Raw genomic sequence first — 72,089 nt, 5'->3', positions numbered from 1 at the left:
ATTAACATCTAAAAATCCAAAGTTATTTACCAAATTAGTAGGACCTGGCATGGCCAAGTGTGTTCGATTCCTAATCCGAGGGTCGAGGGTTCGAATCCCGGTCGCACCAAACAAGTTCGCTCTTTCAGCCGTGAGGGCGTTATAATGTGACGGTCAATCCCACTATTCGTTGGTAAAAGAGTAGCCAAAGTGTTGGCGGTGGGTGGTAATGACTAGCTGCCTTCCCTCTTGTCTTACACTGCTAAATTTAGGGACGGCTAGCGCAGATAGCCCTCGAGTAGCTACGTGCGAAATTCAAAAACAAACAAACCAAATCAGTATAAAGCTTTAATGTACTAAACGTTTAGAGTGTTGCAGAAGTTTGTACCCTTACGGAAAATAGACAATTATTTGCTTCAAGTTAAAACAAATAAATTTCTAATAACAGATTACGTGATTTCGGAAATAAAATACCCTTGTGGCACAGCACAAATGCGTTTGTGTGGCTGTTTATGGCACGCAATTTAAATAATGAATAAATTATGTATTTTTTTCCAATAGGTCCAGACCTCTGGGACATTCTGTATGTTAGATAAGTACTTTGTGACACTTTTTCGTGTACGAAATACATTCTAGTATTAGATAAATATCACAATTGTAAAACAGTTTTAGAATGTTTACTCCTACACAGATTGTCTAACATTGTACTCCATAAAGTCATCATAATTAATGCCAAAACATGAACTATTGTATCTTGGATAAAGATGTGCACTGTGGGTGGAAATTATTTCGTTAGTACTAAAAAAGCTGAATTTCTGTAAACAGCAATTTTACAAAGAGGAACAAAAGATATGAAAGTTGTAATTTTCCTTAAGGCTGTGGAAAGGCTTATTGTATGACATATTTATCCATATGCTGTGTAAATAATGAGAATATTATAACCGGTGTGCATAATTTATATAAATTGTGTACTTATTTATTTCGAACCATTTTCATTTATCTTTATTGTCGACTTCTCTACTTGCATTAAGACTAAAACATTGTTATTCTGTAAATGTTTAATGGTGACTTATGACGGTTACTTCTAGCAATTAAAGTGTGTTTTACAAATTTTGAAACTCCAACGAAACAGTGCCCGGTATGGCCAGGTGGGCTAAGGCGTTCGACTCGTAATCCGAGGGTTGTGGTTTCGAATCCCCATCGTACCAAACATGCTCGCCCTTTCAGCCGTGGGGGCGTTATAACATGACGGTCAATCCCACTATTCACTAATAAAATAGTAGCCCAAGAGCTGGCGGTGAGTGGTGATGACTAGCTGCCTTCCCTCTAGTCTTACACTGCCAAATTAGGGACGGTTAGCGCAGATAGCCCTCATGTAGCTTTGCGCGAATTTCAAAACAAACAAACAAAGCTTTGAGAATAAAATGAACTTGAAATAGTTTTAAAAAAATTAGTAAGTGGTTATAAAGAATAATTTCAATTTTTAAACGTCTGAAATGCATTGCAAATTTGCCGATAGATATCTTAAGAGTTGACAAAGACAACACGTTGTTGTATAATTTTTTTATTGTTGTTTAGTTTGGTTTAAATTTCGCGTGATGCTACACGAGGACTATCCGCGCTAGTCATCTCTGATTTAGCAGTGTAAGACTAGAATAAAGGCAGCTAATCATCACCACCCACCGCCAGCTCTTGAGCTACCCTTTTACTAACGACCGTCACTTTATAACGCCCCCATGGCTGAAAGGGCGAGCATGTTTGGTGTGAGGGGGATTCGAACCCGCGACTCTCGAGTTAAGAGTTGAGTGCTTTAACCACCTGGCCATGCCGGGCATTTTTGTTCTTAAACAATGTCAATTCGATGTTTCATTTTTGAAATAAAACCGTTACTCGACAAAGCAACATGTATATTTACTTTCGCATGGTGTAATTTTACGTGTATTTTGTTTGTGTTTCAAACTTTTATCATATTATCCTTTATAGTCTGACGTCAAATAATACCGTGAAACATTCGCATTATAATTGTACAGATAAAACATATAAACAGGAAAATAATTCATTTTTGGAAGATGTTTTTGTTCTGACCCGGCAGGGCAACGGGGTTAAGGCGTTCGACTCGTAATCTGAGGGGCGCAGGTTCGAATCCCCCTCGCACCAAACATGCTCGCTCTTTCAGCCATGGGGGCGTTATAATGTGACGGTCAATCCTACTATTCGTTGGTAAAAGAGTAGCTCCCGAGTTGGCGGTGGGTGGTGATGACTAGCCGTCCCTAATTTAGTAGTGTAAGAAAATTAAAAAAAAAAAGTTTTATTCTATTCTTTCCGTACTTTCGTAGAGTTTAATGTGCAGAAGCAGACTGGTCGTTTTTCTGGAAATGTTTATCAGGTCTTTTTTACTTCTCTGCCTTTCACTCTCTGCGAATACTGTGTCAATAATCCAACAGTTGTTATTAATTTTAACTTTGAAAGTGTGTTACCAGCGGTGACTGAATCCCGAATCTTAGCCCTAGATCCTCACGCTTAGAAAAGTTTGTTTGTTTTAGAATATTTACTGAAAGTTAATTAAAAAGCTATCTAACTACCTGTGCTTAACCGTCCCTAATTTTGATAGATTAGAATAAAAGCGGCTGATCAACAGTATTCATCGGCAATTTTTGGATTTTTCTTGCCTGACTGAATGGTAGGATTTGATTGTTACCTTTATATCGCATCCACGGATCCAAAATAAGCGGATCGTGGTCTTTTATAGCAACGGGACGCGAATTATGGAACCGTCGGATTGACAATCTGGACAAGCTAACCAGTGGGCCATCTCCCGACCCCCCTTAGAAATGAATAATACAGACAAAGCCACAAATGTATATTACAGTACTTCCCCCCGCCCTGATGGCACCCCGGGACGTCTACGGACTTAGACTGCTGGAAACAGGGCTTCGATGCTCTTCGTGGGGAGAGCACAGATAACCCTTTGTGTTGATTTCCGCTTAACATCTTCGAGCTTGTTACAATATATATTATATATATTGTTGCAGCAGGTGTCGGAGTATTGTAAATCCAACTAGTGAACAAATAGTTTATACTGGTACAATAATTACGAAATATTTTGTTTATTAAAGTTTTAGTTACGATTAAACAAGTAATTATGTTTTAAAAACGTATTTAATATTTTATTTTTAACACCTACTCTGCTAGTCAATGAGTCCTAATTCTGGAAATAGGGTTAGCTTCACGTATTTAAGTCAAAACAAAAACTAATTATCATTATAAAGGGTTCAATGCTTTAGTCTAAACACCCACACACTTTACCACTAAAGATTTCATTCTCAATAATATTCGGCCATGAAAATATGTAGTTTAAGGGATTCTTTAAACTATGTTTTTCTTGTGTAAAAGTGTTTATTCTCAGGAAGATCACACTTGTTAACCACATAAGATTTGTTGAGCCTTTCTCGGCTATCTGTGTTGACATAATTCTCGAAAACCGGCGAAGAAAACATATTTTTATAACATAGGGTATTACCTATATATGGCCACTACAGTGCTTTGTGTGAAAATTTTAATTGAGTTATGGGTTTTACTCTCTCACGGCCTAGAAAAAAATATTGAAAATTCGACCCCGCTCGTGGGTAATTTAAATACAAGCCACCGCAAGTTTAAAAAAAAAATGAGAGAGAGAGATAGTGTGTTGTTTTTTTCTTAGAGCAAAACCACATCGAAACTGAAAAGCTTTGTTTTGGAATTAACTGTTACACGCGTCACCCTAAGTCGCAGACAGGGTGTTAAAAACACTACGTTTCGCAAGGTTATTCTAGTATCGCTCCATAGTAGGACTTGAATAATATAGATAAGCCTTACTGAGCATAGTGTTGTTGTTTTCTTTAAATACAATTAAAAAGAACCATTAAAAGCCACAATTACTTGTTTTATCTCATACTATATAAAACTTTAGCTTTCATAACACAAGCTTCTTATAAATAAACATAACTCCTGGTAATGAAGTGTTGGATTACACAGAGTGTCTATATTAACAAAGGGCCCCGGCACGGCCATGAGTGTTAAGGTGTGCGACTCGTAATCTGAGGGTCACGGGTTCGCGTCCCCGTCGCGTCAAACATGCTCGCCCTCCCAGCCGTGGGAGCGTTATAATGTGACGGTCAATTTCACTATTCGTTGGTAAAAGAGTACCCCAAGAGTTGGCGGTGGGTGGTGATGACTAGCTGCCTTCCCTCTAGTCTTACACTGCTAAATTAGGGACGGCTAGCACAGATAGCCCTCGAGTAGCTTTGTGCGTAATTAATAAAAAAACAAATGTTAACAAAGATGTTTTAACTTTTATAAAAACGTACCTTGTTTTCAGAAATTGTTTGCTCAACAAACAATAGCTCAGATTCTTCTCCGTTTAAGATAACCGTGACCAGTTTTCGTCACATTCATCTGAAAAGGAAAAATAGATATCTCAGTAACAACTGTCAGAAGGATCAGACCCAACACGTCTGTGAAACAAGTACGAAATGTGCGTAGGTGTTTGATATAATTGTTTAATCACGCTAAGATTACATGGAACATTTATTTTCATATATATGTGATTTTATTACTTTTTAGCATTCTGAGCGGCTAAATATAAATATTCTACTTAAGACAATAATATATAATAATGTGTACTGTTCAACTGAGCTTCATGCTAAGACGATTTTACTACGTTTCTGAATTATGAATTTGTATTTTGAATTTCGCGCAAAGCTACTCGAGGGCTATCTGCGCTAGTCGTCCCTAATTTAGCAGTGTAAGACTAGAGGGAAGGCAGCTAGTCATCACCACCCACCGCCAACTCATGGGTTACTCTTTTACCAACGAATAGTGGGATTGACCGTAATATTACAACGCCCCCATGGCTGAAAGGGCGAGCATGTTTGGGGTGACGAGGATTAGAACCCGCAACTCTCAGATTACGAGTCGAGTGCCTTAATCACCTGGCCGTGCCGGTCCTCACAAATGGAACTACCGCGTGGGATTATGCGCAGGCTTTTCAACTTTCTAGAAAACAAAAAATGTAAAATAAATATTAGGGAAACCTTCTCGTATTTATTTACTCCACCCACAAGCAGACGTTTTTTAAAGGAGGTTAGCTTGCCCTCTCTTACTCACCATGTATGTGAGTAAAAGACCCTAACTCAGAGTACTCAATCACAATTTGCGGATGTTGTTGTTGTCTGAAACAGTACTCCCGCTCTTTTCACAGCAACCACAATGAAATAATACTGTAGAATATTATTAAAAATATCGAATGAAACTAAATTTACCTATAACTCTTTTTAGCAGTATTTACAAAACAGACAAGACATAAAACTGACCAACCAAAACTATACATAAAGAGAACATTTCTCCAGACCACGACATCAGAAAAGTATATCGGAATAACTCACAACTCTAACTTAACGCGGGTTAAATGACATTAATAATATACTGACAAACATTTGGAAATGTACAAATTATGCAAAGAGTCTGACGGAAAGAAAATGAAACCTCGTCAGATAATATAATTCAAATATACAGAACTTGTATACGTCCTTTCATACAATATGCATGTCCATCGATAAAAAATCTCTCCTTACTTTGCACATAAAGTGCCCCGCACTCCATTGTAAAACTTCATGCACAACTGCGCAATTATGCAAACTATCACCGATAGACTCTTGTGTAATTTTCTAGATTAAATCGTGAAAAATTGGCAAAAAAAACATCTCCTGTGAACGTGATGGAAGTAGGCATAAGCACTTCTCCCCAGTTAACATATATTTTATGAAAAAAGGATATAATGATGACACCGAATATTAGACTGAAACAAATCACATTAGATTTAGGCTAGGCTGGAAGGGGTTTTTTCATGCAAAGTATTCTCGCTCAGTTTTAGAACCAATGTTTGTTTTGTTTTGTTTAAAAACTGGTGCAAAGCTACACGAGGGCTATCTGCGCTAGCCTTTCCTAATTTAGCAGTGTGAGTCTAGAGGAAAGCCAGCTAGTCATCACCACACACTGCCAACTCTTGGGCAACTCTTTTACCAACAAATCGTGGGATTGACTGTAACATTATAACGCCCCCATGACTGAAAGGACGAGCATGTTTGGTATTACGGAGATTTGAACCCGCGACCCTCAGATTACGAATCTAAGGCATTAGCCACCTGACCCAGAACTAATGAGGGGTGTTATTATATGCTGAGCCTTTCGCTATGTACAGCATATAAGAGATGGTATACACAGCACAAGAATACAAATAGTCAGAGTGAGTGTGGTTTACTCGGACCCTCATGTCGTATTAACATTTATATTCAACTGAAAATTTAAACCATAGTACGGGAGGGAGGAAGAAGTCACACGAATACGAAGTTCCCTGGTTTTAAGGCCTAAATCCCGGTAAAAATAAATTGAAATACGGTGAAAAGAATACACTGTGTTACTTACTATAACTTAACTCGGCCAAGTCTGCCCCACAGTGGCTCAGCGGCATGTATGCTGATTTACAACGCTAAAAACCAGGTTTCGATACCCGTGGTGGGTAAAGCACAGATTGCCCCTTGTGTAGCTTTGTGCTTACTTCAAAACAACAACGGACAAGTCTCCGATTTATTATGTTACGTATTACGCTTTCAAATAGCCGTAGGTTTTAATTTAAAAGTTAATTTATCAAATTTATGATATTTGCCAACAAGATTGATGCACTAAATTTCTTTCTTAACACAAAAACACAAATATTTCAATATACAAACAACAAAAAAACAATACAATTTATTACATATGACGGTTATTACAAATGATGGTTTATATACAACATTTTTACAAACTTACAAACAATACTGATTCTTATATCTGATCTGGAACTAAGCCTTTTATCGATGTTCACGAAAGCCAAATTAATTTTTTTTGATGCACCTGTACACTTCTTTTGAAGACTAGCTAGCTTGAAGCACCTGTCAATTTTCACTGACGGCAATATTTAATGTTCTCGTAGAAATACTAACGTCCGAAGTTAATTTACTGAAGTTCAGTGGTTTATAATGTTCAAAAATCTATAAAACGTCCTGGTCAGACTCTGTAGTTTTCCAAATATTAAAGGATAATCACAGTTATAGCTTGCGAGGCTCATAGTATACCGACTGTAGCTGATCAATAATAATCTGTCTCTTGGCGCGTTGGTTTATATAGTTTAAAGCAAGATTCTCAAACGTCAACAATGTTGGAATCCCGCTAGTGTTTTCGTGAAACAAATATTGTTGATTCTTATTCCCGAGAATCTTATACAAATTTAGAAAACAGGCGAGACTTTCGCAATACACAGTTGCGTTCTCGATGTAGAGAAAGCAGTCGACACTATGATACAATGGACTAAAATATCGAATGCCCCAGGTGAAATTACTGCGAGCTATTATTCGCTAGCTCTCCAACTTTCAAGACAGTAAGGAAACCTAAAATTAACGTGTCCAGTACCTTCTGGGAGTACTTTATCCCAGAGATAAGTATTCCACAAGGAAGGCTAATTAGGCCTATTCTGTTCTTCATGTAAGTGAGTGAAATGCCACTGTCCGATCCTTTTAATTTCAGTTTGCTAATGATGGCTATCCAGAAGAGTTTATATACTCCATCCATAGTAAGGTCAAATTTAAAACCACGGTTAAATGAAACAGAAAAAATGGTGCAACAAGTGAAGTGTCAATATAAACGCCCCTAAAACACAAATCGAATTTTTCACAAAAATAAAAAAGAGCAAACAATCTCCAAAATGATATATTTTCGGAACTCTTCTCGAGTGTAGCCACATCAGTCAAATATCTGGGTGTAACCTACAATGTACAACGTCTGATTGGCAATAACGGGGGGCACTACAATTAAAAACATACTTAAAGTCTTGTTTGACTGTATTAAGCACATAGCTACACAATGGTCTGTCTGAGTTGTACCCCCCCCATGGGTATCGGAATCCTATTTCTAGCGTTGTAAGCCTGTACGATATAGTGCTCTACCACTGGGGCGTACTTAAAATCTGTAACACTTACAGTGGTGGAGTATGACTGGCAACCATAACTAAATTTAACCAAATCACACACACACACAATTACAGACAATACAGAACTTGATCATCACTAAAACATACAGAGCTCCTAAATACACAAACACAACCTTTTTACACAACTATCTAAACATTCCCATGCTGCCAGAGAGACTCCAAATAGTTCAATACATTACTTCCACAAAAATCTTAACACAAGTTAATCATTATAAACGCTGAAAAACCTTATCATACGCGATAATAGACCTAAACACCTCTCACCATTAAATCTAGTGAACTCATAAAGTAACGTAGAAGCACCTGCTGTTGGGCAAGCCGGTAGACAGATATAGTGTTAATTTTGTTTAAAAAATGAGTTTTATCTGTAAAAGTAAGATTAACGTTGTATGTTTTACATCGGTATGTGTGGTTGCTTGCGTGAACAAAACATTATGTTGATAACGAACGAAAATGAGAAGTAAATATTAAAAAAACATGAAAAATCTATGTAATACATTCATGGGCGTGTCTTGAAAAAGGGACACTCGCGTGTGTAAACTATTGTGGCGCGCGTGCAGTGGCCGCAACGGGTTTTCCCAGCTACCGGACCGAACTCTTAAGAACCAAACCAACAGCTAAAGAAAGTAAAGGTTTAAAATGTATCTTACCCTCCCAGGTCACTTTACCAAACAAAGAACCCAACCAACATTACCTTGTCTTTGATACTAACTGTAGGATAATAGAAAAAAGTTATTTAGGTGTAATTTATTAATTATCTTTGTAAAATATGCATCGTGTAAACAAACTTACATGCAATTTTTAAACTCAACTCTAGAAGTTGATTTTGTTTGTTAAATGCTTTATGTCCATACAACTAGTTTTTTGTAAGACAGTCGTTGCTTTTACGTGAAACACAACTGTTTACTTTATGACCACTTAGAAATAGCTACAATGTCTAATCTTTTGAGTTTATTGAGTATTTACTTTTTTGTTCAGGATTACTAAAGCATGCTTTGAAGATAAGAGGACAATTAATCTTCGGTTAATCTTGACTTACGATCTTGTTGCCTTCTACAAAAGCGAAAGCTTTCTCTTTAATAACAATAATTCTTTGTTTAAACCGCAACGTTTAAATTTAAAAAAAAAAAGAAAGCAACCCTCATGACTATCAATCACATATCTTGAAAATGTAGGTGAAACGTGCTAGCCCTTGGTAGAAAGACTCAGTTAAGTCGACGTAAAGGCCATGCGTGATCAACTTGTTATAAAAAACCTAAAAAACCTAAAAGGCACTTTACACCACTACACACACATAAGTAAACACATCCAAAAGAATTAGTTCCGCGTGAATGAACCACGTAAATTAACACACTTATCTCATATATGCCATAGAAATTTAGAACCAATCCAAGATATACGGCCTGTCTTAATTACGAGATAAATTTTTAGTGTTTAAAAATATGCTCTTAGAACTGAATCATTTCCAGCGACTTACATTTCAAACACTCAAGTGTTTCTGTAAATGAACTAGGGTTATTTAAAAATACTCTAATATCACTTTTAATAAAGTTAATTCTTGAGAGTGTGTCTCCTATCAACATACATATGTATTCATACACAGAAAAGTCACAGTTTTAAATAGCGGTAGACTATTATATTTTGAAGAATCTGGCTCATTTAAAGAAATAAAATTATTTTCAAGTATTAAAAATTAAAATATTACTTAAATAAACTGTACTCACAAAATGTTTGTTTTGCTTTTTTAAATAGAGGAAGTAGGGAAAGGTATGTTTTTTGTTATTTGTGAACGTTATACTCTTTTGATACCGTAGGGTTATTGAGTTACGTTTTTACCAATCTAATGTTTGTGCAGGACTAGTGGGTTTTTATATTTTATAAAAGTATTTTGAGCATGGCACTCCTGTCCATTCGGTGTCTGTATTGTTTGTTTGTTTTTGAATTTCGCACAAAACTACTCGAGGGCTGTGCTAACCGTCCCTAATTTAGCAGTGTAAGACTAGAGGGAAGGCAGCTAGTCATCACCACCCACCGCCAACTCTTGGGCTACTCTTTTACCAACGAATAGTGGGATTGACCGTCACATTATGACGCCCCCACGGCTGAAAGGGCGAGCACGTTTGGCACGACGGGGATGCGAACCCGCGACCCTCAGATTACGAGTCGCACGCCTTAACACGTTTGGGCATGCCGGCCTCTGGGTGTCTGTAAGGTCATTTATTTGTATTTATTTTTGTTTGTTTGTGGATTTCGCGCAAAGCTACACAAGGGTTATCTGCGTTAGCCGTCCCTAATTTAGCAGTGTAAGACTAAAGGGAAGGCACCTAGTCATCACCACCCACCGCCAACTCTTGGGCTACTCTTTTACCAACAAATAATGGGATTGACCGTTATATTATAACACACCCATGGCTGAAAGGGGGAGCATGTTTGATGTTGTTTATACTTACACAGTTCCTGCTTTAAGAATACAAAAATCGCACTGCTGTTGTAGAAATACTAAAGTCCTCTGCTTATGTTTAATGGCTTTACGCTTAACATAAGCACACTTCAACTGTTATCGTTGAATCTGCTTTATAATACGTTTCATTTCTTTTACTTTCCTCGACTGGATTACCAAAAGTACATCAAATACATTTAAATAATGAGGCTCAATTATTTTCTCATTTTCCTCTCGTTTTTTCATGAAAAAATTTAAATATATTAAACAATGAATAACCCATAAAAATAGGCGAGTTTAAAGTATCTTCAGTTAATAACACAAAACTGCGATTGTTTTATTGTCCGAAAATTTTTATGTATATATATTTTATCATAATTTCTGTAAACTGACGGTATATCCATTTTTCACTTCTACGCACAGATTTTTTTTTCACAAAACGTCATAACGCAATCCATGAAAAAAAAAAGACCTCAACATGTTGTTATGAAACCAAAAGACGAAGGTAGCTTTCGAAAGAAACAACAGAAAGGAAATGAATGACGATACACTTTCGTTCGACATTAATGTTCTTCCCTTTCTTTGATGACGAGAAACCCACTTGAAATGGCTCGGCATGGCCAGGTGGTTAAGGCACTCGACTTGTAATCTGAGGGTCGCGTGTTCAAATCTCCGTCACACTAAACATGTTCGTCATTTCAGCCGTGAGAGCGTTATAATGTGACGGTCAATCCCACTATTCATTAGTAAAAGGGTAGCCCGAGAGTTGGCGGTGGATGGAAACGACTAGCTTCCTTCCCTCTAGTCTTACACTGCTAAATTAGGGACGGCTAGCGCAGATAGCACTCGTGTAGCTTTGCGCGAAATTCAAAAGAAACCAAATACCAATAATAATTTTTTTGTACAATTTTACGCTATTATTTTCATTATGCCAAGCATGTGAAGTAAATAATATTATCGATATTAGCCAATCATAACCTATAGTTATTTGTTTCAGGTTTAGTTTTCTTTCAAAGGGGTGTGTAAAGTTCATAATAGTTATAATAATTGTTTACTTCTTTTTCATAAAGATAATGGTCCGGCATGGCCAGGTGGGTAAAGACGTGCGATTCGTAATCTGAGGGTCGCGGGTTCGAATCTCCCTTACACCAAACATGCTCACCCTTTCAGCCGTGGGGCGTTATAATGTGCCGTTAACGAATCCCACTATTCGTTGGTAAAAGAGTAGCCCAAGAGTTGGCGGTGGGTGGTAATGACTAACTGCCTTCCCTCTAGCCTTACACTGCTAAATTAGGGACAGTTAGCGAGTTGCTTTGCGTGAAATTCAAAACAAATCAAACACACTTGAAATAAGGAAGGTCGAAACGTTGCTCTCTGCTTCATTAGTTAAAAGTGTTAATACCCATACCAGCCGTTCTGAAATACGTTCTTCTCTTTCTTTAGTTTGTTTGTATTTTTCTTAAGAAACATAATAATAACAAAATGTTCATTGAGGTAAACGAAATGACTTGATCCAAGTGAGAGTTTTTCTTCCCGATTTGTAAAGAAAAATCTTTACGAGATAGAAAATAAATGAATATTATTTTCGGAATCTTCGTAGCTGAATTAAGGAAACTTTTAAAAAGTTTAAATTCTCAGGCTTGTGTAACTAGCATTTCTGTTAAACAAACAGTATTTATGAATAGTACATATGTGTATAATACTAAAGATATTTTTCTAAGTCGACAAAACAATTTACGTTCATTCTTTCTTTCCAAGTTAAAAAAATCTCCAACATTAGTTTAAGAAAGCCGACATTGGTGGTGCTCTTTTGAAAAACGAAACACGGATAATTACTTATTTAGAATGAAAATCCTAATACATTAATAAGATAATATAACGCATTCAAGTGGACAAAGGGCTGTCACCTGATACAAAAATTTCGGTCCTGCATTATATAGAACCTTATATTTTACCTTTGTCGACAACGTAGGTTGTTCGATGTATGTAAAAATCAAAATATTACAGTCAAACGCGTACAGTAATATAACTTGTATAGTGGTTTTGTATACTTTAATATTTTGATAAGATTCACAAATATATGTTTATACCAACAGTGGTGCTTAAACCGAATCTACTCTGATTGTTGATAGTGTACGTACCTTGGTTGCTGTCGTAATCACATATATATTCAGATGTGGTGAACTGGCACAATATTGACGATTTCCCGACCTCCGAACAGCCAATCACGAGAACCTGGTGTCTGATAGAGGCACTGGACTTTCGGAAGTGTATTTTATCAGGTGTAGGAGAATTTGGTGGTGTTGAACACGCAGGATGTGAAAGTTCTGTGTTCTTGGAAGTGAACTCTTCCATCACACGGAAGGAGTCGCCTCTGTTGATGACTCGCTTGGATCGAACAGAGAAGTTTCGAAGGCGCTGTAAGGCCAGGTCCTCGTCGGTAGAGAACGTAGGGTAAACGCTGGTGTCATGTATACTTGCACCGAATTGATGACGTTCTGCCTCGAAATTGTTTCTTTCTGCCGGTAATCCTAAAGTACACGTTCGATTAATTTTTTGGATATTTCGTTTTGTGCTTGGTTTGATTGTTTCCATTTCTTCTGACGAACTACAGATACTCACCTCCAATCGCCCAGTACTTTTGTTTACTCTCCACGAAGCTGGTGTAGAAAACTGCCTAGAGTGAACTGGTGCATCTAATTGCTGTAGATCGGGCGCGCTCGTAGGGTAATGCCTACGCAATCCTGGTGGTTTCAGAAATCCGAAGAAATCATCGTCCGATTCGTCTTTACAGATTACGAAATTCATGGCACTCTTTAGACGTTATGTAAGGTTTGAATATAAGTTCTCGACGTTTTCATCTTTTCCTCTTGGGATCTTTGGTCGAAAGCTCTTTCCCTGAGCCATTATATCCTGGCATACTGCCATCACGTGATTGGCTGACGTGAGTGATGCTGATATGATGGTTTGTCTAAATAAATGAAACCTTACCTGGACATATCGCAGTCCCGCACGTGAAGAAATTTATTTTCATCACTTGTGTAGCTATTGTAAACAAACTTCACTTCAAGGTCTGCAAAAGGAAGTCTCCTGAATCAAGTTATCAAACACAGGAGAAACACGGTTATTTTGAAACATTATTTTACGAATGAATCGGAAACAGGCTTGTGTGTCCATTGGTATAGTCCAGAAGCAAGTGCTTTTGCAAAATCGATAAATACAGTTTAGGAATGCACGTAGGAGTTTAAAGTCTAACAGTAAAGGTTAAAGAAACTTGTAGGAGCTTAAACCAAGAGTTTGTTTAAAGGGTTATAGAAGGAACATATAATTTAGAAAAAGAATTTACGTAGATGTTATGGTTAAGAGTCGGCTACATGAAGCATGTATAGAGAGCATGCGTAGTAGATTATGTAAGAAGCATATTATCTAGAATAAAAACATGCATACGAAACGTGATTAGTCTTGGCAATGTCTTACTGTAAAAATCAGGGTCATATTTAACAATAAAGTGCATGTTTTAATTACGAAATTAAGAGAATATGCCACAAGAAAAGCCAGACATGCCTGTAAGAAGCACGTGCCTGCAACTTTTCCAGTGCACACTGTAAGTGTGGGACCACCTGGTGTGAAACCTAAATAATCGATTGAGCCCCATTCAATATAACATCGAATCGTCAATAAATAGACAATAACAAACTTCTCTGACAAACAAATACCTGTTTCTAATCTGTCGGGGTTGCCAATTAAGGAAAAAATATGGTTGTAAGAGAAATACTGTTAGAGGTTTCAAACCTCTAACTCTCTGTTGACCCTTCTCACAAATGACCAACACAACGGATGAATAGTTAAGAGACTGTTAACAACAAACATCGATTCATTGATAGCAATAATATGTAAATCGATGGCAGTTCTGAAGTAGATGGTGTAGATATTTGGCTATATTCAGAGTAATGTGTGAATCGATGGTAGTTCTGAAATAGATGGTGTAGATATTTGGCTATATTCAGAGAAATGTGTGAATCGATGGCAGTTCTGAAGTAGATGGTGTAGATATTTGGCTATATTCAGAGAAATGTGTGAATCGATGGTAGTTCTGAAATAGATGGTGTAGATATTTGGCTATATTCAGAGAAATGTGTGAATCGATGGCAGTTCTGAAGTAGATGGTGTAGATATTTGGCTATATTCAGAGTAATGTGTGAATCGATGGCAGTTCTGAAGTAGATGGTGTAGATATTTGGCTATATTCAGAGTAATGTGTGAATCGATGGCAGTTCTGAAGTAGATGGTGTAGATATTTGGCTATATTCAGAGTAATGTGTGAATCGATGGCAGTTCTGAAGTAGATGGTGTAGATATTTGGCTATATTCAGAGTAATGTGAATCGATGGCAGTTCTGAAGTAGATGGTGTAGATATTTGGCTATATTTAGAGTAATGTGTGAATCGATGGCAGTTCTGAAGTAGATGGTGTAGATATTTGACTATATTCAGAGTAATGTGAATCGATGGCAGTTCTGAAGTAGATGGTGTAGATATTTGACTATGTTTAGAGTAATGTGTGAATCGATGGCAGTTCTGAAGTAGATGGTGTTGATATTTGGCTATATTTAGAGTAATGTGTGAATCGATGGCAGTTCTGAAGTAGATGGTGTAGATATTTGACTATATTTAGAGTAATGTGTGAATCGATGGCAGTTCTGAAGTAGATGGTGTAGATATTTGGCTATATTCAGAGAAATGTGTGAATCTATGGTAGTTCTGAAATAGATGGTGTAGATATTTGGCTATATTCAGAGAAATGTGTGAATCGATGGTAGTTCCGAAATAGATGGTGTAGATATTTGGCTATATTCAGAGAAATGTGTGAAACGATGGCAGTTCTGAAGTAGATGGTGTAGATATTTGGCTATATTCAGAGAAATGTGTGAATCGATGGTAGTTCCGAAATAGATGGTGTAGATATTTGACTATATTCAGAGAAATGTGTGAAACGATGGCAGTTCTGAAGTAGATGGTGTAGATATTTGGCTATATTCAGAGAAATGTGTGAATCGATGGCAGTTCTGAAGTAGATGGTGTAGATATTTGGCTATATTCAGAGTAATGTGTGAATCGATGGCAGTTCTGAAGTAGATGGTGTAGATATTTGGCTATATTCAGAGTAATGTGTGAATCGATGGCAGTTCTGAAGTAGATGGTGTAGATATTTGGCTATATTCAGAGTAATGTGTGAATCGATGGCAGTTCTGAAGTAGATGGTGTAGATATTTGGCTATATTCAGAGTAATGTGTGAATCGATGGTAGTTCCGAAATAGATGGTGTAGATATTTGGCTATATTCAGAGAAATGTGTGAACGATGGCAGTTCTGAAGTAGATGGTGTAGATATTTGACTATATTCAGAGTAATGTGTGAATCGATGGCAGTTCTGAAGTAGATGGTGTAGATATTTGGCTATATTCAGAGTAATGTGTGAATCGATGGCAGTTCTGAAGTAGATGGTGTAGATATTTGACTATATTCAGAGTAATGTGTGAATCGATGGCAGTTCTGAAGTAGATGGTGTAGATATTTGACTATATTTAGAGTAATGTGTGAATCGATGGCAGTTCTGAAGTAGATGGTGTGATATTTGGCTATATTTAGAGTAATGTGTGAATCGATGGCAGTTCTGAAGTAGATGGTGTAGATATTTGGCTATATTTAGAGTAATGTGTGAATCGATGGCAGTTCTGAAGTAGATGGTGTAGATATTTGACTATATTCAGAGTAATGTGTGAATCGATGGCAGTTTTGAAGTAGATGGTGTAGATATTTGGCTATATTCAGAGTAATGTGTGAATCGATGGCAGTTCTGAAGTAGATGGTGTAGATATTTGGCTATATTCAGAGTAATGTGTGAATCGATGGCAGTTCTGAAGTAGATGGTGTAGATATTTGGCTATATTCAGAGTAATGTGTGAATCGATGGCAGTTCTGAAGTAGATGGTGTAGATATTTGACTATATTTAGAGTAATGTGTGAATCGATGGCAGTTCTGAAGTAGATGGTGTAGATATTTGGCTATATTTAGAGTAATGTGTGAATCGATGGCAGTTCTGAAGTAGATGGTGTAGATATTTGGCTATATTTAGAGTAATGTGTGAATCGATGGCAGTTCTGAAGTAGATGGTGTAGATATTTGACTATATTCAGAGTAATGTGTGAATCGATGGCAGTTTTGAAGTAGATGGTGTAGATATTTGGCTATATTCAGAGTAATGTGTGAATCGATGGCAGTTCTGAAGTAGATGGTGTAGATATTTGGCTATATTCAGAGTAATGTGTGAATCGATGGCAGTTCTGAAGTAGATGGTGTATATATTTGGCTATATTCAGTGTAATGTGTGAATCGATGGCAGTTCTGAAGTAGATGGTGTAGATATTTGACTATATTCAGAGTAATGTGTGAATCGATGGCAGTTCTGAAGTCTGAAATGTAAACACCTGACTATATTCCATAGATCAGATTGAGGATCATTAATGGATTAACTTACATGTGAAAATGATGGAAGCGAGCAAGGTTGGCATATAATCAAATATAATCAATATAATTCTTAGACTGAAATCCAAGAGAGATCATGGGCCTCTGACATGAGAAAAAAGATAGTAGGTCATTACACAGTAAGAGGCCCTGTTGAAGGTCAACAATGTTAAGATAGTCATTTACGGTGTCTGAAAATACTAAAAGACCCTGTCCAAGGTCAACAATGTTGGTTTAGTCATTTATTGTGTGTGAAAATACTAAGAAGCCCTACCCAAGGTCGACAATGTTGGGTTAGTCATTTATATTGTGTGAAAAATACTATGATAGACAATGTTGGGCTAGTCATTTATTGTGTGTGAAATACTATGGTCGACAATGTTGGGATAGTCATTCATTGTGTGTGGAAATATTAAGACACCCTGTCCAAGGTCGACGATGTTGGGTTAGTCATTTCTAGTGTGTGAACGTACCATGGTCGAGAAAATTGAGATAGTCATTTATAGCGTGTGAAAATGTTTCTAATGTAGCCAACCAGAATGTCCTCTAAACCTCCACATGATTTGAAGTCTATAGATAAAATAAAAGTTTTTAATTACTATTTAATGTTATTTAAGGATTTTATTGATTAGTTTAATGGCCATGGTAGTTTTATTGACACGTTTTAGTTTCTGGATGAAATGTTTAGATACGTATAACAGCGGTAGATGCTTTGAGAGGGGAGTTTTTCCACTTACTCTATTAATGTTAGTATAGTTTTCTTTGTTTGGGTACCGAAGTTTTTGTAACTAATAATGTGTTGTGAAATGTGAACTCTTTATGTATACTACAACAAACGACAGTTTAAATGTGTATATAATATTCGTGACTTTTTTACAGTATCCTGGAAAATAAGTTACCAATCAAATGAAAGGGAAGAAGGAAATATGCACGTGAATAATCCCGCCTCTCACCTTTTGAGGAGCTTTGAAAAAGATACCGCATCTTTTCATTGTCTCACAGCATGAAAGAAATATTTGAATACTAGTTGTAAAAGGATAAATAAATTCTGTAACAAAAAATTGCGTTGTTCTGCCACGATAGCTTGAGTCAAAATGGCAAAGCATGTTGCAACTTTCGAACGTTTTCCTGCTAATAAAACAGTGTAATCTAAACAACCTCAGGATAAGCAAAGTCATTAAAAGCCACAGACAATGGTTTTCATCTGCGTATTATCGCGTTTCCGTTTTCTAAATGTAAGTGTGTAAAGTATTAATAAGGTCCGGCCTTAAATTTCTTTGTGTGCTCGTTATTTGTAGAGTTGTTTCTTCCAACGCCCACACATAACCTCTTCAATCTCACTAAGTCTTCAAAATCATATCCTCAGTTCTTGTTTGTGTAATAATTTTTCCTGTTCCAGGATTGCTTTGAACAAGTATGTTTAACAGCCATCAGTAATTACACATTCATTTTCAACCGGGAAATCTCTCGAGACTTATGAAATCATTTGCGACTGGTGAGTAAAATTAGTTAATGGTTCAGTCGGGTGTAAAAAGCTAAACAACCCACATTGTGTTATTATGAACGACATTAAAGCTGCTTGACTTAAATCGTATGCTAATCAACAAATGTAAATTATATCGTAAACACCGAGTAATTAAAATGTGAGACCTCTAGTGTTTTTTTATGTAGTTCTACATAAGGATCGTCTCTTCTTATTTAATATGACTTGCTATGTATATAATTTATCTTTAGAGATAGTTAATTTTTACTAGATTGGTCAACAACATAAATCAAAGTGGTCGTAATCATGTCGTTTTCTTTGGTTTCTTTTGAATTTTGGCGCAATGCTACACAAGAGCTATCTGTACTAGCCCTTCCTAATTTAGTAACGTAAGACTAGAATGAAGACAGTTATTCATTACCACCCACCACTCACTCTTAGAACTTTTTTTTTTTTTACAAACGAATAGTGGGATTGACCGTCTTATAATAACGCCCCCACGGCTGAAAGGGCGAGCATGTTTGGTGTGAAGGGGATTCGAACCCGTGACCCACAGATTGCGAGTCGAGTGCCTTAATCATCTGTTCATGCCGGGCCTTAGCGTTCTTTAAAATGATTGCAGCTCTTGCAAATCGCTGTGTTAAAACACCCGAGCTAGAAATTTACCAGGATTAGAAAGAGAAACGAATAAATATTTATCACAATCTTATCACATCTGAGTTAATAAATTAAATCATTAGTTAAGTAAAATAATAATTAGTTAACTAAAATGTGTTTTAAATACATCATATGTTTATTTTTAATTATTTATTTTCTACATAAATACTTTAAGGCCTAGGTTATGACAGGCGTATAACACAAAGTGTAACTGTATATCATAAACATTGCATGAATGTTTTATTTTGTTTATTGCTGTTTTTTGTTACAGCTAATATGCCAACACCTCTTTGTAAATGTCTTAGGTTAAATAAAAGATTTATGACCGTAATTTACTGAAGAGAAGCTAAAGCCAGTGAGTGTAATAAAAATATGTGATCAGATTTGAGTATTTCATCAATGGTGAAACTCGAGTTATCCCAAGGTCGCCTTCAGAAACGCTAATCTTCAATAAGTGACGCATATCGCCACTCTTATTGTACACTTGGCGTATTTCATCACTATAAATGAGCACTTGACAACTTCGTTAGTACAACTGGACACTTGGCGTATTTCATCACTATAAATGAGCACTTGACACACTTCGTTAGTACAATTGGACAGTTGACGTATTTCATCACTATAAATGAGCCCTTGACACACTTCGTTACTACAATTGAACAGTTGACGTATTTCATCACTATAAATGAGCACTTGACACACTTCGTTACTACAACTGGACAGTTGACGTATTTCATCACTATAAATGAGCACTTGACACACTTCGTTACTACAATTGAACAGTTGACGTATTTCATCACTATAAATGAGCCCTTGACACACTTCGTTACTACAACTGGACAGTTGACGTATTTCATCACTATAAATGAGCACTCTGACACACTTCGTTACTACAATTGAACAGTTGACGTATTTCATCACTATAAATGAGCCCTTGACACACTTCTGTTACTACAACTGGACAGTTGACGTATTTCATCACTATAAATGAGCCCTTGACACTCTTCTGTTACTACAATTGAACAGTTGACGTATTTCATCACTATAAATGAGCACTTAACACACCCTGTTACTACAATTGAACAGTTGACGTATTTCATCACTATAAATGAGCCCTTGACACACTTCTGTTACTACAACTGGACAGTTGACGTATTTCATCACTATAAATGAGCACTTGACACACTTCGTTACTACAACTGGACAGTTGACGTATTTCATCACTATAAATGAGCCCTTGACACACTTCGTTACTACAATTGAACAGTTGACGTATTTCATCACTATAAATGAGCACTTAACACACTTCGTTACTACAATTGAACAGTTGACGTATTTCATCACTATAAATGAGCACTTAACACACTTTGTTACTACAACTGGACAGTTGACGTATTTCATCACTATAAATGAGCACTTGACACACTTCGTTACTACAATTGAACAGTTGACGTATTTCATCACTATAAATGAGCACATAACACACTTCGTTACTACAACTGGACAGTTGACGTATTTCATCACTATAAATGAGCACTTGACACACTTCGTTACTACAATTGAACAGTTGACGTATTTCATCACTATAAATGAGCCCTTGACACACTTCGTTACTACAACTGGACAGTTGACGTATTTCATCACTATAAATGAGCACTTGACACACTTCGTTACTACAACTGGACAGTTGACGTATTTCATCACTATAAATGAGCACTTGACACACTTCGTTACTACAATTGAACAGTTGACGTATTTCATCACTATAAATGAGCACTTGACACACTTCGTTACTACAATTGAACAGTTGACGTATTTCATCACTATAAATGAGCACTTGACACACTTCGTTACTACAACTGGACAGTTGACGTATTTCATCACTATAAATGAGCACTTGACACACTTCGTTACTACAACTGAACAGTTGACGTATTTCATCACTATAAATGAGCCCTTGACACACTTCGTTACTACAACTGGACAGTTGACGTATTTCATCACTATAAATGAGCACTTGACACACTTCGTTACTACAACTGGACAGTTGACGTATTTCATCACTATAAATGAGCACTTGACACACTTCGTTACTACAACTGGACAGTTGACGTATTTCATCACTATAAATGAGCACTTGACACACTTCGTTACTACAACTGGACAGTGGACGTATTTCATCACTATAAATGAGCACTTGACACACTTCGTTACTACAACTGGACAGTTGACGTATTTCATCACTATAAATGAGCACTTGACACACTTCGTTACTACAACTGGACAGTTGACGTATTTCATCACTATAAATGAGCACTTGACACACTTCGTTACTACAACTGAACAGTTGACGTATTTCATCACTATAAATGAGCACTTGACACACTTCGTTACTACAACTGAACAGTTGACGTATTTCATCACTATAAATGAGCCCTTGACACACTTCGTTACTACAACTGGACAGTTGACGTATTTCATCACTATAAATGAGCACTTGACACACTTCGTTACTACAACTGGACAGTGGACGTATTTCATCACTATAAATGAGCACTTGACACACTTTGTTACTACAATTGAACAGTTGACGTATTTCATCACTATAAATGAGCACTTGACACACTTCGTTACTACAATTGAACAGTTGACGTATTTCATCACTATAAATGAGCCCTTGACACACTTCGTTACTACAACTGGACAGTTGACGTATTTCATCACTATAAATGAGCACTTGACACACTTCGTTACTACAACTGGACAGTTGACGTATTTCATCACTATAAATGAGCACTTGACACACTTCGTTACTACAACTGGACAGTTGACGTATTTCATCACTATAAATGAGCACTTGACACACTTCGTTACTACAACTGAACAGTTGACGTATTTCATCACTATAAATGAGCACTTGACACACTTCGTTACTACAACTGGACAGTTGACGTATTTCATCACTATAAATGAGCACTTGACACACTTCGTTACTACAACTGGACAGTTGACGTATTTCATCACTATAAATGAGCCCTTGACACACTTCGTTACTACAACTGGACAGTGGACGTATTTCATCACTATAAATGAGCCCTTGACACACTTCGTTACTACAACTGGACAGTTGACGTATTTCATCACTATAAATGAGCCCTTGACACACTTCGTTACTACAACTGGACAGTTGACGTATTTCATCACTATAAATGAGCACTTGACACACTTCGTTACTACAACTGGACAGTTGACGTATTTCATCACTATAAATGAGCACTTGACACACTTCGTTACTACAACTGGACAGTTGACGTATTTCATCACTATAAATGAGCACTTGACACACTTCGTTACTACAATTGAACAGTTGACGTATTTCATCACTATAAATGAGCCCTTGACACACTTCGTTACTACAATTGAACAGTTGACGTATTTCATCACTATAAATGAGCACTTGACACACTTCGTTACTACAACTGGACAGTTGACGTATTTCATCACTATAAATGAGCCCTTGACACACTTCGTTACTACAACTGGACAGTTGACGTATTTCATCACTATAAATGAGCACTTGACACACTTCGTTACTACAACTGAACAGTTGACGTATTTCATCACTATAAATGAGCACTTGACACACTTCGTTACTACAACTGGACAGTTGACGTATTTCATCACTATAAATGAGCACTTGACACACTTCGTTACTACAACTGAACAGTTGACGTATTTCATCACTATAAATGAGCCCTTGACACACTTCGTTACTACAACTGGACAGTTGACGTATTTCATCACTATAAATGAGCCCTTGACACACTTCGTTACTACAACTGGACAGTTGACGTATTTCATCACTATAAATGAGCACTTGACACACTTCGTTACTACAACTGGACAGTTGACGTATTTCATCACTATAAATGAGCCCTTGACACACTTCGTTACTACAACTGGACAGTTGACGTATTTCATCACTATAAATGAGCACTTGACACACTTCGTTACTACAACTGGACAGTTGACGTATTTCATCACTATAAATGAGCACTTGACACACTTCGTTACTACAACTGGACAGTTGACGTATTTCATCACTATAAATGAGCACTTGACACACTTCGTTACTACAACTGGACAGTTGACGTATTTCATCACTATAAATGAGCACTTGACACACTTCGTTACTACAACTGGACAGTTGACGTATTTCATCACTATAAATGAGCACTTGACACACTTCGTTACTACAACTGGACAGTGGACGTATTTCATCACTATAAATGAGCACTTGACACACTTCGTTACTACAACTGGACAGTTGACGTATTTCATCACTATAAATGAGCCCTTGACACACTTCGTTACTACAATTGAACAGTTGACGTATTTCATCACTATAAATGAGCCCTTGACACACTTCGTTACTACAACTGGACAGTTGACGTATTTCATCACTATAAATGAGCACTTGACACACTTCGTTACTACAACTGGACAGTTGACGTATTTCATCACTATAAATGAGCACTTGACACACTTCGTTACTACAACTGGACAGTTGACGTATTTCATCACTATAAATGAGCACTGATACACTTCGTTACTACAACTGGACACTTGACGTATAGTGATTGTTACTCTTGCTGTACACTTGAAATATTTCATTAGTATAACTGGACACTTGACACAGTTCGTTGCTACGACTGGACTTTTGACATTTTGCATTACTATTGCTGGACACTTTACGTAATTCGTTACTACAGCTGTAAGCTTGACACATTTCTTTACCATAACTGGACACTTGACGCATTACATTAGTATAACTATACACTTGACCCTTTTTGTTGCTATAGCTAGTCATGAGCTCTTGACACAGTTCTTTACTACAACTAAACGCTTGATGCATTACGTTACTATAAATGACACACTCAGTTACTATAACTAAACACTTGAGTCAGTTCGTTACTATAAATAGATACGGCTACTTGTATTGTTATTATTATACTTCATTGTTATTATTTCTACTTTTGTATTGTTTGTTTGTTTTTGAATTTCGCACAAAGCTACTCGAGGGCTATCTGTGCTGGCCGTCCTTAATTTAGCAGTGTAAGACCAAAGGGAAGGCAGCTAGTCATCACCACCCGCCGCCAACTCTTGGGCCACTCTTTTACCAACGAATAGTGGGATTGACCGTCACATTATAACACTCCCACGGCTGAAAGGGCGAGCATATTTGGCGCGACGGAGATGCGAAACCGCGACCCTCAGATTACGAGTCGCACGCCTTAAACCATCTGGCCGTGCCTGGCCTCGAAAATGTCTCTCAGGAAATTTTTACATTAGAGCCTATATTAATATTATTATGGTTTGGTCGTTGTAGAAACAGGCAGGAAGAGGGGGTTTAGACAGATATGGTTTGGAATAATAATCAGTGATGACGAGAAACCCACTTGTTGAGAAATTTATATGCAAAAACGGCTCGTTTGGGCTGAGAAAACACGATGACCGAAGAAGGTCGAAACGTTGTTCGCTCTTCTATGTAAAGTGTTTTCTCAGCCCAAACGAGCCGTTTTTGCATATAAAGATATGGTTTGCATTTCTTTAATCCGAATTACGTACACGTAATTTGGATTAAATTAATTACTTGGATTATAAAAGTTATAACATACCTAACATACATAATAAAATATAGTTCATACGCTTTTATGTGCAATAAAATGCGGTTTTGGTAACATTTGTAACCGAAAAGCTCACGTGAGTAACTGTTGTATAGGCTAAGACTTACGTCAGAACATGTGATACACCGAGCTGACCAGTATCACGAGCTTCACATTTAATCCTTAATGGCATATTCATCTCTCACTCTTGTTTGCTACAGTAACGGGTAAGAAAATTTAATAAAATACGAAATTCGTAAAAGAAAAGGAACATGGGAGAAAAAAAAAACATCCACTGTTGGGCAGTATTAGGAATGACGTCAGCAAGGCAGATTCGTTTTGGTTCAAACCTTTGCTGCTTTAATTATTACTCTAATTAAATTTGCTTCCTTTTTTAGTATTCATTATTCGTAGCATACGATGTAATGAAATTGCACAGAATGAAGCGCTTCGAATAATATGCAAATCAAAATTTCAGTATTCATGATGACGCGCAACTCGGCCCAGCATGGCCAGGTGGGTTAAGGCATTCGACTCGTAAACCGAAAGTTGCGGGTTCAAATCCCGGTCGCACCAAAACATGCTCGCCTTTTCAGCCGTGGGGGCGTTATAATGTGATGGTCAATCCCACTATTCGTTGGTAAAAAAAAAAGAGTAGCCCAAGAGTTGGCGGTGGGTGGTGATGACTAGCTGCCTTTTCTCTAGTCTTACACTGCTAAATTAGGGACGGCTAGCATAGACAGTCTTCGAGTAGCGAAATTCAAAACAAACAAACAGACAAACTCGTTTGTTGAGTTTTTGTTCTGTTTCATGTGTTGAATTCCATGGAATGTACAATCACGTATGTGTGGCTTTCTGTGGCTTTTTGTTTCAAAAACTGTTCTTCTGCTTGTTTCTTTGAAATTAAGCATAGAGCTACACAATGGGCTATCTGCGCTCTACCCATCACGGGCATCGAAACCCGGTTCCTCGTGTTGTAAGTTCGCAAATATATCGCTATACTACAGGGGGCGCTGTTCTTGTGATATTGAGGTTTAAAAAATGCTAGTTGTTTATATTTTTAGTATTCATTGGTGAACGTAATGTTTAAGTGTGTGTGGAGCTAGTATGTCTGAAAAAGCTTCTTGTGGGTTCTGTAAATGTCAATCCGGCATATGTATTGTCTACATATCTGTACCAGAATATTAGTGTAAAGTTGAACTTACACCTTAAAATTTACCATAAAACCGGATTACACAAATCATTTACTTGTATGTGGAACATAAAGTTGGTTGAAGAGGTAGTAAACCCTAAAAGAGTGGCTGGTTGGTTGCTCAGAATACGTATGAGTGGGTTGAGGTCTTTAATGTAAAATTATAATGCTAGCCTTTCTGTGGTGGGAACTAGCCATTAAGGCTTTATGATTTAGTACAGTTCTGAAGTTGAAGGCGTCTTTGTAAAGGGTACCTGCCTGTTAAGGCTTCAGTATGATAAGATTGTTGGCACTAAAACCTGTGCCTTCACTGCTGGCACATCATTAGCTGTTTTGGGGGTTTGTTTGGGAACAAAAATCATCTTAAAGACGAGACAATGGAAGTTTTACGCAGACTTTCTTACAATACATAATTCTATATTTTATGCTCCATATGACAGGACTTTTATAAACCTTATTATTTGCTCAGGATACAGTGTTAGTTAAATATGCTGGAATGGATCGCACGTGCCTCTTGTATTAAAGAAAACACAGCTGTAGAAGAAGACGTTTCGAAAGTCTTCTGAAAGAGTGTGTGTGTGTTTTCTTATAGCAAAGCCACATCTGCTGAGCCCATCGAGGGGAATCGAGCCCCTGATTTTAGCGTTTTAAATCCGCAGACATACCGCTGTACTAGCGGGGGCCTTCTGGAAGATGTAAGACTTGCGAAAATGTCGATTTCTCTGTGTCTTTATAACAGGCAGTTGCTGTCCATTCCAACTTAATCGTTATGAGCACTCTGCCTAAACAATCTATATAAAAATGTCATGATGTTAGTTTTTTGTCTCATGAAGATGGTTATAAAGTTGCAATATCTAAATTCATTACTTACTTTTCTCAAAATCTTAAACTGTAAATAATAATATAATAATTTACGGCCTCTCATCACAATGTGGGTTCTAATCCAAGTGTTTTACTCATTATAAGAAACTTATATATAATGTAAGTTTTGGTAAGACTCTACTGCCTTATAAACCGTTAATTTAGTCATTAGTTGCTTATAAATAGTATGATTCAAAATCAAAGAAAAATAATTAATTAAGGACATGCTGTTAATGTCTATCTTGACATGAAAAGTGAAATTTAAGTTAATTATGTAGGATGAGCTAAACTTATCGTAAAAATACTTAAGGGTTTATGTTTATGTTTTAACTTACACACGTCATTCCTATTTACTAATGTTCCCATTATCATCTGTAGAAGGACTTCCTAGTGGCATAATATGTCTGCGGACTTACAACGCTAACAATTGTATTTCGATACCCGTGGTGAGCAGAACATAGATATCCCATTGTATCGCTTTGTGCTTAACTTCAAAGCAAATAAACAATTGTAAAATTAGAATAAAGATCAAAGTGTTTCTTTCAAGTTTTCCTATTACACATATCTGTCTTGAACGCTGTTTAGTGTTTAGTTTGACATTTTAAGTCAGAAGTAACCAATTCATCTAAAGGTTTTTTTTAACAGTAATAACTAGGAGAGAGTCAACTGTAGGTTTGAAAATAAAGCACGAGCTTGGAAGTTTAAATTTCAGTGAGCTAACTTTATAATGGTGCCTTCGTTCAGCCTAAATAAAAAAACTGTTCACGGTAATCGCGTAAAGTTACACAAGCACTACCTGCGTTAGACCTTTTTCTAATTTTGAGCTAATACGTTTGAGGTGTCAAAAACACCCAACATCGACTCTTTAACTAGGTTAATCGAATCGTACTGATATTCCTTTAACGCACTCATCACTGAGAAAGACGAAGTGAGATCTTGCAACAACGGGACGTAAACCATGACTCTTCAGTTTAGAGTCCAATTAACCATCCCTAAGTAACGTCCGGTTGGCAGTAAAAAAAAAAAATGGATATATACACGGTTAGAACTAGATATTTGACGGATTAATTTTGTATGATGTGCATAGGCGGCGGATTAATTTTGTACGATGTGCATAAGCTTAGCCGTACAATGAAACAAAAATGAGATTTAATGGTGACCTCTTTTGTTGCACCTCCAAAGTTATTTAATGTTAATCTTGATCTAGTTTACGACTCACAGAAAAAAGTAAAAGAAGTTATTAACAAGAAAATAATACTTTATATTTTTAACCACTCAAAAAAAAGTAAAAGAGAATGATAATAAAAGTTACATTGCCGCGTTTGTAACTTTTATTTTTAATATGAAGAGTCCTAGAAATACAAGAAATATAAATAATGCAATGTTGTAGACCAGCGATTTCCAAAATATTTTAGCCTAAGGCTTCGTTGATCTGAATAAAATAATTTGAGGCCCCTTTAGCATGATGATTGAAAAGCGTTGTTATGGTAAAAACCATCACATCTTTTGACGTTACTCATCGTTAACTCCACAGATTTAAGGAAAACTTAAACGCTGACAAGTTGAGGCGCATATTAGGTTGTTTGAAAAGTAATGGTAGATTTTTATATCAAAATTTTATTTATTTGTAGGGATACGAACACCTACAATACGCATCACCTTTCTGCATGAATGGGGCGAAGAAACCACCTCCGAAAGTACAATACAGAGTTGGTTCCAAAAGTTTCGTAATGAAGATAGGGAGGGCAGAGGACGTCCTTCTGATATTGGAATCGACCAACTGACTGAGAACATAAGTGGAAAGAAACCCGCACCAAACGTTTTGAAAAACGACATAAGAACTGGGAATTGGTATTTCAGCAAGTTTGGACCATCTAGAGCAAATTGGAAAAGTGAAAAAACTCGACAAATGGGTTCCACACGAACTCAGAGATTTCAGAAAAATTGCCGTTTGAACTTTGCTCTATACTGATTTTGTGCAACAGAAATGACACGTTTCTTGATCGAATTGTCACCTGTGATGAAAAGTGGGCCCTTTATGACAAGCAGAAAACGATTTGAGCAGTGGCTTAACCGTAACGAAGCTTTAAAACACTTCCCAAAGTTGCACCAGCAGAAGATTATGGTTACTGTAGAGTGGTGTGCGGCCGGTATTATCCATTACACCTTGCTCAGCCAGGATTAGAATATCATTGCGGAGGGGCCCGGCATGGCCAGATGGGTTAAGGCGTATGACTCGTAATCTGAGGGTCGCGGGTTCGAATCCCGTCACACCAAAGATGCTCGTCCTTTCAGCCGTGGGGGCGTTATAATTTGATGGTCAATCCCACTATACGTTGGTAAAAGAATAGCCCAAGAGTTGGCGGTGGGTGGTGATGACTAGCTGCCTTCCCTCTAGTCTTACACTGCTAAATTAGGGACGGCTAGCGCAGATAGTCCTCGTGTAGCTTTGCGCGAAGTTTAAACTAAACCAAACTATTTTGATTAATAAAGTTGCTTTTATTTTTATTAAACTTAAAATTTAAGATTCGCCATTATTTTTCGAACAGGCTAATAAAATCAAAAATTAGGGTGGATGACAAAGTTTAACTGCAACAGAAAGATATGTATAAACCGTCGACAAACATTGAACTTAGATTATGATGCTATTCGCAAACGTGCCATTCAGGTCGTCATCTAGTTTGATGATGGATTTTTCCGCAATAAAGATTCAGTCTAAATCACTAAGTTTAAAGAACCACAGCAAACTTCAGTTACTAACTGCCCTCTTGAACCAACGTTAATTTGGTGTTTAATATACATGTCATCTGTTTACTGACAGCTACTTTCACGTTTAATCTACTTGTCTCCTGCTGCCTCTAGTTTAATCTACTTGTTGCCAGTTGTTTCCTGCTGCTTCTAGTTTAATCTACTTGTTGTTAGTTGCTTCCTGCTATCTCTAGTTTAATATACTTGTTACTAATCTGTTTCCAGTTAATGTGGTGTTTAATGCACTTTCTGCAAAGTTGTTCTCAGTTAATATGGTGTTCAATGTACTTTCTGTGAACTGGTGTTAAAGTACATTGAACACCATATTAACTGAGAACAAACTTGTTCAATGTACTTTCTGTGATCTGGTGTTAAAGTACTTGTTATCAGTTTGTTTCCAGGTGATCTGGTGTTTAGTGTTCAAGTTTGTTTTAAACTAATCTGTTGTTGGCGTCTATTTGAACTTAATATGATCGTAGTCTTTAGTTTTGGCTGGCCTAGAGTTCAAAATATTTGATAAGATTTTGTTACACGCTAACACATAGTTCGAAATATTTATTTTCAATAGTCAGACGAGATGGGCGTCACTACCAATATAATTTAATACTAAGATGTTAAGTGATAATGTCATGAAAACCTGTTATTCTCAAGACGTCTGATATGGGTTTTAAAACTTTAGTTGAAATAAAGTACAGAAGAACGTACTTTATTTTAATTAAAGTTCTATTATCCATACCAGCCGTCTTGAGAATACATTTTTATTTCAAGTGGGTTTCTCGTCATCATGAAGAAACTAAGTAGGCTGAAGAATGAAGAAAAAAACACGAAACAAAATTCCGACATCCAGTACAGAGATCTGTCTTTAGGAAAGCATTGGGATAATTGAATTTCTTATTCTGTGATAAAGTTGTCATCGTCTGTTTGAAAATATGGAACGAGTGGGATGATTTCTCTTGTTTACACATTTCACTTGTCTTCATCTTTCTTAACAATGACTTAAAAAAAAATTTGCTGGATTATTCTTGTGTGTCAAGCATGGAATTTTGATGGGTGGGTGTGTGTTTTTCTTATAGCAAAGCCACATTGCACTATCTGCTGAGCTTACTGACGGGAATCGAATCCCTGATTTTAGCCTTGTAAATCCGTAGACGTATCACTGTACTAACGGGGAGCATTTTGATGGGACAAAACGAAGAACATAAGTTTAATTCGTGTAATTATCAACATTACGGTAAAAGCTCCATATGTAATATTAATTCTTTCAGATGAAGTAACAATGGAGTGATTAAAAATAACCATTCCAACGAAGGTCTGACGTCAGTTGGCTTACCTTTTCGATAGGTTCGGCATGGCCAAGTGGTTAAGGCACACAAGGTCTGAAGGTCGCGGATTCGAATCCAGTCTCACTAAATATTCTCGCCCTTTCAGCCGTGGGGACGTTATAATGTGACGGTCAATCCCACTATTCGTTGGTAAAAAGAGTAGCCCAAGAGTTGACGGTGAGTGGTGATGACTAGCTGCCTTCCCTCTAGTCTTACACTGCTAAATTAGAGACGGCTCGTGCAGATAGCCCTCGTGTAGATTCGCGTAAAATTAAAATAAACCTTTCCGATAACGTTTATTTCTGATTATCAGCCATTATTAGGTTATTATTATTTTGCCACCTGAAGTTTTTATTAAACCCTATCTATTTGCGCTAAAATACAAGTTATTCAATATCACAGCACGCCAGTAACTTATTTTTTGTTGGCTTTTTTTAAAGTGATGTCTGACAACTTTGCTACAGTTGCTTGTGTGGGCAGTTGATACGACAAGATATCATTCCTTCCAAATAGCTCGTGACCACTGTATCACTACTTATGATAACTGTAGCCAGAAACATAAAGAAAATGACATCACGTGTTCTTATCCGGATCCACATTGGATCAACCAGTATTTCATGCTATGTTAATCCATGGAACTGTGCTTCTTCAAGTGACCACTGCCAAGGATCCATACTTCCTGTAACGGCTTTTTTTTATTCTCCGGTGGCTCAGTGATAGCCTTGAAAGATCAGAACTCTAAAATCCAAGGTTCGATCTCTGCGCAGTTAGCCTATTGTGCAGATTTAAGCCTAAACCTATTTATATATATGTATATATAAAAGCTATAATTGAAATCTTAACAGTTGTTTTTATTTCTAGCTGTGACAGAGTCTTATTTACTATTATTAATATCTGATTAGTTCAGGCGTGGCCCAGTTGGTCTAATGTCATTGGCTTTCTTTTTTCAGTTTTTTATTACAATTGACCAGAGTACACTCTATTTGCCAATGATTTGAGGACACGTACTGGTTTTCAAAAAATGTTATTCTGTTTAGTAAATATCTAGATTGGAATATTAAATACGGTTACCACAAACACTTTATGAGCTTATAAACACATTTATTATTGCAGAAAATAAAGTATATTTTCCACTGAAATGCAAAATTATTTAACGAAACATGCCTCTGGTTAAATATCATTTTTCTTTGTTTGTTGTTGTTTTTTAAAGGAAAGCCACACTGAGCTATCAGCTGAGTCTACGGCAAAGAATTGAACCCCAGATTCTAGCGTTGTAGATCCGTAAAGTCACCGCTGTCCCAACTAGGGACAAATATTACTTTCTACGTGATTAAAAATATTTCATCACACTATATTTAATATACAAATATTTATCTCACAAATGTTTCGCCTGTCCTCATGTTTCTGTTCCACACCCAGGTAGTTGTTTTCACACTTTAACCTATGTAATTGTCTACATTACAATTACAGCTCTATATTAATTCCAAAGTGACAGCTAGTGAAAAGGTAAAAATAATAATAATAAGCAACTAAAATTATAGATTTCTAATGAGAATTAGTAACGGTTGAATATTAAATTAAGCCTCACTCATTACAAAGAAAGAAAAAGAAAACATATTTTATTCTAATGTCATAAACAAAAAAGAACCATTGAGGTATGTACATATAATGTTAAAATAAAACAATACCACTTTATTACTTAGACAAATAGTTTCTAATATTTGTGTTTCTGGATTAGAAACAATAGGGGAAATAAATCCGTGAACATACGAACATCAGATGAAATAGTGTTCAAGTCAGTTTATTTCTATATGTCACAGGTCGTTAATTAGTTCTTATACATTTCTTTTTAAAAATAGAAACGTTTTCTCTGTGCTTTCATTCGAAGGTTAGGCAGCCATGAAACGCTACAAGCAAATTGCTGTTGTGTCCCTAACTCAAAATGGGGTAGATGTAAAAAAATAATTAAGTATTTAAATAATACATTTCACAATAATTAATTCTGCTCTAAAGTATAGAGTTTGTATATACAGTCACACACGAATACAATTGTATTGGGATATTACGTAAATTAAATACACTTTAAGGCATTTATTTAAATTACTTCTATGTACTTAGGTAAACTAATTATAGTATCATTTTCATCCATTATCCATGTCCATTTAGCACCACTATCAAGAAACATATAAAATTCATTGAACATAATTTTTCATGATATTTGGGTTATATTTTTCCGTCTCCAAAGTATTATGCTCTTCGAGCTGAGGAACACTTTGATTACATTCGGTTAAACTCCAATTAATAAGGTAAAATTATCCATATCGTTAGTGTAATTTTACTAGTAAATATTGTCTCCTCTGTGACAATCTTCACTCGACCAGTTCTCGGCTTTAGTCAGTGTTTGTTGAATAAAAGTTATGAAGCAATGTTAATTCTCGTATATGGTATAAAACATGATCGAGTCGGTTCGTACGGTCGGTGATTTGGAGCTGAGGTGCTGTAAATGTGGCCTATTCTCTCCATCAGAGTACATGTAGGTTTTCACACGATCGAGGTCTTCTAAACAGCTTTTCTAATAATCGCACAAAAGGTCCTATTTTTCTGGATTAACGAGTTTTGTACTTTTGTTTCGGATGTTCCAAGACTAATAGACATTCGATACCTCTTAGTTTGATGTCCACGTTGGTTTTTTAGTCGAATCTGACTAAGAATTCCAACAAGAAGTTCATCTACCTGATAATTTATACACGCTGCAGTTTCGATGAATTTGCAGCCATGTGTTCTTGCCAAGCTGCGGCCCTCTAAAAAAAAAAACTTATTTTTTAGAAAAATATCGCACTTTATTATATATATATGAATTATATCATATCAACTAAACCTTTTCTACTTTTTTTATTAACTGAAGTGAAAGATACAATTAAAATGATAAAATAATTCTATTATAATGTTCAAGTTGTGTTTCTAATATTCCTTAGTGTTTTGTGAAAATGGGCATAACCTGGTAGTTGTAGGCAGGGCTTTTGTTTAAATGATCCAAGGTTTGAGCCGCGATATACCCCTAAACAAGCTGTACATTTTTGTCTGCAGCCTGCTTTAAAAGTGATAGTCAATTTCCGCTACAGGTTGCCCACCTCCGTGACACGGTGATATATATGCGGACTTACAACACCACAAACCGGGGTTTCTATACCGGTGGTGGCCAAAACAGATAGCCCGTTGTGTAGCTTTGTGCTTAATTTCAAACAAACAAAGCTATACGGTTAAGAGTGCATGCGCTCTGCAACGGCACTTCTGATTTTTTGCTCCATCTGGTCAGTAGTTCTAAATAAGAAATAGTTCTTCCTGTTTGTTTGTATGTTTTTGAATTTCGAGCAAAGCTACACAAGGGCTATCTGCGCCAGCCGTCTCCAGGACACTGGACTCGTAATCTGTGGGTCGCGGATTGGAAATCCTTCATCAAACACACTCGTCCTTTCAGCTATGTGGATGTTATAATGTTAAGTCAATCCCACTTCTTGTTCGTAAAGAGTAACCCAAGATCTGGTGCTTAATAACTTCATTTCTTCTAGTTAATCACTTCAAAATTAGGGACAGCTAGAGCAGAGAGCTTCGAACAGTTTGAAAGAAGTGTGAAAACCAAGGAAGCAAACCTACGTTTAAAGCTCATGACACTCTGTTTAAAGTAAGTTATTGATGTGCTTTAAATAAGTAAACGTTGTATTTCAGGCAAAACAACCTGTTTAACTCAACAAAATCATCTGTTTGTAGTAGATCCGAAAAACGTTTGGAATGATCCGCAATGTGTTAAATTTGAATTGACAAAAAATCTTCACATATAACCATCTTGGTGTGACTTGTGTTTCATATATAAAAGTAAAACAGTTTTTTTGAAAATTTTATAGTATGTTTAATGAGTTTTATTCAAGTGAGAACAGTTTGTTTGTGAATAGTTCATCATAGTTGTTAATTAAATAACTGTCTATTTTCAGGTTTAAAGGAAACACTAGAACCACAAATCAGTAATGGGTATTTTTATTTGAATAACCGAATGAAATACTGGGTAATTCGAGTGAGAATTTACATTAAAGTCTAAATATATAATCGCTAAATATTATGTTATTTTACTGGTGACGTTTTGAATACCAACAGATCTGAAGATAAAAATAATGACTTCAATGTAAGCGAATACTTACCATGTGCTGTGACTAAGCGATGGCGAGCCAGATCAGTTTTGTTTCCCACTAGGATTGTTGGTTTGTTCACACCCTCCGAAAGTCGTTCTAGAAAACATTTGGCGTGATGAAAACTTGTTCGATCTGCTATCGAATAAACGACTACGTGAGCGTCTGTATCGGATAATTCTGGTGAACTCTGATAAAAGAAATGAATAGAATGTTGCCAATGAGGACCAAGCAAGTCCAGGTTTAAGGTAAATATATATATTTCAAAAAATTAAACTACGTAAAAAACTTTATTTAAAGTTCTACAGTTTTTTGTTAAGTTTCATGTCACATAGGCCAGACGTGTTTTAATGGTTGGTCAGCTTGCCTAAGAATTTGAGGATTTACGAATCGCAGTCTGTTCCGTAAAAACGTTCTCTGTACTGGGATAGTAGGGGCGCTGTAAGATTTGTTTTTCTTTGTTGTTAAGAACCATAGTATTTAATAAGCCATCACGGACATAGAAATTCGATTTTCAGTGGCGTAAGTGCTATAGTAGTGACTGTCAATTCCATTATTGTTTGTTTGTTTTTTAATTTCGCACAAAGCTACACGAGGGCTATCTGCGCTAGCCGTCCCTAATTTAGCAGTGTAAGACTAGAGGGAAGGCAGCTAGTCATCACCACCCACTGCCAACTCTTGGGCTACTCTTTTGCCAACGAATAGTGGAATTGACCGTCACGTTATAACGCCCCCACGGCTGAAAGGGCGAGCATGTTTGGGGCGACGGGGATGCGAACCCACGACTCTCGGATTACGAGTCGAACACCTTAACTCACCTGGCCATACGGGCAATTCCGTTATTAAATCAAACAAAATTATTCTAAACGTTTACCTTCTGCCTTCTTTCTAGTCTATCAGTTTAAAATTATGATAGCTGTACGAGTTATGGAAAATTATCGTTTTATCATGGAGTAACTTTGAGGTTTTTCTATTTAAGGTTTCACGATCTTTGCAAAGTTTGATTAAAATTGACGTGAATTTTTATGAACAAACATATTCGCGGAATTTCTTTAAACATGACCGTTATATTTCCAGGGATCGGAAATAATCATTAAAACCTCTACTAAAACTAATAGTTAAAAAACCTACTTATCTTAATGAAAATCGACGTTGTATAACACCAGACAAAAGCAAGATATCAATAGTTAAAATAATTAATACAGGCGTCGCTGCAAATATTTTATTCGTATGTTTATAATTATTAAGAAATTCTGACTTTAACGTTTCTTTTTAGCACAAAGTTACACAATGGACAGCCTACACTCTCTCTACTGGAGAAAATTCAACTCCGGATCTTACAAAAATAAAATAATGACAAAGTTTTGAAATAACAGCACTGCATTAGTATATTCCGAAAAAAATAATGCGGTTTTATTTATCTATTGCTTGAAATTAAGCACAAAAAGTACACAGTGGGCTATCTATGCTCTGCCCACCACAAGTATCGAAACTCGGTTTTACTCTTGTATGTCCGCAGACATACTGCTGTACCACTGGGTGGGTGCGGTTATATAATATACCAATCAGTTGCATCTCAACTGTTAAATTTATTAAAATTAATACAGTGTTTTGTAAATTATTATCAATATTTAGATGTACCTGGCCTTCTCGTATTTACTATCGCAACGCTTCATTACTTCTGTAATTTAAACACACAAAAATAGAATACCACAATTTAAAAAACAGAAAACAGATCTCAGTTTATAAGTGAAACTCTGAGGTACAGTTCTAATTAAAGTACCCTATAACACACGATAATAACCTTTTGTCGACTGAATGGTATTGTCCTAGAAAATATCCTTAAAGATATAAATAGCGTGTAACTGCTAAAGTAATTTGTCACCAGATAGGGTACTTTGGTTTGCAATAGAAAACATGCGGCTCCACTTTAAGTACGTCTGTTAGTTTCGTAATTATTGAATAAAAGTAGAAATAAATGTGTTTCAGACTTTAGCATAGGTAATTTGCATATCATTAAAGTATCAGAGCGAAGCAGAAGGAGTTTTATGTTTTCTCATTAAACTCGCTATGTGTTTCAACAACTTAACGTTGAAGAAAAATTTATATATTCTAAAAATTATCAAAATAAAAATAAAACTTTTTTCAGTTGAAATCCATATTTATGAAAAACAAAAGCTAATCGATGATTGATGTTTTTAGATGTTTCTAACCACAGAAAAAGAACTTTAAATAATTATCACCTTTGTCTTTTTAGTAAATATTAAAGCAGTATATTGCTTTAAATATATCTTGAGTTCAAAAATACCATAAGAAAAAAATGTGTTTACCGTATCCGCCGACAGGGGGGCACTCTGATAAAATCATCATGGATTCTTCATGATTTAACACAACGTTCACTGAGGTGTCTCCTCCATCGTCTGAGAAATTAAAACAAAAGCAATGAAACATTAAATACCGTAGCTCTATTTCACTTACAACAAAAATATTACCTATAGATACGCTTTTATATATAAGATTCGATTTTGGCTTGTGGTGCTAAATAAACATGTTTGATAGTAGCTAAATATTGAAAAACAGAAAAAAAATGAAAAATTAGCTGCGTTTTATGGAGACATCTACATGTGTGTTTCTTATACAAAAGCCACATCGGATTATCTAGTGAGCCCACCGAAGGGAATCGAACCCCTGATTTAAGGATTATAAATCCGGAGCCTTCCCGCTGTACTAGCGTGGACACATGGGTGTCTTAATAAAAGAACTCAAGGAAAACTCAGATAAATGGTGAACGAAAACGTGTTCAGTTGAGCTACGCTTGATTCTCAGAGAATTATTTCATTGTTTAAATATACAAATTTACGGATCTGTTTCTCTTTTTTGTTACAATAACCCCACCAGGTGTCAGAAGTGGTCTATAAATTTAGTCAGTTTTGACCAGTTAATTAAATGAAAATAATTTTGTTTACAAAAGATGTACATTTAGAAACCAAACTGATTTTTTTGTAAATGCAAGTAATAATATTATATTTAAAATCATTCAAGCTAGTTGAAAATGATATAATCTTGTTTTCTCTTAATTTGCTCGAAATGCCCGATATAGCCCATTGTATCACGTTGTACTTAAACTACAAAACCATGAGTTTCCTTAATAAGGAAATCCTTTTCAGTCGTTTGTCTGTCCTTTATAGAGACTCGTTTTAATAGCTGATGAAGACCTTTGTTCATGAAATAATCAAAAGTTCTCAAAAGTGCACTTTTTTGTTCATTCTAAAAACGCTAATTCTGATATATTGAACTGGATAATATTGACCAATCAAAACTATCTTTAGAATTATGATAAAGAAATTGGAGAGAGTCAATATTACTTCAGGATTCTAATCTAACAAAAATATTTATTTGTTCACCGAAAAACAATGTTATGCACAAATATGGATAAATGACCAGATCAGAGATTACCGCGTTTCACTAATGGACTTTCCTAATTTTGAACGGCGGATCAAACGCAATCGGTTGCATCCACCGCCTCAAGTGGCTACTTTTAACCTAATATCGGAATTGACTGTCACTCTTATAATGCACCCATAGCCGTAGGAACTTACGTGTTTGGTAATACCACTCCTCAGATTCCCAGTCCGATATGCACCAGACCACGTTAAGGTTCTAACAAAATAACAATAGTTATTAAATTCTCTTTTGAATCCTATTATTTAACGTCGTAACCATAAGATAAGAGTGCGATCTTAATGGCTTGACTTAATGATGTTAATGAATTTTCAAACCTCGCGTGATAGTTATACTTGATGCGTCTTGACATTTTTTTGTACTCTAAGCCATACAAAAATTCTAAATTTTAGTTCCTATGAATGCCGGCAGACGTCTGCAGTTCACTTTTTGGATAAAAAGCAAAGGGGGAGCACCCCACAAATCAACTTACAAAGCTAAAATCACAGCAGTAAGTCTACGGATTTACAACGCTAAAATAAGGGGTTCGATTCCCCTCAGCGGGCTCAGCAGATAGCCCGATGTGGCACACACACACACGCAAAGGAGGAAGGTTAATAGTATAACACAGGTTGCTTGATAAAAAAATTATGTGGCAGTAGTACAAAACAAAATGCGTACAATACACGAATTTTGTTGAAGCTGATTCTAATGCTTCACCTGATGACACTCGAGCTACCTCAAGTATTTTAGACAGAAACACTAACCAGTAACATCATAGTCTGTTTCCCGTCACATTATGTTATTAAAATCAAAGTTTAAAGAAAAATGGTTATCGAGCCAAACGATATTAAACATCAGTGAAAGCTGCCAATAACATCTGAGGAACGTTTCATAGTTAGTGTAAAATAAAACATGATACTATGCTCACCTCAAACGTTTTTCTTGTAAACCATCTATTTAATAAGAGTCATATATATAAAATCAACTTCATAAACCTCACCCATAGTAGAGAACATTTAGAAAATAAATTTGGGTAAAGGTATTCATAATACGTAGACCTCTAACAAGAAATTTAATATAATACGATACATTCATGGTTGAATAATACTTTGAAATACCAAGATAACTTTACAATTCTAGTATTTTAATACTTCATACAACAGAAATAGCCTAGCTTAGATATATCTAAAGTATATCAGAATAGCATTTTAATGTATTCAGAAAGCATTAACCAAGTAATCATAGTTGCTTAATAGATAGCGTGTTCAGATAAGTGTTCATTGTCTTTCGGTAGTATATAAGAAACAGCGTGCTTTCAGGAACACAGTTTACTGCTGTTGTCACATAACCAATAAAAATGATTCTAAAACCAATCATTATATATATATATATATGCTTTTTTTTTTTCGGATATTTGGGAAAGGTCATTCAGTGTATATCTGCGCTAATCATCCCTAATTTTAAACCGATAGACTAACGGGAAGGAAATTAGTGAACAGCAGTTACCACCAACACATTTGACCATTTCTTACAACGCACCCATCATGGCGTTTTTTGTGTTGTTGTTTTTCGTGCGGTAACAGGACGCCATAGATGGGTCTGCAGTCCATCACGCTTAACACTGGACCACGGTCAGTTCTTATATTTATACTATTTCATCTTACGTCTGTCATTGCTGACCGGACAGTATCGGCTGTTATCCTCAATAAACAGAAAAATATCTTCATTACTGATGTTTTGTTATTACAGCTTGTTGAGGTCAACAATTCTACACAAACATTTAATTTGACTTTTGAAATGAAGGGAATACATTACACAACATTTGTATAGCTTTCTCAGCGCCTCTCATTACACAACATTTGTATAGCTTTCTTAGCGCCTCTCATTACACAACATTTGTATAGCTTTCTTAGCGCCTCTCATTACACAACATTTGTATAGCTTTCTTAGCGCCTCTCATTACACACGCAGCGCCTCTCATTACACAACATTTGTATAGCTTTCTTAGCGCCTCTCATTACACGTCGAACACATTGATACCGTCAAAATTATTTCTTGGGCTAAACTATAATCAAGTCTCTACTAAAAAAGACCAGTTTAAGTAATTGTTTCCTTACATTTTACGTTATTAATTAAGTTACTAAACCACAGAACATTCAACAATATTTCTCCTGGTTAGTGTAGAATTTCTTCTAAATTATTTGCATGTGTATATCAATGAAAAGGTACAAAATGTGACCGTTACTTAGATAATTTGATGTATTAGTTATTCAGAGATATGAGGGAGAAAATGTGGACAGAACACAGAAAAACATCACATGCAGATAAATGTAATATTTAAAAAAGTAAGAGCTAACCCATAAAGCTGTCGAAAGTACAAATGAGCTCAGATGTAGTGAACTGATGGGTCAGAAGAGACTTGCCCACTTGAGAACTTCCACTCACAGCTATTCTGAAGACTGTTGGAGAGAAGTCGCTTTTTCTAATGTAAGATTGGTTGACGACAGGTGGAAGGATCTGAGGATGCGAATCTTTTGTTGATAAGCTGTTCTGACGAGACCGAAAAGAATCCCCCTGGTTTACCACACCTTTGGACGTTAATGAAAAGTTCCGTAGTCTCTGATAAAAGCCCTCACAGTTTCCAGTAAATGTGGAAAGTCTGGGATTTAAGAAGGAGGTTGCGTCGAGCGGAAAACTCGCAAATCTTTGTCGAAAGAGAAACTTTTCTGATAATTCCGTCTGCAGATGCGACGAATTGTGTACAGAATATGATCGTCCAGTTTTCCTTTGCTTTGATTCTGTGATTTGAGAGAACGGGTGATCTCCTAACGGCCGTTGCTGACTGTTTCGGCGAATAACAGCGCCAGAAGAGATGTTTTGTATACACGTAGATTTGTCCATTGCACGTGTTAAAGACCACCCTCGTTTATTGAGGTTTAAGTCTTCGTGACACGAAATTCGCCGTAAGTCTGGCGCACTTTGAGGTATCTTGTAGGTCATCGTGAACTTTTTTATAAAAAGTCAAACAGAAATAAAATTTCACGTTTTTTCTCCCCCCTCTGAAGCTTCCGTTTCCACGAGCCTACAAACTCCAAGCAGCTTTTGTGATTCAATGTTGACTATCGAAAACCACGTACATACTCAGTCAAATATATATATATGTAAAGATAGATGGATATCAGCTACAAGACACTGTAATCTCGCGTAGCGTAGAATGACGTCAGAACAGGTGGTAACATGTTGCCTGGATTTTCCAGCTGTGCACACGGCTCTTCTATAAGCCTTAAAGCACTGTCGCGTCTACCAATGAGATTGTTCACTGTTATTTTGTGTAGGATGAAGCGAATAGGACGAACCAAATTGTTTTTATTTTTCACTTTTACATCAATTTGTTTTGGAATTTCGCACAAAGCTACACGAGGGCTATCTGTGCTAGCCGTCCCTAATTTAGCAGTGTAAGATAGAGGGAAGGCAGATAGTCATCACCACCCCCCGCCAACAATTGGGCTACTCTTTTACCAACGAATAGTGGGATTGACCGTCACATTATACACCCCCACGGTGGGGGGGGGCGAGCATGTTTAGCGCGACTCGGGCGCGAACCCGCGACCCTCGGATTACGAGTCGCACGCCTTACGCGCTTGGCCGTGCCAGGCCCTTTTACATCAAAGCAAAAAACGTAATTAATAGAGTTTTCTTCCAATGGTCAGTTTGAAAACAGACTTGGACCGTAAAATGTTTTAGGAACAATGTTGACCAAGATTTATTCTGTTTCTGTTTCAACATCAATCCTATGGATAAAAAAGAAAAAAAAATTTCCAAGGCCCTCAAAACGTTTATTTAGGACAATCGCTCAATTAAACTAAATGTGAACTTTTAAGTATTCACAGTAATAATTAATTATAGAAAATGCCAGATTTTTACTCCACTCAATCACACTTTTATAGATAAAATGTAATTACGTATTTTGCCCCGATTTTTGCGTTCCTTGTCTCACCAACCACATATTTCATACTGTAACACACAAGTAACACAGTTATTCGTTGTTTTATACACACATAAACAGTTCACTTCTGTAGTTAAATGGTCTTACTTTTAGATAATACTGTAAATAAACTAAGGAACTGTTTTTATTTGTTCTTCAGTCGAACAATGTAACTTCCAGGAACATAACCAAAATACAAAATACAAAATTGTATTACCAAAATACAATTCACAAAAAACATTTTATTTGTGTGTGTGTGTTTTGTTATAGCAAAGCCACATTGGGCTATCTATTGAGTCCACTGAGGAGAATCGAACCCTTGATTTTAGCATTGTAATACCGTAGACTTACCGCTGTTTTATTTTTGTGCAATTTAGACCTATTTAAATAAGCAATTCAAAGAAATAATTATTGTACTGTATGTTTAGTTTATGATATATTTAACAGAATGTTAGAAACATATAAAGGAATTATATTTTCTCTTAATATAAAATTGACCTGTTTTCCAGCATTCTTTATTTTAGCGAGAGAGGAGCATTCTGGAAATTCTCAAATAAAATAATTTTAGTAACCGGCTAGTGACAGGAGTTTAATCACGCGTGTGCTACAAATCACTGCGTGTTTTTAACCGATTCTTTGATTCGGTGAGTAAAAAATAACAATAAAAACTGTAGATTTTGAAAAATGTCTTTCTTCCTTTTTTGGCAAAATATATTTAACTAAAAACATAAGAAGACCCCCTACGAAGGAAAAATTCGAAAATGTGTGTATGTTTTCTTACAGCAAAGCCACATCGGGTTATCTGCTGAGTCCACCAAGAGGAATCGAGTCCCTGATTTTAGCGTTGTAAATCCGTAGACTTACTGCTGTGGCCGCGGGGGACCAATTGTAAAATAATACTTACTTGCTACTCACACAAAAGGCTTTTTCATGTCATTCCAAGGATTAGCAGACAGGATGAAAGGAAACGGATGTGGATGATTAATTCTATCAGTCGGTGTAAACGTAAAATATCGATTCAGGTGCCATCAACAGCCTTGACAATGACGTCTTTAAGAGCGATTCCTTTGACGTCATCACAACGATAGTGTGTAAAGTTGTACACTGGTAGTTTTAGTGACGAATAATATACCCTCAAACACGACAAGTCGAACAAAACTGCTCTTGACTTACTTGTACTAGCTTATGTTTCATCCACACACACACACACCAAAAAGTCGTTTTGTTATATTCATTGTTTGTAAATTAAGCAGTTCTCTTAACATGTAGGGCATGTTTAATAATTTATTTTAAGTCTTATCGTAAGAGGAAAGAAATATAAATTAACCAAGTGTGTTTGTAAGTTATACTCTTTTGCAGTCGTCTGACGTCACGTGAGGAAGGCCTCCGATGGGGCAGCGGTAAATCTACATATTTACAAAGATTAAAATCAGGGATTCGATTCTCCTCGGTGGGCACAGCAGATACACTTATGTCGCTTTTCTATAAATGAAAAACACACACACTCACTCAGGTGGGGAAACCTACTGGTTACGTAGCGGTAAGAAGCTACTTCTTTTTTTAACGCATGGTGGCGTTAGTTTGTTAGACACCAAACGAAATTCGTTTTGTTATTCCACTTTTCTTGATGAAAATAAATGAGTTTTTTCTCCAAACGAAACAACACATTTGTTTGTCACTGAAGGTAGACTAAAGATCCCAAAATATCTAATCACAAAATTTGGTTTCTAGAATATAATATTATAATAATAATCTAAAGGATCTGTTCTAATACTTATTTAATTAAATTAGTGAATCAAATTTCAGAGATGTTATTTAAAATGTTTCATATGACCCTTTATCAACCAATCATAAGAGTGTGTTATACTAAGATGTCTAGGCCTAATGGTTATATTTTCTTTCAACGCTAAATACCTACAGGCTTAAAGGATATCTTCCACATCTACAACGTAACTTATAAACCAGAGTATTTTTGGTAAGTAATAGGAAACACGTGGTGCAAAGCAGAACTTGGTTATTATCAAAGGCATTAAATTACGTTTTTATGACAAGTTTTAGCATTACAGTTTTGCCAAAGTAAATATCGAGGCCGAAGCGAAAGAGATATTATATGTCATCGTTGAAATGAATGATTTTTCCTAGAAACCAACGAATCAGCGACGAAAACCTGCCCTGAAAAACTGAAGAACAGAAACAGACACGGAACCAAACTGTAAATATTTAGCAGTTTAACTGATAGTAAAATTTGTCTTTGAGATAACATAACATTGTTGCTGTCTACAAGTGACTTAAACTGAGGGTTTTAGTGATAATAATTATTTTGTGTACAAATAAAAATATTCTATCAGTGAACAAAATAAAAGTGATATTTATTCATTATTTTTTTCAAATATGTTTTTACAAAATACCATGATCAACAGTTGTTCAATGTCTTAAAATTTTCATATTTAAATACCCCTTTTTAAAATAAAACATTGTAATGTTTGTTTTTTGTTTTGTTTGTTTTGAATTTCGAGCAAAGGAACACGAGGGCTATCTGAGCTAGCCTTCCCTAATTTAGCAGTGTAAGACTAAAGGGAAGGCAGCTAGTCATCACCAACCACCGCCAACTCTTGGGCGACTTACTCTTTCACCAACGAATAGTGGGATTGACCGTAACTTTATAACGCTACCATGGCTGAAAGGGCGAGCATGTTTGGTGCGACAAGGATTCGAACCCGCGACGCTCGGATTACGAGTCGAACGCCTTAACACACTTGGCCATGCCGGGTCACATTGTAATGATAAAGGTCAAATTGAAATAACCTTATATACATATTTCGGAATTAAACCATTGTCCACTTTTATTTTAATGTTCCTCTATCGCTGGTCACGTGGTTAAGGTAGCTGCTTGGAATCCCTGTAACACCAAACATGCTCGCCCTTTCAGTCGTGGGAGCGTTATGTGTGATGGTTAATCCCGCTATTCGTTGGAAAAAGAGTAGCCCAAGAGTTGGCGGTGGGTGGTGATGACTAGCTGCTTTCCCTTTAGTCTTGTACTACTAAATTAGGGACGGTTAGCGTAGATAGCCCTCGTGTAGCCTTGCGCAAAAATTAAAAATAAAAATTTCTAGCGCTACCTAGTTGCAGCCATGGGAAGTTATTAGCTAATCTTTTTTTTTCATTCAATCAATTCTGCAGGTTCAAAATATTGTCATCTTAAAAGATGTTAACGACAGCTAATTCAAGTTTTACTTTTGACAGTGTGTCGTACACTGTTTATCTTCCTTTTTTATTACAAACTGCGAGGATATATTGATAATTCAGCAAATTAATATATTTCTTCAAGAAAGTTATGAAACTGTTCTTCACTAGCGACAATTTTGATCGGTAACGGTAAAATACTTACTTCAAAACAGATAAGTATATGTTTTCTTAAATGGCAACGTAAATAAAATCATTATTAGTTGGTATGATGAAAGCAACCATTTTTTTATGAGCAACCAAAGAAGAAGTAACTAAGTGGGTAGAGAAAAGACTAGGCCTAAGATGGCGAGGTGGTTTATTTGTATTCTGTGCGTCACGGGTTTGAACTCCATCCCACTCACTAATCGTGGGTGCGTTAGTCATGTATATTAGTTTAATAATTGTTAAATGTATTTTTATCCTATATTTCTTCTCTTTTTTTTTCCTTTTTTCCCTTCCTCGCCGTTCATGAGTCTTTTACAAAACTTTTCCTTCTTATGTTTATGTAATATTTTATTGTTGAAAGTAAAATGTCGTTATTAAAGTTTGTTTGTTTTTTTTTAATATCGCGCAAAGCTACACCAGGGCTATCTGCGTTAGCCTTCCTTAATTTAGCAGTGTAAGACTAGAAGGAAGGCAGCTGGTCATCAGCACCCGGCCCGGCATGGCCAAGCGTGTTAAGATGTGCGACTCCTAATCTGAGGGTCGCGGGTTCGCATCCCCGTCGCGCCAAACATGCTCGCCCTTTCAGCCCTTCCCTCTAGTCTTACACTTCTAAATTAGGGACGGCTAGCGCAAATAGCCCTGGAGTAGCTTTGCGCGAAATTCAAAAAACAAACACACTGATTAGCTATTGGAGACATTAGAGTATTCCACTAATGCTTCCCCCAGACAACAAATTATCATAGACTAGTATTGCAATAACACACTTTTTTAGTTCATTTTTCACCATTTAATTTCTTAATTTAAAATTTTGGTAATTTCAAGCAATTAACTTTTGTTATACCTTTTTGTTCGAGGGAGGGTGACTAATTAAAATTTTGATTAATCAGACATGCCAAATCTTGTTGGCACTGATAAATATAAATTGAATTATGACTTATTTTGTATCATTATGTATATTTGTATTATGATTTCAAATAACCAGAAATTATACTTTGAATTTAGAAATTAATTGAATGTCGATATGTATCAACTTTATGTTATTTGCCAACAAGACTGATACATACAATTTTCTTTCTTAACATCAATATACTTTGTTGTACAAATGACAATACAATAACTGTTGGTAATAACAGTTATTACAAATAATGATTGTATACAAAAGTTTTAAAATTTATAAACAACACTAAATCATTTGTCTGGTCTGAAACTGAATACTTCATCAACTGTTCACGATGAGCAGATTAATTTTGACTTGATAAACTATCTACCCTCTTATTCTTGGCTGGTCTCACGCCGTTTACCAGCTTACTTTTCTTCGATGAAGGCATATAATGTCCTCGTAGAAATATTAACGTCCGAAGTTGATTCATTGAAATTAGACGGTTTGTAATGTTCGAAGTACATGAACGTTCCTGGTCAAATATCCGTACACTACCAATTAATAATAGCTTATCACAAGTATAGCTTCCGAAAATTATCGAACTGTCTCTCCACGTTGCATTTATTACCTTTTATAAGCTTTAAGGCGAAGTTTTCGAAAGTTCACTTGGCAACAATATTTGAATATACGCTAGTGCTTTCGGAAAACATATATTGTTTATTTTTACGCTCGAGAGCCTTCTACAAATTTAGAGAACAGGCTGAGCTTCTGAAATGCACATTTAACAATATAAGTTACATGCATTTCTAAATATATATTAAAATGAAACATTTATTAAAATAAATATACAATAGCAGGATTCATCATTTCATTGATACAAACTCTTCTTGCTGTAAGCAATTTGTGTTTTAAAAATGAACATAAATCAGTCGTATAATTTACCATTGAATATTCTTACCGTAAGAATAGAAAAATAGATTAATATGAGACTATTAAATCGAACTTCTGTCTTAGAAACTTCATGTTAACTAATGAGTGTTTTTCTCAGTAGAAAGTTTATTCAGCCAACCGTTTGGTTTACGTTATATCTCAAACTGTTCTTTCGATATCCCCAGGCAAGGTTCATAGAGAGGAAGAACATTGCTCAAATTGATGTTTATTTGTGAATATCGTACGAATTAGCATACAATAATAGCAATATTAATTGTTTATAACTTCAATTCCGTTTTACATTGAACAAATCAACAAAGTGCTTAAGATATTCCAAATTAAGGTTTCCTTAAACTTTCCTGACCCCCACTAGCACAGCGGCAAGACTACAGATTTACAACGCTAAAATCAGGGGTTCGATTCCCCTCGGTGGGCTCAGCAGATAGCCCGATGTGGCTTTGCTATAAGAAAACTCACAGACACTCCTTAAACTTTCCTTATTCTTGAATGATCAAAAGTCCTACGCTCTACTGAATAAAAAATTGTAACTAACATGCTTCAATATTACTCCGGTACCTTCGTATTTGTCTTAAAATATTTCTTAAATGTATGTATGCATTTTTTTATTAGGCCTTTATGTGTCTTGAGTTTGGTGCAAAGTTACATGAGGGCTATCTGCGCTAACAGTCCCTAATGTAGCAGTAAAAGACAAGAGGAAAGGCAGCTAGTCATCACCACCCACCGTCAACTATTGCGTTCCTATTTTACCAACAAGCAATGGATTTGACTGTAATATTATAACGCTCCCACGGCTGAAAGGGCGAGCACGTTTGGTGAGACGATGATTCGAATCTACGACTCGCAGCTTGTGAGTCGAGTGCTATAAACACCTGGCCGTGCGGTGCTGAAATAAGAAAAGATAAAACTGAAGCATGACAGTGACTAAGTTTTAATAAAGTTTAGAAAATGGTTGATTTTATTCAAGTTAAACGTGTTCCCTTTTTTTTTATGCAAAGATACACAATGAGTTATCTGTGATATCTCCGTTGCAGGTATCGAAACCAAGATTTGTGTTATATTCCCTCGAGCTTCCCGTTGAACATACTTTTGTGTTTTCACTCTAAGTATTTCGATGAATAATGGATGTTTTTAAATATAATTAATTATACATTTATTGTGAATCAATTTCAGTTTATTAACTCTTTAACAATGTCAGGTGGTTAAAGCGTTCGACTCCTAATCCGAGGGTCACAAATTCTAATCCCCGTAGCATCAAACATGCTCCCCCTTTCAGCTGTAGGGGCGTTATAATGTAACAGCCAATCCCACTATTCGTTAATAAAACAGTAGCCCAAGAGTTGGCGGTAGGTGGTGATGATTTGTTTTTGTTTGTTTTGGAATTTCGCACAAAGCTACTCGAGGGCTATCTGTGCTAGCCGTCCGTAATTTAGCAGTGTAAGACTAGAGGGAAAGCAGCTAGTCATCACCACCCACCGCCAACTCTTGGGCTACTCTTTTACCAACGAATAGTGGGATTGATCGTCACATTATAACGCCCCCACGGCTGAAAGGAGGGGCATGTTTGGTGCGACCAGGATTCGAACCCGTGACTTTCGAATTACGAGTCGATCGTCTTAACACACTTGGCCATGTCGGGCCTAGCTAATCAGAGTTTACTGATAAAGATAATTTACAAATCCAGCTAAACCTCAAACGAATTGAGTTTGAACAATCTCGTATCGAAGCTAAAAGAGAAAAATAAACGTATCGAAGACAAGAAAGAAAAAAAACAAGTTTGTATCGTAGCAGAAAAAGAACGTAAACCTCTCGAGGCCGAAAAAATCCTTATCAATGCCTTAAAAGAGAAGAAACAAGCTTGTATCAAAGCCAAGAAAGAAATTAGGCTGAAAAATATGGAAATTAGACTAAACTTAGATCCGGCAAGAAAAAAAATAGATTTAATTTGATCAATTGTGTAATTCTATGCATGTAGGCAAGTTTTGATAAACTACAACAATTATGTCTGATTAAGGAATTTAAATGCTGGGCATGCAACGACTGCACAACTTACATGGATGAAAAGAAAACTGAAACACTACAGGAAGCAGCTGCTCTTTCCTATGATTATGCTTTAACACATAAAACAATTTTTCCGCCATTTCAGCAGAAACTCGTATCTACTTAATCCACTAAAGTAAATGATATTTCTAAACAATCCAGTTTGTTTAGTTTAAAATGTTATGTATTATGATTTATCTCAGACGAATCTCCGAGTTATTACGTCACATGTGCTATGTATTAAGATTATAAATAACCGGAATTTTAAATTTGAATTTAAAAGTTAATTAAATGTTGTTATGAATGAAATATAAGGTACTTACCAAAAAGGATGATATCCACAATTCTTTTTCTAAACACAAATATATTTTAACATACAAACAACAATACAATTTATTATAATGGTTACTACAGATGGTTAATACAAATAATACTTAATATACAACAGTTTTATAAGCTCTCAAACAGTCTTATATCTGGTCTTGGGCTTTAGGAAGTGTGAAAAGACAGCTGGTTTATGTTATGGAAGATATGCTACAAAATTTAGGTAGTGTGAAAAGACAGCTAGTTTTTGTTATGGAAGATATGCTACAAATTTTACGATTTATGAAACGATATGTAAATCGTATGCTACAAACTTTAGCATATGTAAATCGTACATGGAAAATAACGTGATGTTAGTTTATAGAGTTTGTTTTTGTGTGCTGTTTGTTTTTTGAATTTCGCGCAAAGCTACTCGAGGGCTATCTGCGCTAGTCGTCCCTAATTTAGCAGTGTAAGACTAGAGGGAAGGTAGCTAGTCATCACCACCCATCGCCAACTCTTCGACTACTCTTTTACTAACGAATAGTGGGATTGACCGCACAATTATAACGCCCCCACGGCTGAAAAGGCAAGCATCTTTCGTGTGAAGGGGATTCGAACCCGCGACCCTCAGATTACGAGGGTAATCTTGATGACAAGAAACCCACTTGGCATACAAATATATCTCAGAACGGCCGGTATGGGTATCAACACTTTTATTAATAAAACAGAGAACAACGTTTCGACCTTCCTAGGTCATCTTCAGGTTAAAATCTTTGTTAACTACCATCCGTTCTGAGATACATAATTTTTATTTTGTCAGTAAAAAATCTGTTTGAGAATATGCCCATCTGTTGCGAGAGTGTTTATATCTTTACTTGGCACTAGTCAGTCACAGTTACCTTGATGGTGAATAAATCTCTACTTCGCCCACCAGTTAAAGCACTAGGTGGCTAACGAAACAAATTCGCTAAAACGATCTGGTTTCGAGTAACATGTAAGAATAGAAAGGATATTAATGTTCACATCTTCCTCTTTAGGTTTGGTTTGGTTTGGTTTGTTTTGAATTTCGCGCAAAGCTACTCGAGGGCTATCTGCGCTAGCCATCCCTAATTTAGCAGTTTAAGGTTAGAGGGAAGCAACTAGTCATCACCACCCACCGTCAACTCTTTTACGAACGAACAGTGGAATTGACCGTAACATTATAACGCCATCACGACTGAAAGAGCGAACATGTTTGGTGTGAGAGGGTTTCGAACCTGCGACCTTCAGATTATGAGTCAACGACCTAACCACCTGGCCATGCTGGGCCCCACGCGTTTGCAGCTGATTGTGATGAAAATTTTTTCGTAAATATTTACCGTCAGATGTTACTGTTTTGAATTAATAAGCACAAAGACACACAATGAGCTGTTTGTGCTCTGCCCACTACGGGTATCGAAACTCGGTTTCTCGCGTCGTAAATCCGCAGATATACTGCTATGTTACTGAGGGCTTACCATCAGAGAACTAGCGTGTTTTAACGGGTTAAAACAGCGATGCACACCTCTGTGACATTTATATCTTTTACCAGCTGTATTAACTGACGCACAGTTACTTTGAGCATGATTAGCTTTGTCTAGCTCAAATATCAATAACGGAACAACATTACAACTTTTGGTAACGAAGTACAATCCGTGCGAGATTTGGAAAAGTTGAAATTAAACATAGAACTTTCCGTGGCTTCATCTGAAGAGTATTCTATTGTGGGTGTTGTTCTTCTATGAATATAGAGGTCGTTTTGGTTTCTTATCTCTCCAGAATTAACCACTCTCACAATTCAGGTCAGTAACGGTCCTTTCTGTAGCCGATCGATTGAAACTTTAACTCTTTGTTCGAAAGTCACACAACCGATCAACTGAAACTTTAACTCTTTGTTAGGAAGTCATCCAACCAATCAACTAAAACTTTAACTCTTTGTTAGGAAATCAACCAACATCACACGTTATTTGTTGCCTCCTGTTCCTTACATAATTAACAATGTTATTCTTCGTCATTACCAGTTTCGTTGTTTTGTACCATAGCTCGAATCTCGTCTTCTTCTACTTCACTTCTTCTATATTCTAAATTTCCATCTTCTTCATTATCATCCTCACCGATTAGTCGTGAATGACACAGTTCGCAACATTTTTAAATCTTACTACCCCAATGTACTACCATTTTAAAAGTCCTGAATTCGTCTACCTTATACAACCTGTTTTTCATCATCTTCATCGCCAATACTGTAACGGATGTTCTTCAGCACGTTTGTTTTATCATCTTCATCATTCTTCAATTTATTGGTCGTTTCTGAAACAGTTTCGGTAAATCAAAACTGGTTATATTTCGTCACTATGCGGTAACTTTCTCCTGGCGTATTTCTTTGTAACGCCTTCTCCAATGTAGAGATCTTACTGGGTATCAATTCACATTCATCTCACACAAAGAAATTTAAACAGGCTTACTATGTTAGCATGCAAAGTTTGAGAAGACAACTACAAACATTATACTGAACCAATATCGACAGAAATCCATTGTGTCTGTTCCAGTTCTTTTCAGTTTTGGGTTTGACGAAGCCATTGGATTCATCATAAGTCATTGTATATTCCATAAAATATTTCAGTGGAGTTGAGGAAACACATGATATGTTTCTCTTAGAGATGAAATATGGCACGATTGACTCAAATATTTGTTGTTAAGCATTGAAAACTATTATGAGAGAAGCGAAAAAAAAAGATTGATATATTTTTCAAGCTAAATGTTTCAAGCAAAGAACTGTAATAAAAGAATTTATATGATAATTTGAGTCTAAGAAATAGCCAAGTGGTATTCGGACAGAAAACAGCGGAATCTGTTCGCATATTTTAGTATATTTTGCGTCAGTAATCAATATACTATGCGTACGTAACAGTAAGTTAAAAAACCGATGAGGACCTAGCCATTTGTTTTGGTGTTCTTTTTTTTTTTTACGTTTCTGTCGATTTTCACGTAACGTTAATAAAGGATGATCTGCGCACCTACACAACAACACATACTGCCAACTCCTGGGCTATTCTAATCGAATAGTTGAATATGACAGTAACACTTATAACGCACCCACAGCCTCAAAGTGCGGAACTTGATTGTTCAGAAGAAGAGCGCTACCCACGCGAATTTTCGGATCCATAGTCTGATATGCTAACCACTAAGTCGCGCTTGGTTCAGGGGGGTTGGTGAAAATTGAGAAGCTACGGGGGTGGGGGCTAGAAAAATTCCCGTCGTGCCCAGTAGTATCCTTTCAGTTTCACGAAGGGATCACAGTCTTTATGACACCGAATTCTTCCTTTTCTATTACTTTTCTTAGGGAAATTGTACAAAGTTATTAATGGTAGACCTAAATATGTTGTTGTTTTTGGTGTGTGTTTTTTTTATATTCTTCAAAATCAACTGATCCTTTCTTAGCCTCTTCCACCAAAGATGCTTCACTTTCTTCTTGCAGACATGTTGATAAAAAATCACCATCACTGCACTTCTGTTGGTGATAATAATAATAACACATACATAAACATACCTGCCAACAATAGCCACTATCTAATCTCGTTACCAGTCCCACTTACCTAATTTTAATGCGAGGTATTGCTACATTACAAGTTGTGTGCAATCTCTAATTCCATTTTTATCATTCTAATATGATTTGAAAAGCAATAGCTAAAGTCACTCCAATCATTCGTATGTAGCTGGGTACAATATGTTTTGTTTAAAACGTAGAGCACTAACGTCAGAGAAGTGACGTCAACCAATTTATATAAAAGCACGTGCTGTTCGAACAATTACTTATTCTCTCTTTCTTTCTGCAGTAGATGACGCAATTCCGTTCATTCGTTTACACTAGACGAATAAGAAAAGACACTCCACTGAAATGTGATTACCGTGTTTCTCCGAAAATAAGACAGGGCTTATATTAATTTTCACTCCAAAATATGACACTAGGGCTTATTTTCGGGGGATGTCTTAATAATTTTTGATATATTAAAACATGAAGTTACAAAGTAAAACTATTAAACTAACCATTTAAAATAAACTATTATTAAACTATTAAACTAACTGATTAATACTTAAACAAACTAATTAACTAATTATTAAACTAATTAATAAATTAATTTTTTTTTATTTTTTCCTCTTCCTGCCACTCTTAACTAGGGCTTATTTTAAGGGTAGGGCTTATATTAAAACTATCCCCAAAAATCACACTAGGTCTTATTTTATGGGTAGGTCTTATTATCGGAGAAACACGGTAGTAGAAAAGAAACAAAAGAAATACAGGCATGTTTTTAACAAAATATCAAATTAAGATTTTGACATAATGTTTTAAATTCTCAAAAGGTTCGCTATTATTTCAAAGTTATATCAAATCATATTGTGATTAATAATCATTATATGATATTAAATAATACACTTACGATTTAGTAGCATTCATCTTTTTGGAATTATCCTCGTGAATGTCAAATCTCGTGCACAGTACGAACCTAACAGTTTTTCAGATACTTACTGCTCTTCAAACGTTCAACACTACATGAAAATTAAACACTTTTCAGGAGTTTGTACCTTACTTTTTCACGACAGTATGAATTAGACACTTTTTAGGGAACTGTTTATTTTCAGAAATTCTATATTACGTCCACTTTGGGGTCTCTGTTAGATTAGACTTAATGAGTTAAGTTTTTTTAAACTAGATCTAATATACAGTGTAAAAATTAAGTCACACCTCTTTAGACTATAACTATAGGCCTGGCATGGCCACGCGCCCGCGTCGCGCTTAACATGCTCGCCCTCCCAGCCGTGGAGGCGTATAATGTGACGATCAATCCCACTATTCGTTGGTAAAGGAGTAGCCCAATAGTTGGCGGTGGGTGGTGATGACTAGCTGCCTTACCTTTAGTCTTACACTGCTAAATTAGGGACGGCTAGCACAGATAGCCCTCGAGTAGCTTTGTGCGAAATTCCAAAACAAACTATAACTATACAATAGATGCCTTATTAGAGATTCGTTCCTGTTTAGATCTCATGTAAAGCAAAGATATGAAGAATTCCATCATATTGAGCTGCAAATACAGAATAATTTTGCACTTTCTGTGAACCAGCATCTGTAAAACATGCTTCTCGAGGGAAGTCAGTGTGATTTATATTCTCGAGCATATATGTTTAGTGATTAACATAATGAGCACCAACAGGTACGTGTAAAATTGAATCAGCCTACACTATGTGCCAGAGACTTCAGATTTGAGTCAATGTAACACATATTGAGTCTAGATCAACTTAGTGTGAACAAGCATGAGTAAACAGAGTTTCTGATTGAACTTACTGTGAGCCAGCATGAGTAAACAGTGTTCCTGATTCAACTTACTGTGAGCCAGCATGAGTAAACAGTGTTCCTGATTCAACTTACTGTGAGCCAGCATGAGTAAACAGAGTTTCTGATTCAACTTACTGTGAGCCAGCATGAGTAAAGTGTTCCTGATTCAACTTACTGTGAGCCAGCATGAGTAAACAGTGTTCCTGATTCAACTTAGTGTGAGCCAGCATGAGTAAACAGTGTTCCTGATTCAACTTACTGTGAGCCAGCATGAGTAAACAGAGTTTCTGATTGAACTTACTGTGAGCCAGCATGAGTAAACAGAGTTTCTGATTGAACTTACTGTGAGCCAGCATGAGTAAACAGAGTTTCTGATTGAACTTACTGTGAGCCAGCATGAGTAAACAGAGTTTCTGATTCAACTTACTGTGAGCCAGCATGAGTAAAGTGTTCCTGATTCAACTTACTGTGAGCCAGCATGAGTAAACAGTGTTCCTGATTCAACTTAGTGTGAGCCAGCATGAGTAAACAGTGTTCCTGATTCAACTTACTGTGAGCCAGCATGAGTAAACAGAGTTTCTGATTGAACTTACTGTGAGCCAGCATGAGTAAACAGAGTTTCTGATTGAACTTACTGTGAGCCAGCATGAGTAAACAGAGTTTCTGATTGAACTTACTGTGAGCCAGCATGAGTAAACAGAGTTTCTGATTCAACTTACTGTGAGCCAGCATGAGTAAAGTGTTCCTGATTCAACTTACTGTGAGCCAGCATGAGTAAACAGTGTTCCTGATTCAACTTAGTGTGAGCCAGCATGAGTAAACAGTGTTCCTGATTCAACTTAGTGTGAGCCAGCATGAGTAAACAGTGTTCCTGATTCAACTTAGTGTAAACAAAAGACTTCTATTTTCCCTCCTTTGGAGTAACTTAAAACTGAATCAGCGCCTACTACAAAACTTGACTTACAATTTGTTAACTTTGATATGTGTTACTGTGAACACTAATTATTTTCTCGGGACTTTGTGACTATCGATAAACACTAAGCCTCATGATGGAGTCCTCACATGGAAGTGTGTCCGTTAATTATGGCACCTAAACACTCTATGTACGTTATATATAGGTCCGGATGGTTTTAAATTATTAATTAACTGTTTCACTGTAATCACATAAACACACCAACTGAGTTGATGTTGTGGTTGGAGAACCACACACAGCTTGCTTTCACTGTTAATTCTGAAGGTTATTTGTACTTTATAATAATGCTCTTTCATGCCACGTGTTTCTCTAGAAAGTACTTCCTTCATTGATCCTGACCAATCTGTGCCTACGCACTAATGTCCAGTAGCTTTGTTTTCACTGCAACGAACCTAATTCTCACAGATATTCCATTGCACGTGAACATCACTTCCAGGACCAAATTTAAGCAAACTAGAAGAATAAAAACCCATTAGAGTTGCATCAAGGGATTTGGTAGACATGTTTTATTGGCACATTTTATTGGATAATTGGTATCTGTTAATTAAGTGTTTATTGGACATTAAACAATACTCAAGTATTCATATCCCATAATTCCCTGCGTTTTGGACGTAGGTTTTTGAACAAGAACGCTTTAGCAATAAATTAACCACATATAATGTCTCGTGTCCGAGAAGTACTTCTCTGTTTACTGATCTTTGTGAGAAATAAATTCTGCTGAGGGTTTTGTGTGTTTGTGTTTTTTTTGTAGCAAAGCCACATCGGACTATGTACTGTGTCTACCGACTGGATTCGAACCCTTGATTTTAGCGTTGTAAATCCGAAAACTTATCGCTGTCCTAGCTGGAGACTGAGGGCTTCGTAGACAAAATTGTCACATAGCTATCTCTCTCTTTTTCAGTTGTAGCTTTGCATAAAAACAACAAATTTATTATACCTGTTGTCTGAAAGCCAAGTACTCACTGTTGTACTTTATACTAGATGTGACCAGATCTGACGTTGGGAAGTCCTTAAGAACCATAACATGTGAAACAACAGATCTGACGTTGGGAAGTCCTTAAGAACCATAACTTGTGAAACAGAAAACTTATCCCCTAACTGTACTACATTTGTTTGTAAGATTTCCTAAATAATCTGTGACAGGAAAGTGGCATAATTCTTCGTGTTCTAGTGATGTTTGTGATTTTGTTTTAGCCTCCTATATATACTTTTGATCCGTTCTTGCCGATGGCTGTACACCACTGAATCTTCTTGAATACTTATGATTGTGCTCAGTTTTTGTATATTGTAAACTGAGTTAATTACAGAAGCAAACAAATAGTTTTATGTTGTTGTTTTATTTGGGGGGTGCTTATTTATTTCAGACTTTCTACGCAAAGTTACCCAAAAGGGTATTCGTCCATATCCGTCACCGATTTTGAGTTGATATACTAGATGGAAGGCAGCTACTCGACAGCATCGACCTCCAACTCTTGAACTACTCTTTTAGTTGGATTTAACAGTGGTTTTTATAGCGCAATTATGAAACTAAAGCGATGAGCGTATTTATGGAACAAAATGAAGCGAATCATGAAAGAAAGATTTATATCTTGCTCACTAAGACGAAATAGGCCTATTATTTAGCCAATGCCACACCCTTTATCTAAAGTTTGTTTCGTTAATATTACTGGTTATAATATTTGTGATTCTTTTGATTTATTACCATTTTTAGATTTAAAAGAATTATCTCTTGTACCGTGAGCTTTGTATCAAAATTTAAGCCTAACCTTAATCTCTAATCTGCAATAACCGTGAGAGATTTCCTTGGAATTACGATTTAGAATATTATTAACAGTTAGAAAACCTAACTAACGATTCAATTCATTATAATCATCACAGATATGAGTTTCTTGTTTATTGATTCATTATTTGTGTATTTTTTGTCGTATTACTGTACGAAGTTAATTTCATTAATGTATAAGTTGATTTGCTTTAGTAACAAATAACCAGATGCTCCAGATCAGAGATTATTAATACTTAGTTAAACCGAGAAGCTTATTTAGAACCTTTTCTGTTTGTACTTTTATTAATAAACATCATAATCATTCTTACCTTTTTACGCCCTCCCCCCAGTGGATTAGAGGTTAATGTTTTTTGTTAGTTTTTGAGTTTCGCGCAAAGCTACACAAGGGCTATCTGCGCTAGCTGTCCACAATTTTACAGTGTAAGACTAGAAGGAAGGTAGCTAGTTATCACCACCCACCACCAACTCATGGGCTACTCTTTTAACAACGAATAGTGGGATTGACGATAACATTATAACGTCCCCACGGCTGAAAGGGCGAGTAGGTTTGGTGTGACGGGTATTCGAACCCGCGACCCTCATATTACGAGTCGAGTACCTTAACTACCTGGCCCTGGCGAGCTATAGATTATTGAGAAGGCTAATAGTGCTAAAATCCGAATTTCGGCGCTCGTGGCTTATGCTTAACAAAAACATACAAATAAAAACACACCCTTAATTGCAAACGAACGTTGGTTTTTCAATAAAGTATTTCGTTTTAGTTTCTCTATTAGTTCGAACTTCATATAAATACTCTGTTAATTCGTTTAGGTAAAAACAAATCAGGCTTTGAGACACAAACTGGCTACCGTTGCTTTAAACTTCTAAACAGGTGGAATGTACAGCTTATGTCATTTCTTATCTGTATGTTCGATGTATTTCGGTTGCCTCAGTCTATCCTGTTACTTCAGTACAGAGAACTGAATAACTCACTCTTTCTGTCTGCGTGCCATCTACCTGTTGAACTTATGTCTCCTGGCAAAAGCGATGAACATCTGAGACTTCTCACCCTGCATGTGAAACGCAATTCCTTGTTGAATGTTCTGTATTACTCACGTAAATCCATCAAATACTTGTTACCAAGTTTTATAAAACTAACTCGTTTCGCAGTGTAACATGTATCAAATCATTAGTAATTATTCTCTGACAACAAATTATTAGTTGCATGTGTGTATATTTTTTTATACAGAATACGTTAAATATCAAAACATATAGCTCGAAGACTACTGAAGAAGGCACGTTTTTTGAAACAGTGTAACATCCAGGTTACACAAACTTGCAGCCCCGGGGATACAAGAATTTCTCTGTGGGAAGATGCAATATTCTAAGCTCCTTAAGTTCTGTAACTAGCGCCCACACCAAGCACAGACAATACACAACTGTAACAGACAGTTTTTTTTACCTAAAGTATCAACATTCGAACAACCGATGAAGTTAAAACAGATGACAATGCAAGAGCTTTTAAGTTTTTATATGTTTCAAAACTACACGAATAACGACAATGTTAAAATTGTACAATTAGGTGTTCAAATGTAAGGAACTTTAACTTCAAACAAGCTGAAGTTTCAGGCAGGTTTTGAACTCGGGTATGTTTTTATTGTTAAATTCGTTAATTATACAATTAAAGGATGAATTAAAATGTTAAACATGGCTTTCTCTTATTTCTTCTTTAGGGACAAATATGTTCGTTTGGTTTGAATTTTCACGCAAAGCTACACAAGGGCTATCTACGCTAGCCGTCCCTAATTTCGCTGTGTAAGACTAGAGGGAAGGCAGCTAGTCATCAGAAGGACTATCTGTGCTAGCCATTCCTAATTTAGCAGTGGAAGACTAAAGGGAAGGCAGCCAGTCATCACCACCAACCAGAAACTCTTGGTCTACTCTTTTACCAACAAATAGTGGGATTGACCGTCACATAATAACGCCCACACGACCATGTTTGGTGCGAGGGACATTCGAACTCGCGATCCTCGTACTACGAGTTGAGTGTATTAACCATAAGTATGTAGGGGGAAAAAAAACAACAACTAAAACATAATTGAACAAGAACATTACAGCATTTATACCATAAACAAGTGGGCCTTATTATTGTTCTTAAACAGCGAATATCAGGGAAGAATTTGTTTGTTTGCGATTACGCACAATACTACACAATGAGTTATTTGTGCCTTGGGCACCACAGGTATTGAAATCAGGTTTCTAGCTATCTGAATCCGAAAACATACCAATGAATAGTGGGATTGACCGCCACATTATAAAAACACCTCTCTCGCTGAAAGGGCGAGCATGTTTAGTGTGATAGGGATTCGAATTCCCGAGCGTAGTATTACGAGTTGAGCACCCTAACCACCTGGCAATGCCGGACCCTAAGGAAAAATGAACCAATGGAATATATGCAACCATAAATGAAGATTCAGAAATATGGGATAAAAATATTCAATTAAAAAGTGTCAGACATGAAAAGACAAACGAATCATCGTAACCGAATTAAAAAGTAAAGTTTATTATTAGGATGAGTTGTTTAGCATAAATAACTTTCGAGTGTTTGAGGGATTTTTGTTTAATTTTCAAAAGATAATTATTATATTAGTCTTTTAGAACAAAATGTGTTTTTCTGACACTAAGTTCTAATTTAAATTAACCCTAATATGTTTTGGCTTAAGTTGAGCTACATTAGGAAATGGGCGAGGGCGTAGAATAACAAAACGTTAGGGATGTCCAAGAATACGGGCAGAGCAACGTATTAACGTAAGGTTAATCCTCTCAACGTAACCAGAATCTGTCTGGCAAGTGTTAAGACTAATGTTCTCTTTTCCAGAAATATATAAATGGTTCTGATGACGAAATTAGGTCACACCGAATATCCAACACCGAATATTCTCGCCCTTGCAATCGTGGGGTCGTTATAAAGTGTCTGTCAGTTACACTTTTCCAAGAGTTAGCAATGAGTAGCGTTGATTAGCTGTCTTCTGTCTAGTCTATTACTTCAAAATTAAGGACGGTTAACACATGTTACTCTTGAGAAACTTGTGCGAAGTTCAGTAAACAAATAACCTTCATAGGTTTCATAATTTATTATGTATATTACACTTATTTTATAGATTTTTTGTAGGTATAATCTATATTTCTGGTTAAAGCCTACTTTAAAAAAAAAAAAAAAAAGAAAGGAGAGAGAAATATAAAGGAAAACATACAGTTAGTTAGGGTTAGGTATTTTTAATAACTCGTTATTGGATTTTGCTAGCATTAACAAGGTGATTTGAAAACGCCTCGTCTTGCAAATTAACCATTTTTTTATCGTATTTAATAATGTTCAAACGAATTTTTAACTTATAATTAACACTAAAACTACGTTTCAGTTGTTAGCTTATACAAAAGAACTGTGAGAGAGATTTAGACCTTAGATCATGAAAAGAGGGAAAGCTAACCAATACACTTTTGGGTATTTATTCACTGTTCATAAGAACTTCGGATGTGTTTATGTTTATCAGTTGTTTAAACCCCTACCATACACACTACTCCGATATCACAGAAGCCAGGAGCGCTACCCACTGTACTATAAACAACTGGTCTTTGATAGGAGCTTTGGATGTTGTATTGATGTTTCTCAATTGTTGGAGCGTTAATCGTGTACTTGGTTTGTTTATTGTGTTCTTGGTTTGTTTATTGTGGACTTGGTTTGTTTATTGTGGACTTGGTTTGTTTATTGTGTTCTTGGTTTGTTTATTGTGGACTTGGTTTGTTTATTGTGTTCTTGGTTTGTTTATTGTGTTCTTGGTTTGTTTATTGTGTACTTGGTTTGTTTATTGTGTTCTTGGTTTGTTTATTGTGTACTTGGTTTGTTTATTGTGTTCTTGGTTTGTTTATTGTGTACTTGGTTTGTTTATTGTGTACTTGGTTTGTTTATTGTGTTCTTGGTTTGTTTATTGTGTTCTTGGTTAAAAACAAAATGAATGCTTCTTCAACTTATACCATTTTTTAAAACGTTTTGCTTTATTGTTATAGCAACTTTCTTCAAAGCTATGGTACTTATTCACAAATAGACAGGTAATAAAAGAACTGTAAACTTTATGAATCTAAATAAAATGGGAAACTATGAGTAATACAAATATTTGTGGCTCTATCTAGTTATTTACTCAACCACTCACAAAAATTCTCGACAATAAAAATTATTGTAAGAAACCAATAGCAACAGGCCTGAAGAGTTCAGTGAACGCAACAAATGAACACAATGTTCTAGACGAATTAGTTTAAACATTTAATATCCAATCAAACACTCTGAGTAATATATTATTGTAAGAAACCAATAGCAACAGACTAAAAAACAAATTAGCAATTACTATTTTGTAAAGAGTTGCTAGCTCATATCGTCTATCTAGAAATTAATTAGAGAATGTAGTTTGTGAAACGTAAGGTATTTTTCAGTAACTATATGTTTTTATTAGAACAATGAAAACAGGTTTTTCAAATCATGTTTACCAGAATTTTTCGCAAAGCTACATAAATGGTACCTGCGCATAGTTGTCTCTAATTATGATCTAATAAACTAGAAAAAAACGGCAGCTAAACAACAGCAATCACCGCCAATTCTTGGAGTACTTTTGTCTGATTGAATAATGGGATTTGACTATCACTCTTATAGCGCACCCACGATTCTAAAGTGCAAAGCATGTTGTTGTTTTGTGTTTTTTTGCTAACCTATAGCGAACAGTGGACCTTCTGATTTATGATATGGAACTACGAGTAAATAATTTATATTTTATCCAGCTTCATAAACTTTTATCTTAAATAAGGTTTAGACGACCTTAGAGCACATTGTATGTATTGTACTTTCGATTAAAAACTAACCAAAATTATCTGTAAAAAGTAATATAGAATAGGGCATAAAACAAATTTCTTTCATCGTATTTTGTCTCATTTACTGTTACACACACACATATATATTTATAAACGCTTACACAAATAAACTTTCTGTGTATTATTTGAGAATAGTACTCGACTTGGTCAGATAATTAGAACATCAACTTATCATTGAAGCTTTGTTCAAATATATATATCTCAGAGAACTATTTAGTATATCTTATTTATAACAATGTACAATAAATATAAAATAAAGATACGTGACTGTACAAGTGTTTAATTTTATAGCATAGGAATCAACTTGAATCAAAGAATCATCATGTTGCATCAGGAGGACCAATGACAAACAGGTTGTAAAAACAGAGATACATACGTCAACTTAGTGACGTCAAATTACGTTTATTTTCTGTATCAAAAAGAGATTTCCACGAAAAGCATAGAAATACTGACCAGAGCCGATTGATGAAATCTCTTCAGAATTACAGAGAACTCAGAAGTTCTTTAAAGTACTGCTTATAAGTAGATTTGTAGCACTTACTGAACTGACGATAATTCAATTTCACGATTTCAAAGTCAAGTAAAAAACTTGAAAGTTAATCCTTAGTTGCTAATTTAGAATTAAATAACTCCCACGCGGAGATATTTTTAGTGACTCGTTTTTCAGTAAACGAACCAGAAAATCCAGAGCAAATAAGATATCGGATGACAACATCTCATTTGTTCTGTACTTATATTGTACTAAAACAAAATTGCTCAACTACAGGAGGCATCGAATCGAACGAGTGCTTCCCACTCGGTTCTTCGTGTCACGATCAAATTCCAGATGAACTGTCATTCAAGGATTCCTCATTATCTGGAACTAGTAATAAGCCTAACATGTACTAATGGTTGAATCAAAACATTTAATTTCGTGTTTGGTATTTTATCCAGTTCTATTTCTCTGTGCAATAGAACATTTAAAGTTTGGTAGATAGTAAAGAGGCATTTTAAATATAGTATGTTCAACTAACTTGTATCGAGTAAATGTTAGAACCATGGTGATGGTTGGTTCTTTCAAGAGAAAGATACCTCAAATGAACTTGACACAAGTAATCAAATCTTTGCCTCTGCAAGGCGCTTATGGCTGATGGTTTCAAGCGAAACAAACAGATGAGAATGCTGGCCTTTAGACCAGTCCATAGCAGGTTAACCCCCCAGCTAACAACTGGTACCTATCATACAGCTGGGTACACTGGAGCAAGTGGTACAAAGTACCTTACAATACCATAACACGAGCCAGCCTCAAACTCACAACTTACAATACCATAACACGAGCCAGCCTCAAACTCACAACTATCCAGCTACAAGTATTCGTATTGTATTGTATTTTTCTTACAGCAAAGCCACGTCGGGTTATCTGCTGTGTCCACCGAGAGGAATCGAACCCCTGATTTTAGCTTTATCACTCCGAAGACTTACCGCTACCCTAGCGGGGAATATCCGGCGACGAGTCCGCAAATTCACTTGAAATAATGAAAGTTAGGTGACAGTCAAATATTTCGGTACTTTTGAAACTGACAAAGCTTAGTGTGTTTAATCTTCTAACAAGAATTAATATTTTGTTACTTAAAATTAAAAATCTCTTACAGAGAAATAATAACGAAGATTGCCATGTCTGTTTCAAACTCTTTCTTTGTGCAAGAGTGAGCATACATAACAATACGTGTTCAAAAAAACTTTCATGGATGAGTTGTTTTCTATTGTTCAGATTTCTTAACTTTTAATCGATAAAAATTTAATCTTTATCCAGTTTATATGTTTCGTTTGTTTTTTTTTCAAATGTTGAGATAGGTGGCTTGGTAACTTGACAGGTAAATATCTTCAGCTACCTTCTGTTGATTTCAGGTTGTATCCCCCTTGAACAGTGGTAAATCTACGGACTTACAACGCTAAAATCAGCGGTTCGATTCCCCTCGATGGACTCATTTGAGATTGTGGCTAGAGGGTTGTGAATAACTGGACTTGTAAGATGTTATCAACTCGAAATCCTTTCTTATGATAATTTACAAAGAGATACGTTTATCTTCATTACAATGGCTTCTTTGGTCCAAAATGCTTTATTTTCTAACAACCAACAGCGCGGTCCTGTTTTAAACGCTCTGTTTTTTTCAGTCTTTTCGCTTGCAAAATGTCAGGTTCTTATGGCCTATACATTGGATAATGTTCTCGTTGCATCAACATATTTAGTGAAAACGAAATATGATATGATTCCCGAAGTCTAACTATAGAGGCATTGTGTTGTCGAGTGATTGGGAGCTGGTCATAAAGCAAACATATAAATGCAAAAAAATGTCACCCTTGACAACATGACTATCGTTACTACTGTCTTATAATTAGTAAAATGAACTTGTACATACGCATACAAACACACATATATTACAAAAGGTAACCTATTCTATAAGCATATTCGCGTTAATATGCCCAATGAATAGCAAAAAAGAAACTCCAATATGTTTTTTAATGTAGCACCTAATAGGTGAAAATTGAGTTTTTACGTCAATAACCACGACAGTTCTGAATATTCATTTGTTTGTTGCTAAGCGTAAAGCTACACAATGAGCTATTAGTGTTGTGCCCATCACGAATATACAAACACACTTTTTACAGTTACAAGCCTTTAGACGTAAAGCTGAGTCATTGGTGGTCTAGTTCTGAGTGAAAAAATATTTATTTAATATCCCATTATTATAATTAACTTGTGCACATGAGCTTCCCAGCTTTTGATGAATGTTAATAACTAATTACTAATCGTATTAGTGTTTTCTTTTCTTTTGTATGATATTAAAACCAAAATATAAATTAAAAGGTATCAAAATAAATAAATAAAACAAATAAGTGGTATGTTGGATGAAGACGTAAACCGAATATGTCTTTTCATGTATTTACTGAAAGAAAACATCAGATACTCTTTGGTTGCCATGACAACTTGAGAATTTTTTGAATGTCACTTTGCTGCGAAAGATGTACTCCACGTGCGCCAGTTTGATTCTGGAACACTGGGTAGGAGTTGGTCTTTACTCGTTACTATGACAACGCATGTTCAACACTGTCTTTTTACTCATCACTTCGTAATCCATACTTTCGCTAAAAGAAAATGTCAGTTGTTCTCTGGTTGCCATGACAATTGTAGGTGTTCTCCTTGAATATCACTTAATTTTTCAATATATTTATTATTATGAAAATTAGGATCAACTTTTCCCGATGTGCGTGTACTATATGTCATCTGGGGCCGAAAATGTGTTATAAGAGTAAAGGTCAAATCCTACTAACCATCCAGACAAGTATAGCCTAAAATTTGGTGTTCAGTACTGTTGCCTTTCCTAGAGTTCATCAGTTTAGAATTAGGGACAGTTACGCAAAGATAGCCATTGCACAGCTAGGAATAAAACATCTAAAAATATTTTCATCACCAATAAATCTCAGTTTTTAAGAGACAGTTTGGAATAGTTAACAGAATTAACCAGACAAAATTTAATACGTTTATGTTATTATTCACCACAGCTTTCCTTGTGGAACTTAAACATGTTGGAAAACATCTGGAGATACTGATTTCAAGGACGTTCCCCCATATTTCTGTTCTGTCGAAATCATGCACCTTCACAGACACAGTGCATGTGAATTACCGGGTAATTCAAAAATAGTTTTCCGGTTTCAATGTTGCAGTTTCTTAAAAAACACAAAAAGAAAATCCGTTTCTTAATGATTTAATAGTTTAACAAGATCCTAACCAGCATATTTTGGGCAATCGTGTAATTAGAACTACTCTAGCAATCAGGATAACTGTTGAATTTTTAGGAAATCGTCAATCTCGTGTCGGGAATATTGGAGAGCAAAATTTACCATCCTTATCTGATCTTTTGTTTGTTTATTTATGACTAAGCACAAAGCTACACAGATAGTTATCTGTGATCTGCCCACCACAAGTATCGAAACCAGATTTTTAGTGTTGTAAGTGAGCAGGTATACCACTGTGCTACTGGGGATTTATTTGCTCTTATCTTAAATCTTTCTTTACGTATATTTAAATGTTCGTGGTTTCAAACAAGTACTACCGAGGTCACTCTTCTCATTTTTAGTACCAGTCCGCAAGATGTCGCTTCTCTACATGGCGTAATTTCAGTCTCCTTTCCATAAAATAATAGCGTTCATATATTATAATAAGTCTTTCCACCATAGCGCTAATTTGAATTTTTTTTCTATTAAAATCGCATTAATTTACTTTAGATAGAAAAATATTGTTCGTCTCTACATTTCTTCAAGTAGCTTGGCTCATTTAAACAATTGTTTGTTTGTGTTTTGAATTTCGCACAAAGCTACTCGAGGACTATCTGTACTAGCCGTCCCTAATTTAGCAGTTTAACTCTAGAGGGAAGGTAACTAGTCACCACCACCCACCGCTAACTCTTGGGCTACTCTTTTACCAACGAATAGTGAGATTGGCCGTAACATTATAACGGCCCCACGGCTGAAAGGGCGGGTATGTTTGGTGTGAGGGGGATTCGAACCCGCGACCCTCAGATTACACGTCGCACGCCTTAACACGCTTGGCCATGCCGGGCGCATTTAAACACTACGGAAAACACAGGTGCTTATTTACTTATTTTTTATCAAGATGTTTTGTAATTAGAATGTGAGCTGTCACTCATTTTACACATTTAACATTAGTTGATATTTTGTCACAATTTCATAGAGCTTTATAGAGATATAAGCACATCCATTATAATATAAATATCAACCAAAGACGTCACAAACACTGGCGTTTGACAAACGCACGTTTAAGATCATACTTGTCATGTAAAGCTATAAACGATTTTTTAAAAACAACAGATTTTGAAGACTCGCCATCTATTGGGAAGTTTTCAAAACAATAATGCACAATAATGAATAAAAGTATAATAAATTATTAACTAATATCCCCATTTTTTTCGTACAATTTTAATATTTTACTTTAAGAGTAAAGTAGATTCTTTACAGGACACACTTTTCTTGAATCTCTCATAAAATAAATAAACTGAATCGAAAATCAGCTTATCAATTATTTTTCGGTGTTTCTCTAAAGTTGCTGCATAACTGTATTGTTCAAGTCCATTAATGACCAACAGATAATTCTGAAATATTCTCTATAATTCAAGTTCAGAACATCAAAGGAACAAAAGAAAACAAACAAAACAGAATTTTATTTCACCAGGGAAGTTTGTTTTTGTCTTTTTTAATTTCGCGCAAGGCTACACGAGGGTTATCTGCGCTAGCCGTCCCTAATTTAGTAGTACAAGACTAAAGAAAAAGCAGCTAATCATCACCACCCACCGCGAACTCTTATTAGTTTTCTTAATCCCCATTTGAACTAGGGCTTTGCCCTAATTACTAATAAAATAAAAATTTTACACTTGCAAATCATTTTCAATTTATTTTCCAATTTAAGTAGTAAACTTTTCACTGTTACACTTATAGCTAATCTGGCACTACTTCTAATCATTGATGGTTTGTTTGTTTGTTTTTGAATTTCGCGCAAAGCTACACGACGGTTATCTGCGCTAGCTGTCTCTAATTTAGCAGTGTAAGACCAGAGGGTAGGCAGCTAGTCATCACCACCAACTCTTGGGCTACTCTTTTACCAACGAATAGTGAGATTGACCGTTACATTATAACGCCCCCACGGCTAAAAGGCCAAGTATGTTTGGTGTGACGGGGATTCGAACTCGCGACCTTCAGATTACGAAAGAAGCGTCTTAACCCACCTGGACATGCCGGGCCGTTCATTGATGGTCATCATGAACTGAGATGTCTATAATACGAAATTTAAGAAGCGCAGTTTTTCAGATTACTGAGCCTGGAATTAACAAGTATATATATTTCTTACTTTTATATCTAAATGCTAGGCCAAATACGAACAACGTTTATTTTCTGGGAAAAAAAGTGATAAGTCACTAAAATCAACAAAAGTTTAATTCATATGGGTTTCCAGTTAGCGTACAGTAGATATTTTTGTGTTGTAAATATTGTTTTAAATACATGGGTCTAAAAGAAGAGCTAAAATTGCGATCGAGTTGGTTATTCGGTGAAATATCTCATATGGTTGTGTGAATGGTCTTATGTGCAGTGACGAAATAAGCATATGTTTACAGAGAATGTTTGGCCTACTTGGCGAATTTTACTATCTGGCCCTTTCCATATCCGATAAAGTATAGTGCTACACCCCTAAAAGTATAAGCCTTTCAAAGACAATAATCCAGGACAAAAAAAAAAATTTGCAGTCTCAATTTCTCAATTCCATTAGTGTTAATAGATGGCGCTACAAGGTTAACATTGAGTAAATCATAATTATTTGTTTTGAATTAAGTACAAAGCTACACAATGGGTTATCTGTGTTCTGCCCATTGCGGGTATCGAAATCCGGTTTTTAGCGTTCTAAGTCTGCAGACGTACCGTTAATCCACTGGGGGACATAATTATTTTTTATTTAAAATTAAAAAGAGAAATATTTTGCTACGCATTTCGATCACATCTATTTCGATCATTAGAGTCAATATGAAAATGGACAAGACTACAACATATAGATATATACATTCTATTTAAAAAACTCGTACTGATAAAGTGTTGTGTATGTCAGTTTCAAATTAGCATTCTATTGAAATGAAATAACACTGATAAATATATTTATACCTACTTACAAATTTTATATATAATGTAAAATATTTAATATAACAGTAGAGTCATTGTGTGCTTGTGTGTTTTTCGTATAGCAAAGCCACAAAGGGCCATCTGCTCAGCCCACCAAGGGGAATCGAACCCCTGATTTTAGCGTTGTAAATCCGGAGACATACCGCTGTACTAGCGGGGGGCGTAGAGTCATTTCACAAAATATATTGTCAATACAATATAATGTTTTATATAATATTAAACCAAGCACGCCTGGAGGCCTAAAATACCTGGACATTCGTCTTTAGTTGAAAAATAGTTGTTGTGTTTAGTTACGTAATTCCAGGATCTTTTATGTTCATTTTAGTGTAATTAATAAAAGAACAAATTATTGTGATCGTATTTCATAAACCTAATCTTCCGCTGAGGATTTACAGCCTTAAAATTAGAGGTTCGATTCTCCTTGGTGGACACAGCAGATAACCTGCTGTATATATGTTACATTATTATTAATTACTTCCTGTCAACAATTCACAAGTTTCTAAATGCCACTTCTATAACATTCTTGGGGTTTGGAGGACAAGAATGTAGAGAGGGTAGTTTTGAAGTCTTCATGTGTTCCAAGTTCTTTTCCATCAAGATAGTTCTGCAAACTTCAGAATAGATGATAATCAGATGGGGCAAGGTCTGGAGAATAAGGGGGTGTGGAAATTTTTTCCAGTCTAGCTCTTCAGTCTTTACAGATGTGATCCTTGATGTATGGGGCTGTGCATTATCCTGGTGTAACACAACACCTTTGCGATTGATCAAAGTAGGCCTCTTTTCATTCGGTGCAGCATTTAAGCTCTCTAGCTGTTGACAATAGAAGTCTGATGTAATCGTTACATTAAGTTGCAACAACTCAAAGTGGATCACACCAACAATATCCTATCAAACGCACAACAAGACTTTTCTAGGGTAGAGATCCGTTTTGGGCTTTGCTTTAGCCAGTTTACCTGCACTGAGCCATTGTTTCCGGCGCTTAACATTTTTATAATATATCCGCTTTTCATCTCCAGTCACTAGCCTGTCCAAAAAGTGAGTTACGTTCACGAGAATGCAGAGAAGTGCAAATGTCCACTCTTGCTCTGAGGTTGGTTTCTGTCAAATCATGGAGGACCCATTTTCCAAATTTTGACACCTTTCCAAGCTATTGCAGATGACGGTGAACTGTTTAGTGGGTTGAATTAAGCTTCTGTGTTAGTCATTCAACTGTTACAGCACAATCTTCATCAAGTGCAGCCAGCAACAAGTCATCATTAAACTCAACACGACGACTTGAATGTGACTCATCACTTAAGCTGTCGTCACCTGATCTGAACTTCTGAAACCATCTTCGACATTTTACTTGATTGAGAGATCCGCACCATAAACACCTTGAATATTTCGTGTAGTTTCTTTTGCACTATTACTGTTTTAAACTCATAAAGCACAACATGTTTAATATGCTCCTCAGACACATCCATCTTCATGATATAAAAAAGTGGAGTTGGGTTAGTTTCTGTTGTTTTCCTGAATATTTTTATACATGTTCTACTAGATATTTTAGTTATTAAAGCCTTCTACAAAGACAGAAATAATGATGCACTTTTTGTATTAAATTTTTGGACATTACTTATTGGATAATCTGACATTAAAAAACACACACACACACAAACCATATAGTTAATGGCATGTTCTGTTACACTTTATAAAATGCAGTTTTAATTTTTACAGCAAGTTTGTGTTCATTAAAACGACGTTTCAGTTTTAGAACTGTGTGAACCAGGAACATCTACACTTTATTTTTTAAATTCTGTTTTTGTCCAGAGTTGTTGTCTTTTAATGATTGTTTGTTTGTTTTTGAATTTCGCACAAAGCTACTCGAGGGCTATCTGTGCTAGCCGTCCCTAATTCAGCAGCGTAAGACTAGAGGGAAGGCAGCTAGTCATCACTACTAACCGCCAACTCTTTGGCTACTTTTTTTTACCAACGAATAGTGGGAATGACCGTCACATTATAACGCCCCCACGGCTGAAAGGGCGAGCATGTTTGGCGCGACGGGGATGCGAACCCGCGACCCTCAAATTACGAGTCGCACGACTTAATACGCTTGGACATGCCGGGCCTATCTTTTAATGAAGGAAAGAGATTAGGTATATTGTTAAGAGATTAGGTATATTGTTAAGAGATTAGGTATATTGTTAAGAGGTCAGTACGCCTCTAAAAAAATCCTATTTTGGTTTGAGATCTTATGAAAATAGCGTAAGCAAATAAGTTTA

General features: G+C 36.1%; 2 protein-coding genes across 2 annotated transcripts in view; both read right to left on the bottom strand.

Annotated features, from left to right (window-relative positions):
- LOC143250977 (GTP-binding protein RAD-like) overlaps positions 1 to 4,395 on the bottom strand; it is a 13,056-nt gene extending 8,661 nt beyond the window's left edge. The window contains exon 1 of the mRNA XM_076502234.1: positions 4,326 to 4,395. The gene's annotated coding sequence lies outside the window, so the exon portion shown is untranslated. The remainder of the gene's footprint in view (positions 1 to 4,325) is intronic.
- A 28,326-nt stretch (positions 4,396 to 32,721) lies between these two features.
- LOC143250976 (uncharacterized) lies at positions 32,722 to 41,661 on the bottom strand. Its single transcript, XM_076502232.1, has 4 exons — positions 40,918 to 41,661; positions 37,447 to 37,536; positions 35,129 to 35,306; positions 32,722 to 33,736 (listed from the first exon to the last, which is right to left on the bottom strand). The coding sequence occupies exons 1-3, from the start codon at positions 41,558 to 41,560 to the stop codon at positions 35,161 to 35,163; spliced, it is 879 nt and encodes a 292-aa protein (XP_076358347.1). The 5' UTR covers positions 41,561 to 41,661; the 3' UTR covers positions 32,722 to 33,736; positions 35,129 to 35,160.
- Positions 41,662 to 72,089: the final 30,428 nt, after the last annotated feature.

The sequence above is a fragment of the Tachypleus tridentatus genome, chromosome 5 (assembly GCF_004210375.1).
Source record: "Tachypleus tridentatus isolate NWPU-2018 chromosome 5, ASM421037v1, whole genome shotgun sequence".
In the NCBI taxonomy this organism is placed as follows: Eukaryota; Metazoa; Arthropoda; class Merostomata; order Xiphosura; family Limulidae; genus Tachypleus; species Tachypleus tridentatus.
Note: the sequence above shows the minus strand (reverse complement) of the source record. Positions and strands in the feature narration are given on the sequence as shown.

Bases quoted from the DNA above. Each gene is read 5' to 3' on its own strand.
- LOC143250976 (XM_076502232.1), bottom strand. From the start codon at position 41,560: ATGACCTACAAGATACCTCAAAGTGCGCCAGACTTACGGCGAATTTCG. The intron at 37,537-40,917 runs GTTAGCTCTTAC...TTAATTTCTCAG, and splicing joins TACTTTCGACAGCTTTATGG to ACGATGGAGGAGACACCTCA. The intron at 35,307-37,446 runs GTAAACACATTT...TTCTTTTATCAG, and splicing joins CCCCCCTGTCGGCGGATACG to AGTTCACCAGAATTATCCGA.